General features: G+C 35.2%; 2 protein-coding genes and 1 pseudogene across 7 annotated transcripts; 1 reads left to right on the top strand and 2 right to left on the bottom strand.

The window, feature by feature from the left end:
• Positions 1-2,060: 2,060 nt before the first annotated feature.
• On the bottom strand, positions 2,061-25,114 carry LOC114750643 (splicing factor-like protein 1). 6 transcript variants are annotated; one of them, XM_028939242.1, is made up of 11 exons: positions 24,942-25,014; positions 23,770-24,093; positions 7,739-7,843; positions 7,170-7,541; positions 6,608-6,733; positions 6,457-6,505; positions 6,226-6,308; positions 4,588-4,665; positions 4,383-4,430; positions 4,113-4,241; positions 2,061-3,961 (listed from the first exon to the last, which is right to left on the bottom strand). In XM_028939242.1, exons 4-11 carry the CDS (start codon positions 7,422-7,424, stop codon positions 2,615-2,617), a joined length of 2,115 nt encoding a protein of 704 aa, XP_028795075.1. In that variant the 5' UTR covers positions 7,425-7,541; positions 7,739-7,843; positions 23,770-24,093; positions 24,942-25,014; the 3' UTR covers positions 2,061-2,614. The 6 variants fall into 6 exon arrangements, with proteins under 6 accessions (XP_028795075.1, XP_028795074.1, XP_028795076.1 ...); XM_028939241.1 differs by lacking the exon at positions 7,739-7,843; XM_028939243.1 differs by lacking the exon at positions 23,770-24,093 and having other exon boundaries at positions 24,942-25,008.
• A 3,695-nt stretch (positions 25,115-28,809) lies between these two features.
• On the top strand, positions 28,810-29,871 carry LOC114750641 (uncharacterized). The gene is made up of 2 exons (XM_028939236.1): positions 28,810-29,247; positions 29,320-29,871. The coding sequence occupies exons 1-2, from the start codon at positions 28,810-28,812 to the stop codon at positions 29,869-29,871; spliced, it is 990 nt and encodes a 329-aa protein (XP_028795069.1).
• A 22,542-nt stretch (positions 29,872-52,413) lies between these two features.
• Positions 52,414-55,291, bottom strand: LOC114750642 (vacuolar protein sorting-associated protein 22 homolog 1-like; annotated as a pseudogene).
• Between the last annotated feature and the right edge of the window lie 168 nt (positions 55,292-55,459).

Here is a 55,459-nt window from a genome sequence, read left to right on the forward strand (position 1 = left end):
AAAAGATTAAAGGAATAAATTGTACAGAGCCCATAAATATGTGGAGAAAAAATGAAAGAGGATTAATACGTGAACCGTTAATGTCACTATTTTAATCTCAATGTTAGGGGTAATACTTACTAAAACACTTTTAAACTTTTGAGGTAAATTTGCAACCCAAAAAAACTTTCAAGTGCCTAGTAAGTGAAATTTTTTATGACAAATTTACATTTTATAAACCCTTGAAAGAATGCAAAAATGCATAAACCATATAGTTTATGATTAGGACCGATATGAAATACAACTCCATATAATTTTTTATATTTTTTACCGACATTTTTCTAATATTCTTTCTTTCCCCATTAAGGGAGGCAATGATTAATAAGGAAATAAATTGGCAATAAGGTAAAAACAGTTGCTTTTACCTTTGTAAAGTGACAACTTGTTTCTTTTCATTCTAAAGCTGGAATTTATATCCGTCTTCCATTAGAATGGTCTGAACCAGTTGACTGCTATGCATCTGAATAATTCCTCTTTCAAATTAGAAAATACCATTAGGCCTTAGGATTTTGCTAGAAACTTACTAGGGTCAGCTGTGAGGTAGTTTTTTTTTTTTGGGTCAAAGCTGTGAGGTAGTTATAGGCCTTTGTCTGATTCTGTTTAATTATTCTTTTTCAGAATAGTTTTTATGAAATTGTTTTTTTTTTCAGAATAAGTTTTAAGAAGAAAAAATTAAAAAAATTGCTTGGATGATTGTTCTAAAAAAATATATATTCATGAGTAAAATTATAAAACTTGCTTAAAATAATTGTTCTTAAATCAATTTCAGCATCAAGCAAACTGGAGAGTGGCGAGTTCTAATTTAAAACACGAGAGCTCTAACCATCAAGCGTTAAAAGAAGATAGAACTTCCGTTTATTATCCAATTTTATAAAACAAAAAAAAGATTTTACTGAACAAAAAAATAAAAATTGTTCTTATGTTTTTGTTTTTTGAAACAGACTATCGCTTTTTTTCTTGTTTTAGAAAACATTTAACTGAAAATTAATTATTAAACAAGATTTTTTAAAAAAACAAAAGACTGTTTTTAGCTTCTGACTGTACCATCTTAAATTCCTCAAACTGACTCTTCGAATAATAGTTGTCACTCACGAGCACGTACATGTTATTACATGTAATCAAAGTTATTTGTAATAAAGTGAAACAGCATCCAATAACTTTATCTTATTTTCTAGACACATGTATCACCCTCATCTTATTTTTTTACGTTTCCAACACCCTGATCATTTATAATATATTCAACACTTTAGACCATAAATAAGATTAGTGTGTTAAATATAACTGAAAAAATAACATCGACGTGCTGGATGCTTAGAAAAATAAGATCAAAATACCACGTGCTACTTTATCCTTCATAATAGCGAAGTGTTATTTCGCTGGAGCTTCCCCCACCTGAAATTCTTGGTGGTAGCTGTCATTCACAAGCATGTACTTATTACATATAAGCAAAGTTGTTACATATAATAGTGAAGATTCAGCGAAGTCCCCATACTGATTTTTGGATAGTAATATTCATTCTCAAGCATCTACTTGTTATTACAGGAAAGCAAAATTGTTATTCCTGATAGTGAAATTGTTATTTAGCTGTAGAATGCTACCACGTTAAAATCACTAACCTGAATTTTTTGAATCTTAGTTGTTAAGTACGTATTTTTTATTACGTGTAAACAAAGTTGTTATTTGTAATGTAGAATTTTGTTATTGAATTCAAAATTGCTACTGAATGATATTTGCCATACACAAGCATGTACTTGTGATTTCCTCTTACAGAAGCTGTAATCCTTCTTCTGTAATTATTAGTGGCCCTATAGTCAAAATACTTTTCAGGAGCGGAAAAGCTGCGGAATCATATTCCACCCACTCACCCAGAACAAACCCTTCCTTAATAATTCTCTAGTCCCCGGAGAGCTCCAGCCGTAGGCGAAATCCGACGGCCAAAATTCAGGTGTTAGTGTCGGAATTTCAGCCGTGGCAGCTCCATTTAAATAAAATAAAGGGCATTTATATAAATGTGGTGAATATTTTAATTCCATTTAACTCCTAAAGATTTTATTGGTCTTAGGCCATTTGGAAGGACTATTTTGTCTATTTGCCTATTTCAGCCGTCCTTATGTGTCATTCTCTCTACGAAATGAACATCGACAAGGAATACAAGCAGTAATGAAACGATATCCCATTATCATATCAACTAAGCACTTCGACTACTAGTTACTAGACTACAAAAAGCATGTCCTGTTGCCCATATTTTATAGTATTGAAACTGAGATCAGTATCCTGACATCTAAACCCTAATAAAAACTTAAGGTCCGCACTGTTCATTTTTCTCACTTAGCAGGATCACTTTTTTGCTGTGGAGCTGCGACAGAAGTGGGTGAAAAAGGATCATAAATCTGGTCAGAAGGATGCAGTGGTCTACCAGAAGTCGCCAAATGATTGTTGCCGAACCTCTGATTTGGAGGCAAGGGGATTTCTGGCCACCTCTGAGCAGGATGATTCTGTCGAATCTGCATGTTTCCGGCCCTTGGAGGTCCAGGACTGGGAAAATTTGCCATTTGAGGGGAAGGAAAAAAATTCCTCATGGCCATTTGTGGGGCTGCAGACCTAGGATCAGGTTGACTGGCAAATGGTAATGCAGTGGGTCTGGATGGGATTGGGAGGGAACCGGGTCCACCTCCAAAGGGACCCACATATGGAACATTTTTAGTTTGATCCACCTGGTTGTGCATTTGTGTTCTTGGAAAGATTTGATTGACGGGTTGATTAGGAACAGCAAACCCAAAGATGGTGGCCGAGGACCAGAGGATAGCTCTCTTCCACCACCCTGGGTAGCAGTGTTTGGTCTGGAAACCACTTGAAAGTCTGCATTCGGCCGCTGTGGTTGGAAAGTAAAATTTCCAGAATTTGGACCCGACAAAGGTGGCGGATTTCCGGGGTTATGATAAGTGACTCCAGAAGCAGGGCTAGGGATTCCAGACTGCTGAGATAACGGAAGTGAAGTAGGTACTCTAGGCGAAGGGAATAAACTGGATCCCGATAAATGATGTATTGATGAATAAGTTGGCCCTAGTGGCTGCATTGGTCCCAGAGAAGAGGGCAATCCAACGGGAGTCCCTGCATGATGGCGTGGAAAAGTGATAGAATGTGATGTGCTTGATACTGGTGGCTTAAATGCAACATCAGGTTGTACATGTAGAGAAACCGGTCTATGAGGAGGAACCACTTGCCCCATATTGCCAGGACGAGGAGACACTCCAGCTAGTCCAGAAGGGGCACCAACAGATGTCAGTGACCTGTCAGGTACCGGTGCAGGCAAAATACCAGGCATAGGTGGAAGCATCAAAGGCACTGATTTCTGATGTCCTACTGGTGCTGGTTGGCTTCGATTTAAGGGAAACGAAGCTGAAACATTTGTTGGAACCGAGGAAGTCTGCCTAGATACCACAGAAGGATTTCTTGGCGGACCAGTGAGTCCCACAGGACTTGTCTGGGTCATATGTGAATGCTGGAGATGTTCTCTTGCTGGTTGTGATTGCACAAGAGGTCGATTTGGAATAACTGAGTTGAATCCAGTGACAGTTGCATGTTGAGCAGCAAAATTTGAGGTGACGTTTGAAGAATTCATTGATTGCGATGGGAAATGGAGGGGCCTTGGAAGGCCTGAAGGATTTGGAGAAGCTACGTTACCAGAAGGAGCAAACGCTGGGTTTTGAGATGAAATGGCTGAAGACCATGGACCGGAGTGTTGAAAATGAGCTCCAAGCGTTTGTGCAACTCCAGCTACTGGTTGTGCCACCGCCATGGCCGGGTTTTCCATTGATACAGAAACGAGATGAGAAGGGGCATGGTTCACGTTTTCACCAGGAACATTGGTGTTGTCCACAGAAACTGACATTGCGGTTGAAGAAGCAGTAGCTAAATTCCCCTGCACAATGGACTGCAACTGTTATTCCGAGCCATAACAATCAAAATAACAGAACAATGTTGAAAAGGATAAAAAAACCATGTTAAACCATAACTAAGACAACCATAAATAGTAAATCATAAAGCTTATCATGTAAAATTGTGAAACTTACAGTAACAGAGGTGATTAGCAGTTCAATGATGGACACTGCTGCATCCACTTTTTCAAAACTATCAGCTGATACAATAACATGCATCTCTTCATAAGTGTCGTGCACATCATTTCCTGGTTTAATTTCAGCCTAAAATTGAAACAGTTAAAGCATAGGCGAAGTTCTAGTTACTTCTTATCAAGTTAAATTATACAACATCAAAATAAAATTGAAAGGATAAGTGACAAGATAATTTTTTTTTTTTTTAAATATTGTTTGGAACAAACAAACCTTCTCTCCTGCTTTGATCCCATGAACTTCAATCTTGGCCCCAGTTTCCTGCGTACAACAAAGAAGAGTAATCTTTAAATTAAAACATATATCAATTTAGTAATCTCAATCAGTAGAATATACAGCCTGCAGACTGCAGATCATTAATATTACATTTAATGCAAGGTAGCATGAATTATAAGAAAAAGGAACTTAAGGGTGTTACCTTTTCTACCCGCTTATGATTATCACCTTCAGGCCCATATATTAGGCTGATAAAATTGAATCCAGGATATTCTTTTACCTGTATAAATAATATTGCGCATAGAATCGTGAATAACTAGAGCATTAGAACTTCACACTCAGATAACTGAGACATTATCCATTTGACAAATTGCTACAGATTGTTTTCACATCAAACTAGATAAAAACATCCCATTTACATTGGATGTAAGTTTCAGAGTACAAAAAAACAAAAGGAAAGTGTAGCATGTCGCTTCAGAGAAATTTAATAAAATATCGAACAGTTCATAAATAGTAGTAGGATTCAAGTCTAAGCATGTCAAAAGTGAAAGAGATGTCATAAATAGTATCAACTCTTCAGAGCAATAATTATATCCTACCAATAATATTGCAATCATGGAGAAGGATGAAGAAGTTATAGCACCAGCATGCAAACAGCAAGCAAGATCAAGTCAATGAGCAGTCCTTGGTCTTTCAAGATATTATTATCATGCACATAATGACTAATTCTACAGTTACTGTTCCGTTTAAGAGTCCAGCTCAATCACACATACAGCCAAGTTTTCAATATCGCCTCAACTCTCGAGAATATAATAAGCAAAAACATGAACCTTCAAGAAAGCAATCATGGAATATTTATTGTAGATATGGGAAAAATGAATGCAAATAAACTTGCCTACACATCCATGGATTAAAGAATACTAGAAAATTAAGAAATACTCCTCTGGTCCTTAAGATAAGACTTAATTATCAAGTTAATTTTGATCCTAAATATAAGACCTATTTATCATATTTATCAATTTTTCCTAAATTACTCCCAGAAATACTCCCTCAATCATAATCAAGTGAGTGAGAGAGGGAGGATATTAAGAAAGATGATTATGATTTTTAGGAAAAACATTTAATATTTCTTATAATTAACTAACTTATCTAACTTCCTTAATATAATTAAATTAGTTAAATAGGTCTTATACTAAGAACCGAAAGAGTACCAAGTATTTCAAGAATAATAAAAATACTGTTTCTCATTGACCTTCATATTTCTGTCAATAAAATTGGGCAGTTTATTCAGAAGCAAATTCTTTTCTCCTTTCTTTAAATCTGAGAAGGGTGATGTTATCAATGACTTAACACTCTTCACAATACTTATAGCAGCCACAGACGACATGCATGGTTTGAAAAAGATTATAGGAACAAATTTATTATGCCATGCTTGTTACATTTAAGTTGGAGTGACAGTGCCCAAATGAAATACACCAATCCACCGATGTTTAAGCTAGACCAAAACAGTCTCATAGACATGGAAAACTATCTCTAACTAGTCGTTTTCATGAAAATCATCACATCAACTGAGACCACATGAAGTAGTAAAATAAGGCCCAAAGAACCTCTCCCTTGCCCTTAATGATCATAGATTACATAAATTCAAAAATAGAGAAATACTCAGTATCTTGGCAGATCAGTTCAAGGAAAGAGAGAATTATGCAGGCCATGCTAGGCACATAGAAGATTAAAAAAAAAAAAAATGGGAATGTATCTTTATTTTCCATCAAAAGGGCAGGGAAACAATGGCATTTAAATAGAAAGAAGATCCAACAAAATTGTTAGAATAGATACTTACAGGCAGCGGGACACTGGCTTCTTTCAGTAATGGTTTAAAATCGAGTGGAGGCTTGTAACTTGGATCTAATCTTAGTATTTCACCTGGATATTATTTAGATCAAGATTATCCTAAATGAACAGCATAGGATTCTAAGGAATATATATTTATTTAAAAACAAAAAAAAGAAACTCTTTACAAGTGCGTCTGTGTGTGCGTGTAAAGAAAAGACACATTTCAAGGAACACAAACCTATTGCTTCCCGCTTTTCATGCTCAAGCATTTCTGACTTCTTATATAGCTTATTCATATAAGAAAAAAAATACACATCAGTAACTTAAATAAGAAGTAAACAGATAGCAATAAAAATTACAAGCAGAAGAGAACATGGTCGACGTTTAACCTTGTCATCAATTTCAGTATTGGGGTAGCTATGAACTAGATCTTTAGCTCCTAATGATGAGTCTTCAGTATCTTCAACCTCTGACTTCTGTGATTTTAACTGATGTGAAATTTGATCCACACGAATCTAGAAAAAGGAGAAGCAGTGTCCTTATTGATGGTGTAAAAAGAAAAAAGGCTCAGCTGATTACTTATGCTCTCTTATTGGCTCCAACTTGTAAGGAAATTTTAAGAACTAGCAGAGGAGCATTATACATTCTACACTGAAGCATAACAATGAACACATCTGTACCAATCTTAATCAAACCTTTTCTCTTTTTAGCAAACGAAATATTTGAACTTGTGAAGATAACAAAAAGTAACTGATGTAAAGCAAATGAAGTGGTGCAGACAAAGATGTGACTTTCACTCCAATAAAATCAACAAAATGAAATCTCAACCTTTCAAAAATATTATATTAAAGAAACTAATAATGGAATATAAATAAGAAAAATGAGAAAGACCTAATGTCAAACTAAAACAGAAATAAAATAGAAGTTAATAGAAAGAATTCCTAAAAGGACCTTTAAAGCTAAAGTTCTCCCTCTTCTAACAGCAGCATCCTGTGTCAGATCAGGTCCCCATTTTGTTTTCCTATGAATTTGTTTAGAACTTTCTTCTTTGGTAGTTCCAGTGGCCCCGTGATTCTTGGCCCCCTTGAAGATTGGAACTAATGAACCAGATAATTTGTTTTTTGGAATGACAAATCCAGATTTGGCAGCAAGCATGGAAAGCCTTTGGCCACCATTAGGTGCCGCAGATGAATTGAACCCAGACATCTTTATAACATGAGGTTCAGCAGATGTTGAATCAACCTTTACATATATTGCTTTATGCAGCCACTTTGCACGTATGAGTCCAACAAGCAAACCATCGGCAACAAGGGTAAAGTCAACCTGCCATGGCAGCACATTAATTGTCACTTAGGCAAATGCAAAACAGCACCAATCTGAAAAGATGCGCCGATGAGGATTATATCCAGTAGTTCTTCCACCAAATGACTTGCAATGCAGTTTGGTAGATTGTAAAAACAAGAAAAATCTTAAAAATACTGAAGTTGGAGATTTGATATTCAAGTGAGGTTTTGGTATACCACAATTCAGCGCCATAACTTATATATGTTTGGCAACAAGCTCATCTCAGAAAAATCAACAGTTCCCCATGATCAACTTCATCCAAATTCATTTCCTAGCAATTTCTGTAAGAAAACTAGTCATTATTTTGGGGGGGGGGTTTAATGTTTGAAAACGAATGCTCATGTAAAAACGTCACATTAAACCAAAAAAAAAAAAAATTTAAATCTAAATTAAAGACCGACGATGCACAAATCAACATCATGGCTTATGCATGCATATCGTATGGATGCTAGAAAAAAATACTGACAGCAGAAAGCAGACAAACAAACAGTCACATTATCAAATCATGTCACAGCAGGCCAAAGAATTGGCACAATTATCATAAGGAATAAGAGTTTTAAAGTTCCTCTTTTCTTGTTTCATTTTAGGTGTGGCACTAAGAAGCTTACAACTAGCGTCTTTCTTAAGCAGCAAAAAGTGTAATAGTCATCGTACAAGGAAATATAAAAAATTTCATGCCTGAATAGATTTAGAAAATAATTAGCAGCAGTGACCATAAAATACAAGTTGTGATTATCCCTATTGGCTCTGGGCTTTAGCACAAATAGAGGGTACAATGGCGATGTTATTAAGTAAATAATGGAGTATTTCAATTTCTTTTAGTATCCTCATGCAGGAAATAGCCTTTCTCGCAAGAGTTTCAGAAGTTCCCTGGAAAGACGAGAGGATCTTCAAGGACCACACTGCAAAATAAGAATTTTCTGGAACTACGAGACAGGCAAGTTAAAGACTCTGATGAAGTCTTAAAGGCTTGAGTATGGCAATTGGAGATGATTAAGGGGCAAAGGTTGTGCTAGGAATCTTAGTGAGATGATTCCTCAGGCTAAACCCGAATAGGGACCTAAATGTAAATTTAAAAAGTTTTACGTTGAAAATTAAGTAGTGATGAAAGCGGGCCTAAATATTTCAAAAAAAAATTTAGAAAAATAGGAAATAAGGTTCTAAGACACATATGGGATTAAAAATAATGAAAATGCCCATTGAGCAAATTGATGAAATTCTTAGGGTTTTTTGACTAATTATGAATATTAACCGAAATTAAATTATTTAAAACACGAGAAGGCCTCAGATAATTAGAAAAAAATGGGAAATAATATTTGAGGATTTATTACAAGTTTCAAAAATGATTTTATCCCTAGAAAGCAAAGAGGTTGGCTTTAACAGAATTTAAAATCTATTTATACGCTATCCACGAAAAGTCAGAATAAACCGTCAAGAAGTTACTCTCTATCATTCCTTACTTCTCCTCTTTGGCAATTTCCCTAAAGAACTCACCTCAAACTCTTAACCTTAGTTGGACCAATCCTAGTAACCCATTACTTTCTTAGGTAGAGTTTTTTCTCATACCAAGCTTTGTTTGAACCAGTACTCCGTTTAAGCTGAGAGAGAGTAATAGACGAGGAGAAGAACTAGATACCAGGAGGGGAGATAGAATGCAAGGTCTGCGGGAAGAACCATGGGGATTGGTCATGCGTGCTAGGATAGTATGTGTTATAGATGCAGCAGCCTAAACACTTCGCTAGGGAGTACACCCGAGGTCGAAACATTTTAGACCCCAGCCTCAGGGATGAGTGTTTGCTCTCGTGCAGGAGGCTCATAAGATGCCCAAGAGAACACAAGGTATGATTTGTATTAGTAATTACCTTATGTGTTTGGTGTATGATTTGGGTGCAAGCCACATGTTTATGTGATGTGAATATATAGGGCAATTGGGTCTCACTGTGGTCCCTTGTGGTGTGAATTATTTTGTCCACTCCCTTTGAGGTTAAAGCATGTTTGAATTGCATTGTCCAATATGATCATTGTTACATTCCCCTAGCTTTGATATGCATGTCATCCCATGATATGGATGTTATTATTGAGTTTAATTGGCTGTCTTACCTGATAAACTCTTTGATTGTGAAAGGTGAGACTCCGATCCTTCCTCACAATGGAACAATCCTATGAATAGAACTAACGTTGGATGTTGTGATTAAGGATTGATAGATGTTTGGTGAAGGGTTGCCAAAGAAAATTAGAGCGCTGCCAATAATAGGCTACAAGAAGCCGTGTGAGATGGAACACCTGGGAGACAAGAAATAAGGATTTGCCCTAATCCTCAGTGGGTTATGGGACGAAAGGAAAGAGTAGTGAGGAGGTAACCTGAAAAATAGGTAGCCACGCTTGAAGTAGATGACTTTCCCGCGAGAGAAAGGAACGATTGGGTAAGTGAGCATGGTAAGACATGAGTCAAGTTAAGAGACTCCCCTAAAGTGTAACGGTTGAGTAAAGTCATATAGACAGGGGTATGAGTTTGGACTCGAGTTAGGAAGCAGTACGACAGCCTAAGCCTCACGCAATGATGAGTTAGACGCCTGACCAAGATACCACATAGTAGAGAAAATTAAATGAATTGTGCCCGTTGTGTGATGTGACTTGAGTATGATGACCAGCGAACAGTAACCCTAAACAAATTGTAAATTTTCAATCCATGAGCTTGTTTAGTGATCTACTTGAACCGTAACGCTTCTAAATACGTACTACAGGGAGTTTAAGGAACGATATTTCAATCCTTCTCCAAAACACATGCTCTTCCTTCACAATAATAAGATTTCTTTTTTATTAGAAAACTGCACGTTGAAGGTTACGGAATTTCACCTCGCACAATCATTTTAAAAATATGTGTGCGTGTATTACTTTCAACCTCATGTCAATCACCACCACCATAACCAACACTATCACCATTACTGCCTCTATCTCCACCACAACCTCCCCCGTCGCACGTTGGTGTAGTGCCCTCCTTGCAAAACCACCATTATAACATTAATGTTCTTACTACTACCCCAACCTTAATAATTACAACTGTCACAACCATCGCAAACATTCCAACCAATTCACCAAACATGGTATTATTTTTATATGATAAACAAAATAATTATGTTATCTTTCATTGCCAAGTACAGCCTATACTTCACACAAGTGTCATAAGATTGACTAAATTCAGTTGACCTTGCTTCTTTTTCCTTGACTTGAAGTTCACCTTGCTTTAAGTCACGTCACATACAAAACCCTTGTTTTGAAAGATGATTGTTCTATTTTCTGCAAAAGAATGCCACAGCATCTTGCACATCTTCAATAAATTTGTGGATGAGAAAAGTTCCTCCAATTTCAATGATCATGAAGCTCACTAAGCATAATGCCTATGACTCTGCTCTCCATGTTTTGTATTTTGTACAAACTCTCTTGTAATGTTTTCCTTTTTTCCTTTTCCAATTATGAACATCGAGGCTCCTAGGGACCACTAAAACTATTTCCATTGAATCTATAACTATTAATCCTCAATGGAATATTTATAACGGTCATAAAGCCAAAAATTGACCTGTTGTGAGCAACAAGATGATGTTTGGTTGGGACATATTGGAGAACCCTGATTCGAAGTCTTGGGCATTTATTTGTAGAACTCTCATAAGGCTGAAGGTAATCATTAGAATGGAGTAGGCCTTAAGGGCTCTGACATCCTAAAGAAGCTAGATTTTCTATGCCTTGATGTTCTACATTATTCCTTTGAAACCACTGTATATAGATAAGCCAAAATCCAGGCAATCAAATTCCAATAATCAAATTCTCATAGGGATGGATATAAATTAGATAAAGCTATCAAAATTCTAAGGAAAAAAGATTTGAGAATAGCTGAAACACAATCCGAATTATGCATCATATTACACACATGCACATGACGTTAAACAAAAAGATTCAACCTTTAGATTTCCAAATGAGTTTTAGAAGGAAAAAAAAGTTAAATTTAGGAGAATACATGAAAAGGGAAAGGATGCTTTCAGAATTTTGACTTCCTATTTTGGATAAAGAGATAGAAAATTAGGGTGACTGTAGGGTGACTATGGTCAAAGGCCCTAAAAGGGTTAATTTGGGGAGTGCAAAAGTCATTTTTTAGTTTTGCAAATTAGTCCCTTTGGCTCAGCAGGACGAGTGGAGAATTTTGAATTGAACTTGGCCCTTGGGGAAGGAGAGCCAACCTCTTGAAAGATTGGCAACCTTGTTCTGTTTTAGAGTGTGTAGTGCCATTGTATTGTGGTCAGTGTTCTGTTTTTTTTTTTTGGTTTGTAGCTGTTAGTTAATTGTTGTTTGTGTATTTGAGTGTAAGAGAGTGATGTGTGTGTCTTAAATCACCCTACCCCTTGTAATCTGATATAGTTATGCAGTAATATTATAATCAGTTTGATGGTATTTGAACGCCGAAATTACTTGCTTTCATTCAACTAGAGTAGTCGATACATATAGGAGAAGAAGATACGACAATCCCGCAATATAATCTTATCTAAATCAATCCTAAAATCTATCCATAACAAATCTGGAAGAAATCATTTAAATTCCTAAAACAGAAAACTAATGCTAAGTAAAAGAATCGGAATTAATTCTAATGAAGTAGGATCATCTCCGGTTTGGGCCTAATGAGAATGAGCCCACTTTCAACACTCCCCCTCAAGCTGGCGAATAGATGTTGATCATTCCCAGCTTGTCTGTAAGCTCTTCGAACTTGGCCTTGACCAATGGTTTGGTCATCATGTCTGCAACTTGTCTTCCTGTGGAGATGTAAGCCAGATCAACCACTTTGGCCTCTATTTTTTCTTTGATAAAGTGACGATCAATTTCTACATGCTTCATACGATCATGTTGAACAGGATTGTTGGCAATTTTTAGGGCTGCCAAGCTGTCGCACCACATCTGAACTGGTGTATTCACTTCAATGCCTAGTTCTCGTAGTAGGCTAACAATCCATATCCCCTCACAAATTCCTAGAGCCAAAGCTCTAAATTCTGATTCTGCTGAGCTCCTTGATACAACTGGCTGTTTCTTGCTTCTCCAAGTAACAAGGTTTCCCCAGACGAATGTACAGTAACCAGTAGTGGAACGTCTGTCATTAACTGCTCCTGCCCAGTCGGCATCAGTGTACACTTCTATGTTTCTACTATCTTCTATGTCAGGTGCCCTCTTGTTTGCATCAGTATATATCTCAACTCCCTTCTGATCTCCCTTTGAGAAGAAGAGACCCTTACCTGGAGTTCTCTTGAGATATCTGAGAATTCGCTCAACCGCCTCCATATGTTCCTTTTGGGGATTACTTGCAAATTGACTCACAAACCCAACTGCAAATGATATGTCTGGTCTTGTGTGGGATAGATATATTAATTTTCCAACCAACCTCTGGTACCTTTCTTTGTTCACTGTTTTTCCGTCTGGCTTTATTTCTAGTTTGCAATTCTGTTCCATGGGAGTTTCTGCTGGTTTTGCTCCTAACATCCCGGTTTCCTTGAGAAGATCTAGCGTGTATTTCCTTTGAGACAGGTTGATGCCTTTCTGTGATCTGGCAACCTCCAATCCTAGGAAGTACCTTAGGCAGCCCAGATCTTTTACTTCAAATTCTGAGGCTAATTTCTTCTTCAATGCTGCGATTTCATTATCATCATTCCCTGTTAACACAATATCATCCACGTAGACAATTAACACAGTTATTTTATGATCAATGCATTTGACAAATAGTGTGTGGTCTGTTTGGCACTGTTTGTAGCCAAATCCAGTGACTGCCCGCATGAACCTTCCAAACCACGCTCTTGGTGATTGTTTAAGTCCGTATAGAGACTTGCATAGCCTACATACTTTCCCTTCATTTATTGATTCTCTAAGCCCAAGAGGTATTTCCATGTATACTTCCTCTTCCAGGTCGCCATTCAAAAAGGCATTTTTTATATCCAATTGATATAATGGCCAATCCAAGTTTGTGGCTAGTGAGAGCAAAACGTTGATAGTGTTGAATTTGGCCACTGGTGCAAAGGTTTCTTGGTAATCTATACCATATGTTTGGGTGAAGCCTTTTGCTACCAATCTGGCTTTGTATTTGTTGGTACTTCCATCGGGATTATACTTCTTAGTAAATACCCATTTACTTCCTACCACGGTTTTCCCTCGAGGCAAATCAACAATATCCCAAGTTCTATTTTTAATCAGGGCCCTTAGTTCTTCCTCAATCGCCAGTTTCCAATTATGGTCAGCTATCGCCTCATTAAATGTTCCTGGGATCTCTTCTCTGTCTATATTGACAACAAAGGTTTTGAATTGAGAGGTGAGTTTGTCATAAGAAACATACCTACTTATCGGGTATCGTGTACAGCTCCTTTTTCCCTTTCTGAGAGCTATGGGCCATTGGAGATCTGCAGGATTAACCTCAGTTATGGATTCATGACTTGGCCTTGGAACATTAATGGGGTCTTCACCGGTAGCTGCCTGTTCTTCCTGATTTCCCTGTATCTCAGTTATTACTGGCTCAAAGGAAGACTCAGTATGATTAGGAAGAGGAGAAGTAGGTCTGGTTGTGGTCTCAGGTTGGGATTCTGGTGTGTTGGAGGTAGTTTCTGGTGTGTTGGGTGTGATTTCTGTGGCTAGAGAGGGAGTAACTTCAGGATCAAGAAAGGTGACATCTAGTGATGTTTGGTCATCTAGAGACGTTTGGGTGTTATTGGTCGGATTGCTACTTAGCTGTTCAGATTGTTGATTTATCCAGATTGGCCATTCACTACCTCTCTCCCCCTGAATGGGTAATTTGGGATAGAAAGGTAGGTTTTCAAAAAATTTAACATTCATAGTGATATACACTCGCTTTGTGCTAGGAGAATAACACTTGTAACCCTTTTGAGTAGGCGAGTACCCTAGAAATATACATTTAATTGATCTAGACTCAAGTTTTCCTTTGTCACCATCAAACACGAATGTTGTACACCCAAAAACACGTGGAGGAAGAGAATGAATGAGATAAGAGTGCGGATAAGTTTTCAAGAATTTTTGAATCGGAGTCTGAAATTCTAAAGTTTTTGATGGCATACGATTGATCAAATATGCAGCAGTAAGCACAGCATCTCCCCAATAAAAATTTGGGACATTTTGACCCAGTAATAGAGATCTAGTTACTTCTAAAAGATGTCGATTTTTGCGTTCAGCTACTCCATTTTGTTGGGGTGTATTGGCACAGGACGTTTGATGGAGAATGCCTTTTTCAGTAAAAAAGGTTGTGAGGTGAGAGTTAACAAATTCCTTTCCATTATCACTCCGAAAAATCTTAATTGAAGCCCGGAATTGATTTTGGATAAAGGTATAAAAATTTTTAAAAATAGAGAATACCTCAGATTTTTCTTTCATCAAAAATAGCCATGTTAAGCGAGTATGATCATCTATAAATGTTACAAACCATCTGGCCTTAGAAGTAGTAGCAACCCGAGAAGGACCCCAAACATCACTATGAATAAGGGCAAAAGGTTGTGTAGGTGTGTAGGCATGAGATGGGTAAGAAGTACGAGTTTGTTTGGCTAGTTGACAAGTTTCGCAATAAAACTGAAAATTCCTTTTATTTACAGAATTTGGAAACAGTATTTTCATGTAATCAATACTTGGGTGTCCAAGTCTAACATGCCATAACATAAAGTCTTCTTTAGAGGAAAAACTAGAGTTTTGGGAAGTAGATGCAGCCACATATCTCTTAGTTGTAGCTCCTTCAAGGTAGTACAGCCCATTGTGTTCCTTAGCTTTGCCAATCATCCTCTCCAAGATTAAGCCCTGAAAATCACAGTGAAGTTTATCAAAGATAATGAGACAATTTAGTTCATGGGTTGCACAATTTACAGATAGCAAGTTGCAAGGGATTTCTGGAACATAAAGGACATTTTTTAGTACTATAGTGTCTGAAATAGTAACGGTTCCTGACCCTTTAACCTTAGCATATGTATTGTTAGCAACTTGAACTCGAGTATGTTCAGAATATGGCGTAAATTCAGAAAAAAATTCCCTGAACCCGGTAATATGATCAGTGGCACCTGAATCAATAATCCATATATTTTTGGATCCGGTTACAGTGCTTAGTGCAGCGAGTAAAATCGTACCTGAATGTGCTAAGGTAACAGAGGGGGTAGATTTCTCATTATTTTTCTCACCAGAATATTTGTCCAGAATCTGTCTAAGCAACGTGAGTTCATCAACACTTAGATTCCCATTGTCAGAATTCACTGTAAGCAGACTTTTACCATCTCCTCTGTTTCGTTGCTTTAAGTGTGCTGGCTTTCCATGAATTTTCCAGCAAGTGTCCCGAGTATGCCCATTTTTATTACAGTGATCACATCTCAAGAAAGGCTTCCTCCCCTTCTGGTCACCTCCCTGGTTACTTCGTGTGACCATAGCTGATCCCTCTGTCGCTGGTGCAAGGGAAAGAGATTGAAAAGGAGAGGTGATACCAGAGGTGATGTGAATGAGTTCTTTTCGGCTCTCCTCATATCTAACCATACTGAAGATTTCTTCAAGGGATGGGAGTGGTTGCATTCCCATTATGCGTCCTCTAACATCCTCAAATGTGTCGTTGAGACCGAGAAGAAAGTCAAACCATCGTTCTCGTTCTATTATCTTTTTGAAGTTTATTCTATCAGATTGGCACGCCCAATGACATACCTCATATAAATCGAGTTGCTGCCATAACTTCATTAGTGCACTGAAATATTGGGTCACCGTCTTTTCCCCCTGTGTGAGAGACCGCAGCATTCGTTTAACTTGGAGGAGTGCCGCGGTGTTGTCTTTAGCAGAGAAGGTGCTCTTAGCCGATTCCCATATTTCTCGAGCAGAGTTGGCCAGGAGATAATTTTCGCTGATCTTGGTATTCATGGAATGAATTAACCATGTCATCACCAGGTTATTTTCGGCGCACTAGGCTGCATACTTCGGGTCGTCCGGTTCTGGTGGTTTCGGGTCCCATGTCAGATAATGTTCCTTGTTTCGTCCTCTTATGAACATCAAAACATTCCTGGACCATTGTAGATAATTTTTGCCATTTAATCGGTGGGTAATCATCGTCTGCGAGAAGGAGTCGGCAGCTGGAATTATTCCCGTCGTGTTCGACGCTCCAGTTTGAGTGCTTCCTCCGGAGTCGGCCATCGCGTGGGGTTCTCCTGCAGCTCTCGACGAATTCTGGGTAGAGTCGCTGCCGGTGGTGAAGGTTCGTGGCGGTCCGATCACTGCGTCTCTGAAGGATCGGGCCATCGCTCTGATACCATGATGGTATTTGAACGCCGAAATTACTTGCTTTCATTCAACTAGAGTAGTCGATACATATAGGAGAAGAAGATACGATAATCCCGCAATATAATCTTATCTAAATCAATCCTAAAATCTATCCATAACAAATCTGGAAGAAATCATTTAAATTCCTAAAACAGAAAACTAATGCTAAGTAAAAGAATCGGAATTAATTCTAATGAAGTAGGATCATCTCCGGTTTGGGCCTAATGAGAATGAGCCCACTTTCAACACAGTTTCATTTATTCCAGTCTTTATTATCTATTTCTAGCTTTTAAGTCCTATTACAATAGAAGATCCTATCATACTCCTATGATATTGAGCGACAAATTTGGTGTCACTTAAGATAGTCCAATCGTTGATAAGGAAAGATATCAATGTCTGGTTGGCAAATGTACCTAGCACTCACACAAGACTTGATATAGCCTATGCAGTAAGTGTGGTGAGTCAATTCTCCAACCAAATTGTGGCAAAGTGGGCCTGCTGCCTAAAGGCCCAAAAACCAAATGCTTAACCTAATTTCCTATGTTTTTATTATAGAGAATATTTTGTAATAAATAGCAACGGTCATATTAGAGAAAAATCTGGTCATTATTAGTGTTCCATGATTTTAGGAGGAATAGAATCAAATCTGTATTAATTAGGAGGTATAGGATCAGATTTGTATTAATTGGGTTGATTCCTATTTCCTTTATATATCATATAATCAGATCCTAAGTGAATATACAGAGAATTACTATTCAGAAACTTTCATGGTATCAGAGCCATGAGAAAGAAAAGCCCTCTCACTGTCTTTCAAGGCTGCACTGCAGGAGCCACGTAGTTTTATTGCCGATGGCAGTAATCTACCTCCTTCAAGGCAAGGTTCGGCTTCACAAGGTGGCGGAACAGCTAGGAGTACACCGCCATTAGGTTTGCAGTTGGATGCCTTCTCTCAAATGCCTATTACCCATCATCAAAATGGGAACAATTACCTTCAATGGTCTTGCTATGTTCTCATGTTTGTTCGTGGTCACAACAAGGAGAAATATCTCACAAGATCTCCACCACCACCAGTTGCTATTGATCCACAATTTCCTTCATGGTGTGTAGAAAATATCTAGTAATGGCATGGCTTGTCAACTCCATGACAGTCGAGATTGGAAAAAACTATCTCCTTGCTACAACAGCCAAAGAAATTTGGGATTCTGCAAAGGCCACTTATTTTGTTACAAAAAATACAGCTGCTCTATTTCAAGTCAAACGCTTACTTCATGATCTGGTTAAAGGTGAACAATTTGTAACTCAATATTACACAGCATTAATGAAACTTTGGCAACAAATAGACCTCTATGAGGTCCATGAATGGTCTAATCTCACAGATGCCATGTATTACAAAAGGTTAGCGGATCAGGAACAGTGCTACAAGTTTCTACTCGAACTAGATGGTTCCTTTGAAGATGTGAGGGGACGAATTATGAGTCTTTAAACCCTTCCCTCACTTATAGAAGCTTTCAATACTGTCAAGTTTGAAGAAAGTAGGAAGGTATTGACTAATTCCTCTTCTCTTTCTTCCACACATTCTAATGATTCATCTGCTCTTGCTGTCCAGGGCCCCCAAGGGGACACTAAAAACAAAAAGTCCAGCAAATGGTGTGACTATTGTCAAAAGAATGGACACACGGAAGAAGTATGTTGGAAGCTTCATGGAAAACCTCCAAACAGCAAGTAGAAAGGCAAAATAGAAAGCAAGGGCTTAATGGTGGGTTCCTCTTCTGCTGATAGCGGTCTCTTAAGCCATGATGAGCTGCTACTTCTTTGAAAGTTGCTGGACAAGCACTCTACTGCCTCTACAAGTGAGAACCCTACACTCTCTGTTACTCTAGCCCGTGTAGGTACTATCCTAACTCATGCTCTTAGTAGTGTGACTCCATCTAAGAATTTATGGATAATTGACTCCGGTGCCACTGATCATATCACTCGATTTAAAGAGGTCTTTTCTGATTTCAGTCCTTTTTCTGAACATAATACTGTAGAGGTTGCTAATGGGCAGTTTTCCAAGGTTCTAGGTTCTGGAACTGTTATTATCTCTGAACATATTACACTGAAAAATGTCCTATACATCCTTGAAATTAAGTGCAGCCTGTTGTCAGTAAAACAAGTTGCTGATCAATTGCATTACCTTGTTACTTTTGATAATATTAGTTGTGTTTTTCAGGACTTGGCATTGGGGAAGATGATTGGTGCTGCTAAAGTCTGGAATGGACTTTATTATATCCAAGGATCTTCACTAAAAGTTTCTATTTCTTGCTCTATTTCATCTACTATGCCAACTAATGAAATAATGTTATGGCATTCTAGGTTAGGCCACCCCAGTCCTAGTTATATGCAAGTTTTATTTCCTTCTATCAATAATAAATCTGTTGTTGATTTTCGTTGTGAAATATGCCATTTTGCAAAACAAATTAGACACTCTTATCCTCCACAACCCTATACCCCCTCTCACCCTTTTTCCCTTATTCATAGTGATGTTTTGGGGCCATCTAAATTTGAAACCAATTCTAAAGCCTGCTGGTTTGTAACTTTTATAGATGATCATACAAGATTGACTTGGGTTTTTCTAATTACAAACAAGTCAGAAGTGTTTTCTGTTTTTCAAAATTTTTATGCTTTTATCAAAAATCAATTCCAGACTTCAATTAAAATTCTTCGCACTGATAATGGGAAAGAATATTTAAATTCATCTTTTAAAAAATTTTTAACCACCAATGGCATTCATCACCAGACCTCCTATGTCTGTTCTCCCCAATAGAATAGAGTTTCTAAAAGAAAAAACAAACATCTGTTAGAAGTTGCTAGAGCCCTTACGATAGGGGGCAATATTCCTAACCAATTTTGGCGGGATGCTATACTTACCACTGCTCACTTGATAAATCGAATGCCTTCACAAGTACTACACTTCCAGACCCCTTTACAAAAATTTCTTGACACTTTTCCAAACTCTTCCCTTGTAACTTCTCTTCCCAAGAGGGTTTTTGGGTGTACTGCTTTTGTTTATAATGAACACACAGCATCAAAACTACCCCAACACACAACATCGAAACTACCCCAAACAGATCTGTCTATCAAGATACAAACCCTTTTGAGCCTCTAAACTCTCTCTGTGACCAGCCTATGGTTGAAACTATGGAAAACCAACTTATTAATACCACAGAACAGCAACGTGACTCTACATCCATGCAGTAATATGACTTTGCACTTGAAATGGGTTCTGAAGAACTTCATTGGCCTATTGCCCTAAGGGAAGGAAAAAGGAGCTGCACTCAACATCCTATCAGTAAGCATGTCTCATACAGTAAGCTCTCACCCCACCTAAAAACTTTTGTAGCAAATGTAGAAAGTGTGAAAATCCCTAAAAGTTTTAATGAGGCTGTTACAGATCTACATTGGAAACAAGCTATTGAAGAAGAATTGAGAGCTTTACAAAAGAATGGAACTTGGAAAATTACAAATCTTCCTAAAGATAAATCAATGGTGAGTAGTAAATGGGTATTCACAGTAAAATATAACCCCAATGGAAGTATAAACAAATATAAGGCACATTTGGTTGCTAGAGGGCTTACTCAAACTTATGGCATAGATTACCAAGAGACTTTCACCCCTGTAGCTAAACTTAATACTATAAATGTTCTCTTATCTCTTGCTGCAAATTTAGATTGGTCTTTACACCAACTTGATGTTAAAAATGCTTTCCTTAATGGGGATTTAGAAGAAGTTTACATGGAGATTCCTTTGGGAATGAGAAACTCAAACAATTTTGGGAAGGTGTGTAGGCTACACAAATCTTTGTACGGGCTGAAATAGTCTCCAAGGGCTTGGTTTGAGAGGTTCTCTCGAGCCATCAAAGGGTTAGGCTATAAACAATGTCAAGCCGATGATACCCTATTTGTTAAACACCATCATGAAAAAATAACTATACTTATTGTTTATGTTGATGATATAGTTTTGACAGGGAATGATGAACAAGAAATCACAAAGCTAAAAAGAGACTTGGCAACAGAATTTGAAATCAAAGATCTTGGCCCACTAAGGTATTTTCTAGGCATAGAGGTGGCGCGAACTCATGAAGGGATAAGTGTATCACAACGTAAGTATACACTTGACCTCCTAAAAGAAACAGGGATGTTGGGAACTTCACCTGCTCACACTCCAATGGAGCTTAACCAAAAGCTAACAATTAAGTCAGATGGAAAGGTAGTAAACAAGGAGCGATATCAAAGGCTAGTGGAGAAACTTATTTACCTATCCCACACAAGACCTGACATATGCTTTCCAGTTAGTGTGGTGAGCCAATTCTCAAATAGTCCTCAAAAGGAACACATGACAGCAGTCTACAGAATACTGAGGTACCTGAAGAAGACCCTAGGACAAGGGTTGTTCTTTGCAAAGGGAACATCTAAAGAAATTGAACTATTCACTGATGCCGACTGGGCAGGATCAAAAAGAGATAGACGGTCTACTACTGGTTATTGCTCTTATGTGTGGGGAAATTTAGTTACTTGGAGGAGTAAGAAACAACCAGTGGTATCAAGGAGCTCAGCCGAATCAGGATATAAGGCCTTGGCCTTAGGTATTTGTGAGGGGATATGGCTTGTGAGACTCTTAAAAGAGCTTGAAATTGAGGTTAACACTCCAATGAAAGTTTGGTGTGATTATGTGTCAGCAATCAAGATTGCTAATAATCCAGTGCCTCATGATCGCACAAAACATGTGGAAATCGATCGTCACTTCAATAAAGAAAAGATAGATGGTAAGGTGATTGATCTGGCTTACATTCTCTCAAGAAATTAGATTGCAGACGTGATGACAAAGTCACTAACTCAAGAAAAATTTGAAGGTTTCAGAAGCAAGCTAGGAATGATTAACATCTACTCGCCAACTTGAGGGGGACTGTGGGAAAGTGGGCCTGCTGCCTAAAGGCCCAAAAACCAAATGCTTAACCTAATTTCCTATGTTTTTATTGCAGAGAATATTTTGTAATAAATAGCAACGGTCAGATTAGAGAAAAATCTGGTCATTATTAGTGTTCCATGATTTTAGGAGGAATAGAATCAAATCTATATTAATTAGGAGGTATAGGATCAGATCTGTATTAATTGGGTTGATTCCTATTTCCCTTATATATCATGTAATCAGATCCTAAGTGAATATACAGAGAATTACTATTCAAAAACTTTCACAAACAAATAAAGAACACATCACAGCAATTTTCAAGATTTTGCAATACTTGAAATTTACACCTAGCAAGGGACTCTACTTCTGAAAGGAAGCCCACACCATTTGGGCAAGTTCTACCATGGACAGATGATCCACCACAGGTTATTGCACATTTGTATGAGGAGATTTGATTACTTGGAAGAGTAAGAAGCAACCAGTAGCCTCTTGCAGTAGTGCAGAAGCATAATTTAGAGCTTTAGCTCTAGGCTTGTATGAAGGCTTGTGGTTTAAAAGACTCTTGAAGGAGTTAAATATGAGTTATGACTGAAAAATGAAGGCTTTATGTGGTAATATGGCAACAATCAGAATTTTAAAGAATCTTATTCACCATAATAGGATGAAGCATGTTGAAATCAATTGCCATTTGATAAATGAGAAGATGGAAAAAAATTGTGGAAGTGAAGTATATGCCTACAAGACAACAATTAGCACATATACTCAACAAATCAATGGTCAACCCAGTTTGAAGACTTAACCGGTAAGCTGGGAATGATGAATATCAATTCTTAGCTTGAGGGGGAGTGTTAGAGAGGCACCGGCCTAATGAGCCCAGCCCATATAAATAAGTTAGTCAAGTGCACTTTATTCAATTCATCTCCGATTGTATTGTATTATACTTTTGTTTAGGGGAATAGAATCTGATCCTATTTATTTTTAGGATTCGATTAGGATATGATTTGAGTAGATTCGGCTGCTTAACTGTAGCACTAGGCTCTCCTGCATATACAGCATTCTTTTGTCAATAAAGGAAGCAAGCCACGTCACTATTTCACACAGCAAATAACACAATCCAAGAACACGAATTGAAAAAATAATTACAATCCCCAGAGAAAAGCATTGACAAGAAATAAGGAAAAAATGAATTTACTTTTGTTATATTTTTTATTAGCAAGTTTCTTCCTTGATCAAGGAAACCTTCTGCATAATTGGGAGTAAGTTTGTGTAAAAATGTCAACTTGTGCAAGCAGTTTTACTTCTACAAGTAGGCTTACTTCTTGGTTAAGAAAACCTAAGGTAGTCACTTGTAGACACATGTTGTGGATGATAATGAAATAGATTTCACAATGGCTTAGCTATTCTTTATCTTCCTTGAGTTCTTCATATTCACCCTCCTTCTAGTCTTATCCCCCCTTCATTTCTCTGCTTAAGCCCCCTCTTAAGCTCTGTCTCTCCTCCCCCATCATCACTGTTCCGTCTTCCCCTATCTCCTCCTCTCTGTTTCTGTAACTCTCCCCCAAATTCACATCTGTTTGCATTAGAGTAAGTGTGTGAGAGTGTGTGTTGCATCAAGTATCCAACCAAGCCAAGTTACTTTAACTTATGATAGAAAGCCACCCTAAATCTTCAACATCATAATGAAAGCCATATCAAAGGTCTGCATGCAAAAACTAAATATTTCTTTTCCAAAAGGTAAAATTGTATAGTTGTCAAATGTCAAAATAACACCGAAAAATGCAAAAAGGAGTAAAATCCTACTCCACTTTCTTCAATTCCCCCACACCACATCTAAAAGGGCAGCATAAACCAACAACCAAAAATCTACCTATTACGCATGCTGTTAAACAAGAAGAAAGTTGATTGCACCAAAAAATAAAGGAGTATTAAAAAAACAATAACAGCAATCTACCTTTTACAAAAATTGAGGACCCCAAAAATGGCAAGGGTGTCAATTGTCTCCCATGAATACAACTTCAAATAGAAGCTCATAATAGTGAAATTCATATTCATACTGAATCTCCAGCAGATAATATTCCACTCCACCCCCATCACTATAATCATGAAATAAAAGATAGAAGAAGGCGTCCTTAACATCAACCATCCCATCCGCAATGGACAAAACGAACAGGTTGTTCCAATGACAAGCTCTCCTTCATCATTCAAAATACCAATATTTGGCTGTTTGAGTTTAACAATCAGATAAAGAGAAGACACGGCCTCCAATAAAACATGTCTGCCAAGATAGTCAGAGATTGAAGTTTGATTTGGTTTAGTTCCCCATCGACAAAAATCAAATCATTAAACCAAAAGATCCTTGATTACAAGCAACACAGCCTTTAATATCAATGCCTAAGAAATCAAAATAAAAAAAGTGTGCTCTATAAGCCGTATGAAGTATGATACTACTCAGATACACATTTATTCAAGCCAATAATGATTAATTTGAATAAATTTCAGAAACATCTAGTTCAAAGTCATTTATAGGCAAACACAACACTTAATATTCAATAAAAATAGCAGATAGGAAGAGAGAAAACTTGAGCATGAATGCTAGCAATTGTAGCAAGCGAAAATAAATTAAGAACACAAGGATGGGAATCCAAGAACACGAAGTCTAAAAGTAGGCAGACCTATATTACACTCAGCAGCGCCAACTGCCGACACTGAAATCTTTAAATATATATGGTTGATATAATGCCCTTTTACTTTTTGTTCCAGATACTTTGACACAACTGGGGCCAAGTCATTTACAATACCACAACATAATGCCAATACACAACAAACCCAACATTGCACAACAACACAATCCAAAGCAAACAAATCACTAGAAATGAAAGTGCAGATGGCAGAAGTATAAGACCCAATTAGACGCCATTCAATCAAGCATTAGTAGCGGGAAAAAAAAACTAAACTCAATCTGTAGATATTCCCAAATTCAAAAGTGTCAATATTAAAACCATGACACAACCAGATTCAAAGCCAAATTAATATGAAATAAAAAACAACCAAGCAGGCAACAAATGGCGCGAGGAACAAATTGAAATCTAGATTCAGAGCCAGATTTGAACAGATCAATCTCACCGGATTTTGGGAGTAGACAAAGCCGGGGCTACGAACCTTCTTCCTCACTTGCTCGAGAACAACCATACAAGGCTGACAACGGAGGACAGCGTCCAGCTGCGTGTGGAATGCTGGTTCGCGGACGAAGAAAAATGTATCCGCTTCGCCTCCTCTTTGCGATGTATTGTCGGGTTAAAGTGCATTTGGTTGAGAGAAGGGCAGGGGAGGGGAGGGGACCTTTGTTCAATAATGTGACAAACTTGCCCGTGCTTAAAACTTTCTCTTCTTTGTCCGATTCATTTCCATATGTTTGTCCACGACCCTCACCCGACATTTATCACAGTATAATACTCCTCTCGTCCTTATTATAAGACCCATTTAACTTTTTATTTGGTCCTAATTATAAGACCCCAATCTATTTTGTCTCTTATATTTATGCATTTTTTTCTAAGATAATTCTTCTAATAATGATAGTTTTAGCCAATATACTTAAGTAGCAAGAATATTTTAGGAATGACAACACTTATTTATTATAAATAACCAACTTAACTTACTTTCTTAATCTCCTCAAATAAGTCAATTGGGTCTTATAATTAGGACCGGAAGAGTAGTTCAGATTTAAAATTTCTAATATGTAATTTTTTTAATAATAATTTCATTTTTTAAAAACATGTTAATTATAATATTACTATTATGAATTATATATTTATTAAAAAAATTAATTAAAATCCATAAAAAATATAAATTTAATCTGAATCATCCAAAATTAATCAATTTGAATAGTCCAAAATGTAATGAGTACTCATCAGTGCAATAAGCATAGAATGTGCTCCCGCATGTCACTTGTTTTGTTAGTCATGCACTTAAATACCTGATGCTTTGTAATGGAATTTGCTGGTCAATAAACATCAAAAATTATTTTTAACTCTATTTTCTAATTTTACAATCTCGAAGATAAAATATTTTAAAAAGCATATTAAAATTAATGAGATGGCAGATTAAAATTAATAAAATCATCTTTTAAAATACAATGAAAATTACTTTGTTATGTATAAGTGAGATAATAGGTTTTTGAAATTTAGAAATTTAAAAAATAATAATTTTGATATAAATATGAAAAATGCAAACAAAAATATTTGGGCTAATACAAACTTTGCCCTCTCAAATTTGTTTTCATTTTGGTTTTGGTCCCTCATGTTTTAAATCATAGGTTTTGATTCCTTAAGTTTCTTTATATTTAAAACATTGGTCCCTATAACTCACTAAAAACTTGGACCATTTTACCCCTAGAGGGACCAAAATCTATGGTTTGAAATTTGATAGATTAAAACCAAAATGAAAGCAAATGTGAGGGACCAAATATTATATTAACCCCAAAATATTTTATCATATAAAAATAAAATAAGGGTAAAGTTGTCTAGATAAAAATTTCTCTCCTCTCCTCGCAAACTAAACAAGGTAACATTAAAATCCCTCCTTTTCTTTCCCCTCCATCAAAATCTCTCCCTTCAGTTGAACCAAACACACAATCAGTTTAATAGGTAATAACTTATCTCGTATTAATTAAAATATTTCTTAACTAAATAATATTTGTACATTTATATATTAGAATAAACTTAAACAAGTGAGGCTTGTAGGCTTATAGGCCAGGTCTTAACAAAATAGGCCAAAACTGTTTAAACATGTAGGCCTTTCAAAAAGCTTGAGCCTAGCTTCTTTGTTAATAACCAGGTTAGGCCATAAGATGCCTAATAAGGGTGTGGCTTATTTCCACCCTTATGCTTTGCGCTTCTTTATGATTGTGTATTGTCGGGGCTATAATTAATTACTTTTTTGCAACCAAAAGTTCTAATAACACAATTAATTAGGAAAAATATCATAAAATAACCTCAAAATTTATAGGAAAAATTACAAATAAAGACCCCCAATATATAAAATAGTAATTAGGGACCTTGAATTTGGAAAATAGCTGCAGAGGACCCGGTCCCAAATTGCAAATATGAAATGTGGGTTAAATGTCTGAAATGCCCTCAACCATCCTGACTCTTAATGAAGGTAGAGACAAGGAATTTTATGTGGCGAGAGAGCTACTAGAGAAGGAAGACCCAACATGTGTGTGATATTGGGATGGAAGATCTTCCAACATTGGCAATGAAGCGAGTAACTTACTAACTAAACTCTTCTTCTATTCTTCCCTATAAGAGTTGCGCATTGTGATATTCTTCATCTTTATCTTTGTTGTGTGGGTGGGTAGGCCAGAGGAAGGGAGGGAATGGGAGGTGTAGTTAAAGATGAAAAATATCACAATATAGAAGGTTGTGGTTAGTTGGAGGTGGGATATTTTTGTTTTTTTAGTGTGATTGGCCATCTCTCATTTGCAGTGCATGGTGTTAGTGGCAATAGGGAAGGGCTAGGAGTATAGCGGTTTAGCAGAGTGTGGGCGGGATAATAGCCATTAGTTTGAGTGTAAAGGTTCAGGTGTTGCCGCGGAAGCAGGAAATAAGGATGTCGTGATTTTGGGTGTTGAAATTGTGAAGCCTTAGAGTGAAGTTGTGAAGCCCTAAAGTGAAGTTGGGAAGACAAGAGGTCGCAGGTTTTTATTTTGGTATGTAAATGATTGAGTTGATGGCATAAATGTGTAAATATTTATTAGTGAAGCTGATTTATTGACTAAACATAAATTTTTGCTACAGATTAGTATAAAAAATGAATTTCAATAACGGAAGAAGTTGTGAGAAGGAATTGTTCTGTTAGGTGCACGTTGGTGGACATTTTGAAGCAAATTGTGAAGGGATAGTTAAATATATTGGAGGGAGTGTAAGGGTAACCAGTATAAAAGAATGGATAATAGTAGACGAGTTGTGTGGAATAATATCACAATGGATAGGCAATAATGGTAGTAAATATGAGATTAAGTATAAAGTCAAATTTGATGAGAATACATTGATTAATCTTTGTGATGATGGTGATATCTGCAACTTGTTTAGATATAATGACAGCAGTGCTCATGTGTATATAGGAAGGAAAGGGAATGACAAGGAACCTAGAGTGAGGAATGATCCAAACATGTAAGTGGTTTTGTTTTAGAATTGAATCTTGTTATTTACTAATATATTGTTGCTAATGCATACAGAAATGTTGTAACCAAGCGAATGGTGTTGCAGTCCTAAGTTGTAATTTGTAAATGCAAACTTGTTATTCAACATAGTTGACATGTCATTTCCACTTATAAACTTGTCTTTTAGAAATACAAACTTGTTATTAGACATAAGTAGTGGTTTCCATATGTAGACTTGTTATTTCATATACTAAAGTTGTAATTATCATATATGGACTTATTATTTGGATCTATAGACGTTGTTTTACTAACCAATAGTTTCTGTATAGAAACTTGATATGTGGGTAACTTAAGTTGTAATTACCACATGTGGACTTGTTATTTTAGCAACCATTAGTTTGTATATGTAAACTTGTTATTTTAGTTACTAAAGTGGTAATAACCATATGTGGACTTGTTATTTAGATATACAAACATGTTATTTTATAAAGGAGGAGTTTCCATATCTAGAGCTGTCATTTCACTTACTAATATTGTAATTGCTATATGTGAACGAGTTATATTCGTAACTGAAGTTGTCATTTTCATTAATGTAGTTGTTGCTATGATAATCAAACCTGTCATTTAAATATAGGCGTCCTAACTTGGTATTATGGTGGTAGGAGTGAGAATTTATTGGGACTTTCACAATATATGAATGCATTTGAAATGACTATTGGTGATGAACATGAGCCAGTGAATGTTGAGAATGGAGTTGAATGCCTGACTTTTGAAGGGGGTAGATCAAGTCAAAAAGGCAAATGTAGTGGTTTAAAGAGTTAGGAAACACTGATGGGCGAGATGAATTGTATGAAATGGGCAGGAGTGTTTATAGGAGTGGGCCAATATGTTTCACATGTTGTTGCCTTTAGGGAAGCTGTGTACATGTTCAGTATTGTAGAGAAGTTTGTAGTAAGATATGTCAGGAATAGTAAGGAGAAGATGAATGTGAGGTGTAAAGTAGAAGGGTGTTCTTGGAAGATATGTGCAAATGCTGTTGGAAAGAACAATCATTTATTACGTGTGACTACATTTTGTAATGAGCACATTCATTCAGCACAAGACAATATGATTGTGACTTATGATGGAAATACTGTGTTGAAATCATCAGTAATAGTTGAAGAGATAAGGGACTATGCTGAAAAACAGCCCACTGAAATAAGAAAGATGTTGGAGAGGGAGTATGGTGTGAGGTTTACATATTGTCAGGCCTATAGAGCAAAGGAAAAGGCAATAGAAGAAATACATGGGAAACCAGAATAGTCCTATATGTTAATACCATAGTTATGTGAAATATTGAAGGAAACTGATGACAAAAAGGTTGCTGAATGGGCCTACAATGGTAATAGATTTGAGCGTGTGTTCATTGTATATGGTGCATGTGTTGAGGGTTTTTTGAACGGTGCAAGGCCTACATTATATGTTGATGGTATCCATTTAAGTGGTCCATATAAGGGGATGTTACTGTTAGCTTCGGCATATGATACGTATAATGAGATGTTGCCATTTGCAATAGCAATGGTGAAGGGAGAGAATCTTGAGGACTGGACGTGGTTTTTTCACAAGATTAAACAAATAGTTGGTTCAATGCAATTGACTATTGTGTTAGACAGACATAATTCCATAATTAGAGCTTTGCAAGCAATATTTGAGGGTGAAAAACATGCATACTGTTATAGGCATGTCAAGGAGAACTTTAGCTCTGAATATATGAAATTAAATAAAGGTCGGAGAAGGACAAGTGAAAATTCAAAGGAAGATGCATTAGATAAAGTGGCTTATGCAAGACTTGCAGATGAGTCTGATCACGCCCTGTATGAGCTCATAACCATGTCTCGTGAGTTATATGATTGAGTTATCAATCAAGATGATGTGGATAAGTGTGCATTAAACAAGTTCCCATATAGAAGGTGGAACAACATAACAACTAGTTTAATTGAATCTTTTAATGCTTGGATGGTAAGGGAGAGGAAGCATAACGTGGCCGAAATGATCCATGAGCACTGGGAGAAAGTAGCAAGGAAAATGCATGAATCATATGCAGCAATGACTAGGTGGAGTAATTGTGTTGCGCCAGAAATAGAGGCAAAAGTGTTGGAGCATGTGTATTTCAACAGGTAAATGTACTGTGAGAATTATGGAGGGGGAAGAATATGCGTGTACATATCACGTGGAGACCAAAGAGTGGACCTTGGCCTATACCAATACAGCTGTGGAGCTTGGCAAATGTTAGGGATTCCATACTCATATGCTTGTGTAGCCATTAAGACCATAAGGGGCAATATTTATGATTATGTTGAAGAGTGTTACAAACGTTCATCCTAAGAGAAAATCTATGCCCGGGGTATGATTCTAGTGATGACAATTGATATGCTTGACCTGAATGACTATGGGTTTGAGAATCTTACTGCCCAAACCTTACTTTTAACCCCAATCACTACTAGGCCTCCTAGAAGACTAAGAAGAAACAGAAAGGAATCACAATTTCAGAACAAAAAAATATATCATTGTACTAGATGTCTTCGTCCTGGACATACAAAGAGGACATGTAAAACTCCTAACCTAGGTTAACTTCAACTTGCAAATGGGACAACTAATTTTTTTTTAGCACATATAGGGTCTACCCTTCTTAATATTTTGGGAGCAGGGTATTGGTAGATGTGCACATATATTTTTTGTTAGTTCTATGTTTGGTGACAAAGGGACATTAAGTGGAAGATGCAAGTTAATGTGCACTTATCATTGAATGTTGTAAAAAACTTGTTACTGTCAAAGAAATCTGAACTTGTCATTTACTGTTTATCAGAAGTGGTTGCTATCAAAATTGTATGAAAATGTTATGGGATCTTGTTATTTTGCATACTTAAGTTGTCATTCGCTATTGTGAACTTGTAATTTCATGTTTATTAGGAGTGATTGCTATTAGAAATGTGCAAAGTGTAACTCTAGCAGAAAAGTATGAAATTGTATGTAATCCTTATCGGAACTTTCATTTGGCATAATAAACTTGTCATTTTTTGTTGTCAAGTTGTAATTTCATGTTTATCAGAAGTGGTTGCCATCAGGAATGTGCAAAGTGTAATTCCAGTAGAGAAAATAAGAAAATGTATGAAAACCTTATGGGAACTTGTCATTTACCATTGTGAACTTGGCATTTACCATTATGAAGTTGTAATTTCTTGTTTGTCAGAAGTGGAAATCCAGTCATTTCAACAGAAATTTATGAAAATGTATGAAAATCTTATGGGAACTTGTTATTTGCATAGTGAACTTGTCATTTGCCTTTATGAAGTTGTAATTTCGTATTTGTCAGAAGTGGAAATCCAGTCATTCTAATAGAAATTTACCGTTTCATGAAAACCTTATGGGAACTTGTCATTTTCCTTAGTGGAGTTGTAATTTAATGTTTATAAGAAGTGGAAATCCAGTAAATTTACCGTTTCATGAAAACCTTATGAGAACTTGTCATTTTTCTTTGTGAACTTGGTATTTTCCTTAGTGGAGTTGTAATTTCGTGTTTATCAGAAGTGGAAATGCCGTCATTTCAACAAAAATTTACCATTGCATGAAAACGTTTTGAACACTAGTCATTTGCTATTGTGAACTTGTCATTTTCCTTTATCAACTGTCATTCAGTGAATCAATGTACAAATTGAGCCATTTTTAATAGAGAATCTCAAATCTGTATGAAAGCCTTATCATAAGTTGTCATAGCCCGTAGTGAACTTGTCGTTGGACCTAGTAAACTTGAGATTGGCCTAACTAAAGGAAAATTTGTCATTCCAAATGTAAGTACTATTATAGCAGCAATCCAACCATATCATAACCATTATAATAATTAGCATACAATTTCAACAAATGAATCTATTAGTAAAGTTAGTAAAAGTCACACAGCCTAATTTAAATGCTTTCTACAAAGGCGTTCTCCTTTTCTTGGTCATTTGGCCCTTCTCTGGTTGTGAGATAAGATCGTATGCATTCTGATAGCATTCATTGTCATCATGGTTCACTAGCCACTACATCAACTCGCGCCAAAAAGAGGACACATCAGCCTGCACAGCAAGTTTACCGCCCAATAAGTCACAGATGGTCACTGTTGATTGCACAATAAATAAGGTCATGTCATTACCTCATTGTATTGAAGGGGAATATTAGGCTCCCATTTCTTAAGCCATATAAGCACATGCACATCGCAGTCCCTCTTGCCCACAACACCACCCTAACAATTTCAGCTCCTTAAACCAACACAGCCAAACAACATATCACATGAGTAGGGTTTATATACTCACAAATTATTTTGCTATGGTATATTAGGCCCAATAATTTCTAACTTATCAATCAAATCTGGTTTGACCATCCAAAGTATGTTTTCAAACCGATTCCTTTGCACATATGCATATTCATCAAAAGGATAATAATATAAAAGCCGTTTCCCTATCTAACATGCACAGGTGAGGAACGTCTTACACCCTGTGATGGCCAATTCTTGAGGGTCATATGTGGCTGTCTTCTTCTGCTTAGAGGTGGTCTTTCTTACGCTCTAAACTTGCTTGTATATCGAGGACATTGAACTTATGGGTCTTTGGTTCGAAAGCAAAACAAAACCAATGCTCCCCAACTAGAGTAGGACCCAGAATCAAGTTGCAGTCACCTATATTGTACCCAACGTAATGTAGAAGTATTTGTCATGCATGCTAGTTAGGATCCCAACGAGCTAGATCACGGATCATTATGGCCTGTCAAATGCACAAAACCAAGTTGTTATTCACTATAACACACTTTATTCTGTCATTTCCATTTGCAAACTTGTAAATAAACAAAGTACATTAGTAATACAGAAACCTCACCATGAAGTTTGCATCAAATATATGCCTCCTAACTTGCCTTTCAATTGCCTGCTGCTCTTGCACCAAAGCCTTACGGACTAATGGCTTCACCTAGTTACTCAACTTTTATTTCTACCATGTGAATGCAACAATTATCAGGGGATGTCTTCATCAAACATTATGATCAAAGGACTGAAACATATTCAAGTGAGTTACTAGATGTGTTATGTTAACATGTAGTCAACAAATAACATCACATAAGCTAAGATTTTCACTTACATCTCACCCTCATCACCTTTGACAACTCGACTGACTAAGTTAAAAAAAAAACCTTAGGCTCTATAGGCCCTTTCCCTCTCAATTGTGCCTTCAACTCCAACCAAGGAGACTTGATCCTGCTGAATCGAACCCTAGTAGATCTCCTTAGTTGTTGTGGCTGCACAGATACAGGTTGTGGATCAGCTCAACATATTCAACAATGGTCCAGGGGGTTACCTCCATCGGTATGTCACCCTTTGCATCACACCTTCAATGTGGGTGTGACACTTCCTTGGGGAAACTGGCTGCAGGTATGTCACCCTCTGCATCATCACCTACAACGCTGCCTAGCACTTCTATAGGGGAACTGGCTATGAGTATGTCACCTTCCCTATCGTAACCTTCAAAATTGGGTGGCACTTCTATGGGGAAACTAGTTGTGGGTATTGTACTCTATATTACAAATGTTACTTGTCATCACCCTCCCTATCACCCTTATGTTCCCTATCCCCTTTACTCATGTCATCACCATCCCCTTGACCCTCTTCATCCCTCTCTTCATTCTCATTGTGATCCTCCATGTCACCCTTCCCATGACTATCTCCATCTGTACTGCCTCTTTCATCCTTCTCCTTTTCCTTAGTTGTGTCATCATTGTTGTGCTGTTCTCCTCATTATCTTTAGACTCACTGATATTTGTAGGCACTGTCTCAACTTGAGTCTTTCCTCTTGATTTACCCTTCCCACCTTCCTCGTTCCCTATTTTCATCAGCATCTTTTGCCCTTCCTCTATCCTCTTTATTAGGTGCTCATGTAACTTCTTCAGCTTCTGCATGCAAAAGACATTTGTCAATTAAGTATATAGAATAACAAGTTCACTATGAGAAATGACACATTCACTATGACAGATAACAAGTTCATTATATTGAATGACAACTTTAGTAAACGAATCACAACTCATGTATAGCAAATGACAAGTTTACTATAGAGAATGACAACTTTAGTTAACCAAATAACAAGTGAGGTATGGCAAATGATAGGTTCACTATGTCAAATGACAAATTCATTATACCAAATGACAAGTTCAGTAAACCAAATCACAACTCAGGTCAGGCAACTGGCAGGTTCACAATGGCAAATGACAGGTTCATAATCTCAGTATACCAAATGACAAATTCAATATGGCGAATCACAACATAAGTATAGTGAATAACAACTTGAGTTTGCCAAATTACAACTGAACAATGACAAAGCTCTATTTCACTATAGCAAATCACAACTTCAGTATAGGAAATGACAACATAACTATGGCAGATAAGAAGTTTAGGTTACCAAATAAAAACTTTAGTTTACTAATTATACCACATACCGAGTCCAAAAACTTTACAATTATCCTCTCTTCTTTCCTCATCACAGCTTCACTGCCTTTTCCCATACATAATTCCCCTAACACTCTTTCTCTCCTTGCTGGCCAATTCTTTTATCTTCTCATCAGTCCAGTATTCAATTGCAATAGTGGACTATCAGCCAATAGGTATGTTGAGGTTAAAATGCTCACCAAAAAAAGCTGCAAGCCAAGCACATATATATAACATTAATGTTATACACATCAGTAATCAAATGCAAACCCAATAACAAACAAAATAGTAATACCAGAAGCAAGTATATGCAGCCATCAACAATACTGCTCCCCTACCCTTCATTGCCTTGCCTGCACGCTTTGACATAGTCTTCCATTTTTTCCAGAGGTCTTTTATAATATATGTAGCTCAATCACACTTTCCAAAGTCATCCATTGTGCAACGCATGACTCTGACCAACTTCTCACTCACTTATGAGCTTGATTTCGGACATAGAAAAGTATCTGTGTATAGCACAAATAAAAACTCAAATATGTGATCCTCCTCCCCTGAAACAATGTCTTTTAGTATTTTGCTAAATGACACTTTCTGATATTCATTTCTCAACTCCTTATACATAGCATCACCCTCATCAACTTTAGTTTTCATCTCCTCCTCACCGTGATGGATTCCTAAGAGCTCCTCAACATCTTCTGCTCTTATTTCCTCTGATTTGCCCTTGATTGTAAATTGATGCATTGGCGGGTCATATGATCTTGGCATGGTCAGAATGAGATCATGAGGTAGTCTCTTTAATCCAACCTTCAACAGCCTCCCAAAGCTTATCCTCTCAACCCTCTCCCTTAAGTCTTCATTATTATTCACAAAGTGTAGTAATTTTCTTGGCACTCGGGTTAGAAATGATGGAACATGTTTTTTCCCCTCTTCTCCCTTTTGTGGCCTTGTTTTCTTTGCCTCCTTGGTGTACCTTATGTTCTCTTTAGTGCACAGAGCTTTCTATGCATTTGACGCAACATCTCTCTTTTGCTTGGCTGTCATGTTAGGGTCAGCTATTGTGCCCATAAGCTCACTTCTGATTAATAACCAACCATTGTGTGCCTTTTTCAATCCAAAGGCTCATTCTGATGCTATCTTCCTCTTCCTGCAAAACATTCAACATACAATCCTTCACAACCACATTTACTAACTAACTATCACCTCTGTTAACCAACAACCTTCTTACATCACCACCATTGACTTCTTATTTCGAAATGTGAACTTGTAATTTCATATAAGCAAGTTGTCAATGTCTCACACTAAAATTTTTATTCTCAACTGCTTCTCATGCTTGTTATTTCTCATCATTAACTTGTCATTTACAATTATCAACTAGTTATTTCAGATTATAAAGTTCTCCAATTGTCATACTCGCATTTGTTATTCCCAACTTGTTATTGTCATTTTTAAACTTGTCATTTCTTATTATTAACTTGTTAGGACCCCATAGCAACCTTATTCCCAACTACTCAATAACTTGTAATTTCCTATTACCAACTTGTCAATTACACAATCGTTATTTTACATAATCAACTTGTCAATCTCCCTACTTCCATGTTGTCATTTTAAACCACACTAACAATTTAACATCTTTTCAAATCAATTTATAGTTGACCAATTCAATTTACACTTTACCCATTCCCCTGTCATCATTTCCCAAACTAATCTTATCATCCTTCTAACTGATGCTCTCATTCCCTTCCCACCCAAACCCATTCGCACATCTTCTTCCATATATAAGCATTTTTCGCCAATCAATCACAACTTATTCAAGGAAAAAGACATATACATATCCCTACCCTAAACGAATCCCCTCTCCTTAATGTATCACACATGCAGCAACCACCATAAACAAACCAAAGCTTCAAACTTACCACTAGATTTTGTTGCTGAATGCTATTGTTAATTCTAATAGCCATACACAACTGTGATGATGCCTCTACCTCCTCCCTAGCTTTAACAATGCTGACAGATCACTACTTTAGCGCCACTTCGTTCTCCTCTCCCACAGTAAATACACTCTTTTCTCACACAATACTCCTCTCGCTGAAAATATTACTACAAAATAGAAGCAACCTCCTACCCGAAAATGGACAGAGTGCAGAAAATGGAGACACTGGACAGAGCAGAGGGAAGTTATCACGTGTTAAGGGGAGCGCGGACATGTTTTTTGTTTTTTTTGTTTCCAAATAAGTGAGGGGAATTTCAGACATTTAACCCACATTTATATTTGCAATTTGGGACCGGGTCCTCTGTAGCTATTTTCCAAATTCAGGGTCCCTAATTGCTATTCTATATATTAAGGGGTCTTTATTTGCAATTTTTTCAAATTTATTAATGACAAATCACTTGTCCAATTTTAGTCCATTATCTTAGACTGAAATTTAAAAATGCATATGATTTTATAATTTTGTCCTTACTTAAAAAGAAAAAAAAAAGCCACCTTAGCCAGCCACATATCGGCTACTGACAACTTGACCATCTTCTTTGAAATAGTTAGTTAATATGGGACTTGGATATCAAAATATTCAATTATTGTTCAACCACTAATACATCTTGACAAAATGGTGAAAAGATACAAGAAAACTATTAAAGTTTGACCACAAATGATTTACAATATTGTTTAATAATTCATTATACTTCATGAATTATTTAACTTAATATTGCAATTTACTGCACTTCATTTTCTATTTACCATATCAGCATTTTAATTATTATTTTTTTATTTTAATTTTAAACTTGTTAAAATAATTACATAGATAGATACTTCATTTCTTTTCTTAACTAAACTATGCAAAACATACATATTTAATATACAGTTAGTCAAAGTATGAGAGATATGTATTATGCAAATGCTTTAATCTAAAAATTTGATTGATATCGTCAAAACTAATTATATAAGTTATCAAACTTAATATAGACTGGATTACACATAGAAAAGATGGACTGCGCATAGGGAAGATGAATTTTACATAAAGAAAAGTAAGTTGCACATTTTTTGGATATAAAAAAGTTTAGGTAAGTTGGGTCTCTAAGCTCATCATAACTAAAGCATGCCTGGAGGCCTACAGAGTGCTTATAGAAGTACTTACAGATCACCCACCAATAAAGTTCTCACACAAGCATCAAGATTCAAACTTAAGATTTTATGAGTTATAAGCTGACTTATTACCAACTAGACTAACTTTTGCTAGCTATAAACATAACTTTCATATAACGGACTAAGTTACATCTAACAATTGAAACTATGGCACAAGGTATAAACCACTTGTTTTCCATCTTCTCCAATCACTTTGCAAGAACCAATAAATTTTGAAGTAAGTAATTTATAGGAAACGGTTGTAGATGAAGACAAAACTAAGGTAGCACTTGAAGATAGTGATGGAATAGAACTCGATGCATCATTGGGTACTGAATCAATTGAAGATTTTGCACTTGTCATATCCTTTAACTTTGCAAACTCTGAAATAGTTTAATCTTGGTCCCTTTATCCTTACTTAATCTTTAACTAATGGTTTGTAGACTACACTAGTCTATTATGGTAACTTTACTTGGTTGTATTGGGTTTCTTTATGTTTGGTAGAAGGGGAATAGAAGGAAGAAGAGTGGAGGTAGTAACCTCAATTTTTCATTCAATAACTTTTTTTTTGGCAAACTCGCCAACTCGAGCTCTACTAGGGTTCTTAAGTAGCCTGTTTAATTCATTGTTCATCTTGAATGGTTTTTGAAAATCTTCTATCCAATTGCCCATCAAACGTTGTTACTTGAAGATAAATTACTAATTGGAACAAGAGCTATCTAATTTAGGTCCTATTTTTGCCTTCGTGATTTGGTGATTTTAAGGTAAAGCTTGGTGCTTGTGATGCTAAGGGCCAACCATTAGCGATTTGTCAACTCTTGTGCTCACAGTTCTAATTGCTCATCACAGGTTGGCCTTTCGTTATATTCATATGAGGATTTCATCTCTACTCAGTTTTTCTTCAACTTTTGGAGGGATTGAAATTTATGTCTCTGTTTGTACTCTCTACTCTCTTCTTTGGTGGAATCTACTTGTTTTCTTATGGGTTGATCCTTTGTTAGGCGCTATTGAGTTAGCCAACTTTGTCAAATTTGCATGGCTACTTCTTAAAATTTGCTCCTTGCATTACATGTCTCTCTTCTCTAGTCTATTGCCAATTGCTTGGTGTTCTTTGATGAATCATTGCTTTGGATTGGACTTAATGTTACTTTAAGGCAATCAAAGGTTTCTTGACAATTGTATTTGGGGTATTCTCTTAGATAATAAACTTAAGTCAACTAGAAGCTTATAAGTGACTATAAAGGCAGTTTGGCACTTACATGGTAAAGTCAAGGTTGTTGGCCGAGGAAAGAACCTTTATCTTATTCATTTTGGAAAGAAGGAAGATCAAAATTTCATTGTGCAAAATGGGCCTTAGGTGCTTGATAACTTATTTTTTCATACTTTTGAATAGAAGCCTAACCAAGTTCTTGATGAACTATGTCTTCAAAAGGTCCCAATTTGGATTCAACTATGGGGTTTACCTTTAGAATATTTCCATTTGGAGGTTGTAGAAATTTTGGGGAATTTGTATGGAAAGTTTTTGGAGTTTGATGCTCATACAGAAGGAGTCAAGAATTCATACTACTTCAGAATAAAAGTTAAGCTAGATATTTCTCTCCCTCTTCCTTCAGCTTTATTTGTTCATCTTGATAATGGAAATTGCATTTGGGTGGAAAATAGATATGAAAGAATTTTTTGAATTTGTTGCAATTGTGGAAAGGTTGGACATGTTCCAAGTAATTGCAACTTGAATTCTCATCAAATGATGGAGGAAATGAAAAAGATTAGACAATTGTTTAAAGAGTATAGATGCAGATTTGCCCACAAAACTCACCCTTTCTTGTCCACAAGCTTGAGGTTTGATTCAAGTTCAAAGACAAATTTAAGGAAATCTCTCAAAATAAGGAGTTATGATGGTATCTTCTCTGTGAAACACTTCAATCCTTTGAATCTTCTTCACAACATCTCTCCCCTCACATGTTTGAATAGTCATTTTGGTTATGTCAATCATTCTTATTGTGATGAACATCAATAGTCGAACCTGGTAAATTATTTTGTTAAGGTTGCTCTTTTTGGAAGATGTGCGAATCAACAAAGTGCTGGTAATAAATTCCCTTCTAATGTTGCTGAATTTGAGGATCATGATAAAGGTATTAAATGGAACAATTCGATTACATATTTTATGTGGAAGAGGAAAAGACCAGATGTTGAAGGCAACAAAGATATTCTTATAAAGAAAAAAAAATTATAGTTAGTTGTTTTCACCATTTGAACCACATGATTGATGTGGATCTCACTATTGGTATGGTGAGAAAGAAAGCGTCGAGTGAGGTAGAAAGTTTTGATCATCAAGTCAAATCTTCAAACAAAAAAGATATAGGTCTTCTTCTATCAATATTGACTCCCATAAGGTCATTTCTTCTGGGGCTTCTTTAGGAAAGCATCTCTTTAAGGCAAAAAAGCTCAAGAAAATTGATTTTGAATTGAGGAAGAGAAAGAAAATCCCATCATATGAAAACTATGATAATTTTTCTTGAATCTAAGAAGGTATGTTTATGATTTTTCAACTCGATTCAGGTTGGGAAATTTTGGTGGAAATTATCAAACTCTTTACTTTTCAAAGTCTTTGTTCTCTTTTGACTCAAAATTTTGTCAAAATGGCTAGAAAAGTGACTCAAATAATGCTTCTCTAGTAGCCATGAGGGTCTTAAGCTGGAATTGTTGTGCTTCATAGGTGCAAGTCACTTTTTTTGAAGCACAAATATGATTTTATCTATCTTTTAGAGATTAAAATTAGTGTGGATACTGCTTGTTCTTCTTCTTCTTCTTCTTTTTAATGTAGGTTTTACTAATTTCATTGGTACTAATGCTGTCTCCAAGGGTAGTGGAACTTTTATGGCTTGGTCTAATGATTATGTTATTAATGTTACAGACTAGTTCCCTTACTTTTGCCATTAGCTTATCAACAGAAATGATATCTCTCTTGCTTGCTACATTATTTTTGTCTATGGCCCTCCTCAATCAAATCTTAAACATGTTCTTTGGGATTGAATTCAAGATACTAGTTCTACTACTAACACCCCTTGGCTCATTTTGGGTGATTTCAACCAAATTTTCTCTGAAGAAGATAAAAATGGCAAGTGGGATCCTCTTCGAATATGTAAATTTTATTGACTGTTTAAATTACGCTAATCTGGTTCCTATTACACAGCATGGCCCCTCTTTTACTTGGACTAATAATGAGGTTAGTTTAGATATCATTTTAAAGTGTTTGGATATGGCAATTTGCAATATTGGCTGGCTGTAATTATTTCCATCCTCTTTTGTGCTAACATTACCAATAGCAGCTTCTGATCGCAGTTCGATAGTATTTGCAACTGAAAATTATATGCAGAGGAAGAAGATTCTTAGATGTGAGGATATCTGGTTTTAGTTTCTTGAAAGCAAGGATATTATTTGAAATTGTTAGCACACTTTTGTCTAAGGATCCCCTTCATTTGTGGTTCCGATTAAATTAAGCGTAACTCTTCAAACTCTCAAATTAGAGCAGATCTATAGGGAATCTCTCAAAAAAGGTTAATGATATAGAACAAGTCCTTTATGATATTTCTCTGAAATTTGATTTTTCTGGCCAATATTCTAGTGAGCTATCTAATGCTTTTTTTAAATACTAACCATAATTTGGAATTCGTCCTAGACTATGAAGCTAGCTACTTGTCTCAGAGAGCAAAACTCAAATGGTATAAAGAAGGAGAACATAACACTAAATATTTTCAAGCTATTGTTAATAGAAGATCAACCAACAACAAAATCAGAGCTCTTAAAAATGCTAATGGTAGTTTGACTTCAGACCTCAATGAAATATCCTTTATGGCACATCAACATTTTACCTCTACTTTTAGAAAGGACAATTAAGCTTCACTGGGAGAAATTCAATAGGGGCTTTCTCATATACCTATTCCTTCTTTATCAGATTTGGAAGTTCAACAATTAATGGCTCCTATCTTGAAGAAAGATGTTAAGCAAGCTATTTTTTGTCTTTTGAAGGACAGTGCCCTAGGCCTAGATGGTTTTCATGCCAATTTCTACTAAAAAAAGCATTGCCATTTAATAAGTGATGATATCTTTCGAATGGTCTTACATTTCTAGAACTCAAAATTCATGCTCAAAAGTATCAACAAGGCCTTCATCACTCTAATCCCCAAAATTGTGAAGCCACAAAACCTTAGAGATTTCAAACCTATAAGTTTATGTAATGTGGCTTATAAGATCATCTCAAAGGTACTTAGTAATTGCCACAAACAAGTATTGGGTAGGATCATTGCTCCAAACTAATGTGCTTTTTCTCAAGGATAGATTAATCTCAAACAATATTTTGTTGGCAACAGATTTAATTTCTTAGAAAGAAAATAACAACTTTAAAGATAGATTTTCTAAAGTTTTTGATAGGCTTTCATGGGACTCTATCTCAAGAATTTTGATTAGAATGAATTTTCCAAGTAAGTGGGTGAAGCTAATAAGACAATGTCTATCAATAGTTCATTACCAAATCTTAGTTAATGGTTCCTTAACTGCAGCGGTCTAACCTATAAATGGAATTAGACAAGTTGATCCTCTCTCATATTTATATCTTGTCTGCTAACGTTTTGTCTCATATGATCTCTCTTTTGGAGTCACTCAAGTTATGGAAGGGAATTAAAATCTACCAAAGAGCACAACTAATATCCCACTTCTTTTATGCAGATGATTCCATTTTCTTTTTAAATGTACTAATAAAGTTTTTTCTTCAATTGAAATGGCCTTGAACATGTTTTGTTATTGGTCTAGGCAAGAATGTAAGAGGATGAAATCATTTCTCATCTCTAGTCCTAATTTGCCTTACAATGCTAAGCAAGCCTGGTCAAAATTTCTTGGCTTTAGATTTGATTCTAAACTTGGCAAATACCTCGGAACCTAGATTGATCTAGGAGGAAGTAAATATCATATTTACTCTCGAGTAATGAATGCAGTTAAGCATAAAATAGCTTCTTGGCAAACCAAACTATTATCTCAAGCTTCTTGATTAGCCCTCATCAAATCGGTCCTTGTAGTTGTCAACATTCATGTTCTCTCCTATGTCAAACTTTCAAAGCACATTTGTGATCAAATAGATGCTTACCGTGCTAATTTTTTTTTTAGGACAATTTGAATCATAGTTGAAGGCCTCATCTTCCTAGGAGGGAGGAATTTTTTAAACTAGTTGATCATGGTGGTTTGGGACTAAGACTTCCCATAGTTATGAATAAAGCTCTTGATCTAGATAATTGTTATAGAAGAAGAACCTTCTCTGCTGGCTTCCTCTTTAAGGATTAAAAACATTGATTTGAGTTCTTCTGATCTAATTAAGAAACCTTATAATGCCTCTTGGATTTGGAAAGGTACTATTGAAAATGCTTGGTTAATAATATCTAAGCTCAAGTGGAGAGTGGGAGACAAATTATTCATTCCTTTAAATCACCATTTATGATTGCCAATGCAGCAAGAACCAGCACAAATGCCAGATATTTGACATGTTGCTAATCTTTTATTGCATAATGTCTCTTCTTGGTGTTCAGTTAAGTGCAATACTTCTCTAATTCATCAGTTTTATCGCCTTTCAATTGCTAAATCTATTCTATTAACTCCCCTCTCTTTCACAAGTAGCAAGGATAAATTACTCTACCAAGGTAATTCTCTAGGAATTTATAAAGTAAAAGATGGAGCTTATTGTTTGATGAATGTTGATAATCAAATTTTGGATGAGTTTTGGCAATTCTTATGGAAGTTTCCTCTACCATATAAATTACTTTTGTTAGTATAGAAGCTAATCAGGTATGCAATCCCCTCTTGTGATGTGCTTAAGCTTAACCATATGCTTGTCTCTGGTTTAAGTGCTCCTGGTTGTGATATTGAAGAATCCTTGGAGCACCTATTTGTTAATTGTCCTTTCACTAGAGTTTTATGGTTTGGAAGTTTAATTGCTAGAATGGAACAAAACAATTTTCAAAGCTTTGTGGAATGGTTAAAGCAAACTCTTTAGGCTTTTGTTCGAGATAGTCACAAACATATGGCTAAGAGAATCACTTGTTTACTGAATGATTTATGGAGAAAAAGAAATTCCATCATTCATCAAGGAGGGAGAATTTCACTGCAGGATATGCTTAAAGAAACCAATGGTTGTATCACCTTATACGAACTAGCTTTTTCTCTCTTCAAAATCTTATAATTTCCATTTCTCAGTTAGCTGATGGAGATTGTCCTTTTCCTAATTTGTTGGGTTATGATATCATTCTTCATATATACAAGAAACATAGGATATCACATTGTTAGAGTATTTATTTGCTTTTAGGAATCTTCGTTGCAAGCTTTCCTTTCGAGAAGTAAAGATTATAAGAGTCAAATACTTCTCTAGATTTGTTTTTGGGCAACACTTTTATGGCTAATGAGTTCTGAAATTTTGGAGGAAAATGAGCACCACTCTTTGACAATTAGTTGTTTCAATAGAAGCTTCATCAATCAAATTTGGAAGGATATTTACTTCTTTTTATTTTGTTTTAAGGAATGTAATTCTAGGGTAGTTTCTAATTCTTTGTTTTTAAATTTCACTTAGGATAATTGTTGTTCTATTTGTTTTGAAACTTTGTGACACTTTTTCATTTTAATGATATGTTGACTTTTTACCCAAAAAAAAAGAGTTTTTTGTTTTGTAGTGTATATAAATATAATTTTGATGTACATGTTGATGGCCCAAAATTTATAATCCACTATCTTTTGTTATGTTAGTCTTTTGGAGATAATTTACTTAATCTTTCATTCGGCCCTTTTCCTGTCTTTTTTCTTCCCTATTTGTACATGTTAGTTAGAGAACTTTTTAAGAGCTGTTTTGTTCTAAATTATGAGTAACATATGACTTTTATTTAGGGCATTAGTTACATCATTTCAATTATGTCTTTCATTAAATTTGGAAGTAATAATTAAGAAAGGTTGAAGTTTAATATTTATACTGGTATTTGTAAAAACAAATCTCAATTTGTGACCCATTAAGGAAGAATAACCATTTTCTTATATCGAAGACCTCCAAATTAGAGATATCCCATATCAATTGTGAGCTTTTCAGTAGTTAGATTAGAGATATTATAAGATAGTGTACAACCATTGAATTACTCAAAAGTAAGATAATGTGAAGTTAATTTGTAATCATTTATAAATACTATACACAAGTTAATACTATGTGGTCTTTTTTCAGTCCTGCTAATTAAAAAAAAAAAACTTCTACACTTGAGCATTTTTTAAAACTTTCTTTTTATATGCTCGTTAAAAAAGAGTATTTGAGCAATTATTAAAAGCGACAAACCAATTATTAATTGATAATATTTTTGCAAGTAAATTTAAATTTTTAACATTTATTTTTTTGGGGCAAAGTTTTAACATATTTATTAATCCAACTAATTTTAACTCTATATTTTCTAAGTGATCGCCTTGTCATGTAAGCTCTTAAATTAATTAACTAAATTAACTCTATATAGTATAGAGGTCAACCTAAGTTGTCTCTCTCTATAAGGAGCTTTGTTAAAATTTTAAAAACTTTTTTAATTAAGAAAAAAACATGATGTAGAAAAGAAAGTAGTAGAAAAGAAAATTGGTTGATTTTTGTAGGAAAATAAATTAAGAGAAATAAAAGAGAAATAACAATAATTAAAAGAAAGCAAAAGGAACAAAGACTTTACCAGAATGATGCACTTCCCAAAGACATTGATGAGTGGCTATCACGGTTCAAAAAAATGAGTAGCTTGTATAAAAGCAATTACTAATTCAAAAGAAAAAACCCTAGATAACATCTAAGTCGTGATTAATTAATTAATAATTATAACTAGAGAGCTAGCGTATAATTACCTTTCAATTAATCATTTAAAAACCACTTAGCTTGTGAATTCAATTAAACAATTATATCTTATTCTTTGAAGAGAGTTATCTATCGAAAACCTTAGAGTATGAACTACTTGTGCAAATCAAAATAGAAATCTATAAAGATAAACACTTATAGAAATATGAGGAAACTGAAAATATATTTATTGAAAACTTCAAAACATAATTGTTCAATTAAAACACAAATCAAATATCGGTCCACAAAGAAATCAAAATCCTAACCTAGGAAATTCACAAAAGCAACATACTAGTGGATTGAAATATGAAAACTAACAAACTCCCTAATATAAACAGAAACCCAAGCCACGCCATCTTGTCTTTAGGAACAAAGAGGACTAGCCACACATATGGCTAGATGACACCATAATAATAAAAAGAAGACAGTGAAACAACTAGATATAAGAGGAAGCCAAGTGTATGTTTGTGCTTATGTAGTGTAGATGGCTTCATTTTTCTCTAAAGCTCCCTTGATCTCCTTTCATAGCACTTGAACTTATCCTAGTTGGATGAGGAAACCCTTGAGACTTCTAGTTTGATCTTCTATCTTCTTTTATCTTGTAATCTTGATAGAACTTTGGATTTGATGTGATCTTTATGGTAGCCAAAGGAAAAGAGCTTTTAAATTTAAATGATATTAGATAAAAAGATAATATTTCAAATTTGAATAAAGATATGGCAGTAGGATGAATTGGGGTTAGGGTTTAAAAAGAGGATAAAAATAATAATGTGGCTATTTGGAGAATTAAATGGATAATGGAATATGAATGAAATGTTTATTCAAATTCAAAATACGACAAAAGAATTATTCAGAAAAGAAATTAATTATTCAAACTCTTTAATTTATGGTGGAAGATAAAAGATATTTTGGCTGGATATTTTGAATAATTTCTAATTAGATAATTGGAAAATTCTCTTTTAATGCCTTGTGGCTGCCACAAATATAGTTTCCATGGGGTCCATATTCTGCTTGATAGGATATTCCCTGGAATCAAAACAAAGATACCTTTCAAAAGAGAAATTATAGAAATATAATAAAAAATACACTTTTAAGTAATTAATTTATCTAATTTTCTTAATTCAAAATATGAGTATCTTCTGCATTTTAAACCCTTTAAACATTTTAAAATCCCTTAATTATATATAAAAATATATTACAAAATAGGGATATATCAAAGTCCCCCACAATGAAGCCTTTGCACTCCTAAGCAAAGCAATAAAATATGAAATTATTTAAATCAACTAAGCAGGTAGAAAGTCAGACAATATTCGAGCACAAAAGCAATAATCTGATCGATTATATCCATTAGATTAGTAAGAGTCATAGGATAAATTAATGCAAATTGATTAAATTGATATTTAGTTAAATTAATGGGAACAAAGCATGAGAGAACACTTAGAATATGTCTGCATCACTCATCTCTCCCATATGGGGTATTTGTTTCACTCGGTTCACTTGTTTAGCCACCCTACCATAAGCTTGTAGTTGTCCTAATTTACCGCCACCAGTTACATGTGCATTCAGAAATCAAGAGGTCTTTATGGCTTGTAATGTTGGAAATAGGTCATATGGAATGGAATACGATGAACAGTAAGTAATATGCATGTAGAAGAAAATAGATGACATCTTTATGTTATATGTATAGTGTATAGAAAATGAATATGTTGTTAATTATAAGAAATAAAGAGGTATTTCCTTCCTCTCTTTTTTTGCTAATTTTTTTTGGAGCATTATATTTTTTTTCTTTTTATCCATTTTTCTTTTTCTTTTTTGCTCTTTCTCGCTCTCTCTTTTGTTTTTTCCTTTTTTTTTGTTTGTACCTCATAATATATAAGAGCAATAGCAACAATAAAAAAAAATAATGCACTTTAGTGAATTGCATAAAAAGATGTCACGAGAATGAGTTATATACAAACATATAGACTTACTATAAGATAGAATTTAAGAAAAGCATTGGGCTCAAAGGGGGTAACTATGGATAACATATAAATTTGGCTTGCATTTGAGATAAAAGTGTTTAGAATATGAAAGCCTCAATCATTTTAAAGAATTACACATGAATTAGGCAGCTATAAAAAGAATTAAGACAAGTCCTGAAGAATAAACTAAAACAAATGAAAACACACAAGAAAGAAAAAATTAGGCTCAAAATACCTTCCAATAAGGGTTTATTACTCATGAAGTAATTCACAGTAATAAACTGAATAGCATATTAATCACAAGACATTAATTCCCCTATTTCAATTATTGACCTTAAGAATAATAATTAATCAAATTATTACAGCTAACAATGAATATGTAGGATTTCTTACTTGCATAAAGTATAATAAATACTACTATTTTTTTTCCTACTAAAATTGTCTCTCCCTCCACACTTATCCTAAGCAATAAGGCTCAAAATATATTAAAAATAGATAAGAAAAAGAAAGAGACAACCTAGTGCATTTATGCCACTTGAGTGTCTCGAAGTTGAAATTCTCATCTATGATGAGAAACATGCTTTTACTCAAGTAGATCCTCTTTTTATAGCCCTCTCTAGTAGTTTGGGGTGGTGGCTCAGAGTCAATTTGTGGAGATGCTAAAATGTAGTAAATAGAGTAAGCACCATAGAAGTCTCCCAAGTGAAGTCCCTGCAAAGAATTCAACAAATCCAAAGCAATGCCTTTTCCAACACCAAGTAAAGGGCTAGAACAAAATATTTAAACCCATGAAAAGAATTTAAGCATTCTATGTTATTTATCAAAGTTAAAGATGTGAGATGTTTATAATAAGATAAGCAAAGATAATTCTCTCATCCAATAAAATCAATAAGACTCCCTTCAGTAAGAGCCTTGGGTTCCAAAGATGTAATTATATCAATAATAGGCATGCTTACATCTGGTGGCAAATCACAAGAAAGAATTTGCTGGAAAGATTCATTAGCATGTGTAAATTGCTTAGGAGAAATTGTAGGATCTTCCCTTTTATGTCACTATGGTCAAGTAATTTCATAGAATGAGTAGGATTATGACCCTCAAGACTATGGGTATTCTCATCTTTATTATCAATATTAGCATTCAAATGAGGCTCAACCTTTTCAAATAATATGCTTATGACTAACAACATTACTAGTGCAAGAAACTACATCATGATCAGGAGTAGAAGCATTTTCTTTATCAAATTCACATGTGAAAATAGTTTCTTTGACTTCAGTACTATTATTATCATCTCTAGCACTAGGAAGAGAAGCATAGTTGACATTTGGATAGTCATACAAGGATGTGGAGGTAGCATGTTCACTACTAGAAGCAATAGGTATAGCGTTTTTGAACATATGAGGTGACTCAACAACTATTTCCTCATCAACCTCATCTTCACTTGCTTCAGTAATTAAAGTAATAATCCAAAAAGGATCAACTTCTTCAAGGATAGGAGATACATTACCGAAAGAAGAAGGAGATTCTTTTGGAATTTGAAGATATACTTGATTTTCCTCCTCTTTTTGCATGCGTATGTCAAAGGTAGGTGTTGGAGATGGATTTTCTTGTATAGTGTTCATGAGAAGCTCAGCCATTTTGTCTATTTCAAGTGCAAATTTATTCATTTGGTCATTTAATTTTTAGATGTCTCTCATCACCACATCCAAAGGAGATTCTTGACATGGCATACTTTCATAAGGTGGTTCATATGGGATAAAAGGAGGCTCATAATGGATCTATGTGGTAGAAAGAGTGGTTAATGATATGGTTTTTGGGCTGGTTGACTCATCCGAATGGTGTATTGGTAGTTGTCTATAGCGGCTATCCCAAAAATCTCCCAAGCTTTGCCAATAGTTAGATTTAACAAGTCTCCTCCTACTCCATCATCTATTATTTTTCGGTCTTGCTCTTTCAATCCCTTATAAAAGTATATTACAAGTTGTTCCTCAGGGATTTGGTGATATGGATACTTATCCAAAAGACCTTGGAATTAGTTCCAATATTCAAAAAATGGTTCATGATTATTTTGTGAAATAGAAGAAATCAGCAACCATGCTTGAGCCCTTAAAGTGCTATAATCTGTGAAAGAATAAGAGGGCACAGTTAGATGATAATTAAAGTGGTAATTGTTATTATATCAGGCCATGAAAGTATAATTAATTATGTTGAATATACCTAATCCTTAGTAGCTAATGTTCAGGATAAAAAGAGGGGGGAAATGAAAAACAATTAAGACAAACCAAAAATGTTATGAAAACATTTGAATTTGGCAAGTTTCAATCAGACCTAATAGCTAAAGCTATTAAAAATGCTTAGAGCATAAAAAACATGCAATATAAATATTTCTGAATTTTTCTGAGCACGTTCGAAGATAGTTCCAGTAAACAGTAAGCATAACTTGAAAATTATCAAACCGAAAACACTAAGACTCTACTACACATTAAGAAGAGGAAAGAAAACAAGACACACATGCAGATGTAGATAAGAAATATCAAGTTTCACAATTAAAAAAGAGTCAAAAGAAACTTGGCTCCCCGGCAGTAGTGCCAAAATTTGATTGTCCTGTCGTGTAAGCTCTCAAATTAATTAACTAAATTAACCCTATATAGTATAGAGATCAACCTAAGTCATCTCTCTCTATGAGGAGCTTTGTTAAAATTTTGAAAACCTTTTTAATTGAGAAAAAATGTGATGTAGAGAAGAAAGTAGTAGGAAAGAAAATTGATTGATTTTTGTAGGAAAATAAATTAAGAAAAATAAAAGGAAATAACAATAATTAAAAGAAAGCAAAAGGAACAAAGACTTTATCAAAATGGTGCACTTCCGAAGGACATTGATGAGTGGCTATCACGATTAAAAAAGATGAGAAGTTTATATAAAAGCAATTACTAAGTCAAAAGAAAAAACCCTAAATAACATCTAACTTGTGATTAATTAATTAATAATTATACTTAGAAAGCTAGCATATAATCACCTTTCAATTATTTATTTAAAAACCACTTAACTTGTGAATTCAATTAAACAATTATATCTTCTTCCTTGAAGAGAGTTGTCTATAAAAAACCCTAGAGCATGAATTACTTGAGTAAATCAAAATAGAAATCTATAAAGATAAACACTTATAGAAATATAAGGAAACTGAAAATATATTTATTGAAAACTTCAAAACATAATTGTTCCACTAAAACATAGATCAACTATCAGTCCACAAAGAAATCAAAATCCTAACCTAGGAAATTCATAAAAGCAACGTACTAGTGGATTGAAATATGAAAACTAACAATTTCCTAATATAAACATAAATTCAAGTCACGCTATCTTGTCCTTGGGAAAAAAGAGAACTAGCCACACATATGGCTAGATAACACCATAATGATAAAAAGAAAATAATAAAAAGAAGACAGTAAAACAACCAAACACAAGAGGCAGCCAAATATATGCTTGTGCTTGTGTAGTGTAGATGGCTTCATTTTTCTCTAAGGCTTCCTTAATCTCCTTTTATAGCGCTTGAACTTATCCTAGTTGGATGAGGAAATCCTTAAGACTTCTAGTTTGATCTTTTATCTTCTTTTATCTTATAATCTTGATAGAACTTTGGATTTGAATTCTCTGAGTTGATATGATCTTTATGGCAGCCAAAGGAAAAAAGCTTTTGAATTTAAATAATATTAGATAAAAGGATAATATTTCAAATTTGAATAAAGATATGGTGGTAAGATGAATTAGGGTTAGGGTTTAGAAAGAGGATAAAAATGATAATGTGACTATTTGGAGAATTAAATGAATAATGGAATATGAATAAAATATTTATTCAAATTCACAATATGATAAAAGAATTATTCATAAAAGAAATTAATTATTCAAACTCTTTAATTTGTGGTGAAAAATAAGAGATATTTTAGCTGAACATTTTAAATAATTTCCAATTAGATAATTAGAAACTTCTCTTTTAACGCCACGTGACTATCACAAATATAGTTTTCATAGGGTCCATGTTTTGCTTAACAGAATATTTTCCGGAATCAAAACAAAGATACCTTTCAAAAGAGAAATTATAAAAATATAATAAAAATACACTTTTAAGCAATTAATTTACATAATTTTCTTAATTCAAAATATAAGTATCTTCTGCATTTTAAACCTTTAAACATTATAAAATCCTTTAGTTATATATAAAAATATATTATAAAATAGGGATATATTACTAAGCTTGAAAATTAGTTATTCGCCTTTATAAAAAAAACCAAAAGAAGTATACATGAGTCATGGTATCTTTTAAGCTACAAATTCTGTCACTTGACTCTTTCTTTTTTAAACACGCAAATAATATCGATGTTGATGATAGCTTGCTTATTCTCCCAAATGGATTATGTCAGTCAAAATAAATTTTTTTTTTTTTTGTCTTCCGTCATTTTTATTAAGTTTAACCTACTTTTTGCCGCTATATTGAGTTTTGATTTTTATCCAGTCTTTGCTGATAGGTCATGTTAGTCAGCTGTCCATGTCAACCTATTTTACGATGTTATCACTAAATAAACGAAGATAATACCATTAAGCTCTTATACAGGTCCCTATGAACCATAGGGACCAACATTACAAATACATAAAGTACAGTACAGAAAACAATGAAAACTCATCAAAAGTATAACAACATGTTGTGGGTTTAACCCTAACTAATTAATTTTCTTTATCGATATAAATTACTAGTTAAATAGCTCTTATGCTTAGCACAAGCTGACTTGCCTAAGAGGCAAACAATACGTCGACCTATACTAGTTAATTATATATATTGAATATTGATATTGTAGTATCGTATTCCTATCATATCATGTCCTGTAGTTATGTCAGTGCTCGTTAGTTCCAAGCAATTGGGAAAGGAGTACAAGGGGCCTTGAGATGAGATCAACAAGCATCCAAGTATTAAAATCGGAGGTTCAAACCTCGTGTGCGATTCTTTAAATTAAAGAAACATATACTTTTTGAGACCCCAGTATACTATTTACATATATCAGCAGATTTGCAGAAAACAAATCACACATTTCAGGACAAAGAAAAAGGAGAAAACAGGAGTAACAAACTAAGTGCACAATGCGATTCCAGGTCCTTAATAATCTTCAACAGATGCTCTTCTGATGAGCCTAATGTTAGGAATCAGCGGTCATTAGAGAAGAAATGGGTGATACACAGGGAAACCAGTACCTGCGTTTACCGTCTCTATGACCATCATCAATCATTGCAAGTCCTTCCTGCATCAATAAAAAGTATTTCTTTACCATTCCATGAACTTGGGTTGGTTGATGCATGTTTTAATAAGTTACGAAGAAGGAAAGAAGCTGACAAAATAAAATTGGTTAGAAAACTTACTTTAAGTAAGGTCTCAAGGGCATCGATAGTGCGACCTGGAGTCCAAGATAGCCGTCTCCCCACTTCCTCAACAGTCACAAAACCTTGAGCCTGAAGTGCAGAAGAATCCATGGAAATGTTAGAAGACAACAAATCTTTCTGAATTAGCAAACCGATTGCACAAGGAGGCTTTTGCTACACTTGGTAAGTGATCATTCTAAGTTTGTTCATGCTTTCCACATTCAGATATGAATTTTACATAATTTTAATCGAGCCAGTTCAGTGACATCATTTGGTAATCATGCTCCAGAGCACCACTAAGAATATTTCTCAAGAGATCGCTGGCAATATATTGGAATTGAACTTTACATCATAAAAATTTAGCACCAATATGACTTGTATCAAAGTTGTCATGATAGGTCAGACATAACCATTGAAGAGTTAGGAATTTTCCTTCATTTCTTACATCAAAACTTCAGACTTCATTAAGATTATTTACAAGAAGGTTGGTCATGGATAAATTCCTGATACTGTCCTTTTTTTGGCTGCTAAGAGAATCCTCAACAAGTTAGGTCTGAACCTTTATTTGGTGATGCTTTTCCAAGTTAATTTAAGAAATCAGATTTAACCTCTTTAAGATATTTATCCTATGGACACATTGGGTTTTACCAAGCATGTTCAAGAAAATTCATGACAACAGCAGGTCAAAAAGTCCATAACTCAGAAGAAAACAGTTCTAACCTGAGCAAGTTCTAGAATTTCATTGTGGTCTTTGTTTAGCTCAGTGGGAACTGAACGAACAAGTTTTTTCTTCCCAACAGAAATAACTTCAAAACCACTACCCAGCACCTGAAGTTCATGTAACAAAAGTCAAACATCTGCCTACAAGGATCGATGCAATGAAAAATAAACCACATAGGATAAGTAAAGAAGGCACAGAGTTAGGGTCCTAATGTGACAACTAATCGATTCTTGGTTGGATGTACAAATCAATGAATTACTAAGAGAACATCAAGTTTTTAGTCTCATGCAACTCTTCTGTTTTCCTTTATTTCTTTTCCTTTAGGATAAAAGAAGCCCATAAAGAGATGAGAAAGCACTAGAAGGCTAAGACAAGCTTCTATCAAAGAAAAAGAAAAAAACAGCAGCTAAAATTTAGAAAAAAAAACAAATCTTTTGAATCATGCTAGATTTATTCTTCTTTTCAATAGTCACTATCATAGAAGTTGAATTTTGGAGTTTGATCAACATAAAAGGGCTCTGGTAGCCTGACAGAACCATATATATCAGTTCCCATTCTAAGTGTAGGTAACGAGGACATTAGAGGAAATTTATATTATAATAATTTTTTAGATGTGAATAAAGAGATTAAGTAGTGGTTAGTGACTTGATATCAACCACAGAACAGGTTAGGAGGATTAGAACAGAAAAGGCTCAAAGGAAGCTTACAGCCCTACGCTATGACTGGATACAAGTTCAACACAAGAAAAATCATGTAACCAAAGTCTTAATTACTGTATCAACTTTAGATTCATAACTCCAATAATTATACTCAAATTTATGGGCAAGCTGAAATATAAGACCTTCAGCTTACTGATAGCACGCAGACAATCATCCTCAGAAACAGATCCACGATCACTTTTTCGTCGCTGACAAAGTAAACGACAGAGTTCTTGCAGGTTGATCAGTCCTCCATTGTGGGCTCTAGTGGCCAGGCAGATATCCACTATTTGAACTCCTGATAAGCCAAGCAGTTTATCTTAGTAAAGATGTTATTAAATGACAGAATCTAAGTTTGATAGATTAATAACAAAATGACAAATATTTATACAAAATGAAAACAATAAACAGCTTTATAATTATAGGAAATTAGATTATATCATAATGTGAAAAGATTTACTGATGATATAGACAAAACATAATTGAGATTACTTAATTTAGTGGATAGTTGGTATGTGCAGTGTAACATTGAAAGCTCATAGTCGGGGATTTATCCAATGGTCTCCTGCCACTATATGCTAGCACACGGTTCTTAAACACTGAAAATATTCTTTACATCTCACTCTTTCCCCGCAAGCAGCTCTGGAAATATGAAGATTCATTGCTATGTTTGCTACCCAAGGTGTCTGAATTGGCCCAGTTATGTTTCTTTACCAAATAAGTTTAGCTAGTAATCGAATTTATATTTTGTTCTATGATATTCAACATACCCTCCTATAAGTTGCAAATTATCAGAAATAGCCTGTGAAGATTACTACAGAAAAGAATGAGTATATACACAGGAGAAGTATTTGGTGGAAAGGAACCAAGACTAAGAATTTTTTACCAAGTTCATAATAGAAGTCGCCAATTCCCAGTAGCTCTGCCAGAAACCTTTATTTGAAGCTAAGGGATCTACTCCAACTTTAGCACACATCTCATGAAATTGTGATCTGAACGCAGGGTTCTTGCGGATGTCACTCTGAACAAGTAATTTAATATTATTGTGACTTATTCAATAATACATTATAGAGGATTTCACAGCGAGGCTGCATTACAAGGCCATGGCATGAGGTATAAACAGCACAAGTCATTAGTTAATCATTCCCTTGAAGCTCCAAGATGTCTAAACCAGTTAAGCTTTCAGGAAAGTAGAAAACTTTAAAGCTGAAGATTCA

The sequence above is a fragment of the Neltuma alba genome, unplaced genomic scaffold, assembly GCF_004799145.2.
Source record: "Neltuma alba isolate B1F8T4 unplaced genomic scaffold, ASM479914v2 tig00006594_pilon, whole genome shotgun sequence".
NCBI classification, from domain to species: domain Eukaryota; kingdom Viridiplantae; phylum Streptophyta; class Magnoliopsida; order Fabales; family Fabaceae; genus Neltuma; species Neltuma alba.

Excerpts from the sequence above, each read along its gene's own strand:
- LOC114750643 (XM_028939237.1), bottom strand. The coding sequence starts at position 25,007 with ATGGTTGTTCTCGAGCAAGTGAGGAAGAAGGTTCGTAGCCCCGGCTTT. Across the intron at positions 7,542-24,941 it reads TTGTCTACTCCCAAAATCCG|GTTGACTTTACCCTTGTTGC; the intron begins GTGAGATTGATC and ends CTGCCATGGCAG. Across the intron at positions 6,506-6,607 it reads ATACTGAAATTGATGACAAG|CTATATAAGAAGTCAGAAAT; the intron begins GTTAAACGTCGA and ends TATATGAATAAG.
- LOC114750641 (XM_028939236.1), top strand. The coding sequence starts at position 28,810 with ATGGGCGAGATGAATTGTATGAAATGGGCAGGAGTGTTTATAGGAGTG. Across the intron at positions 29,248-29,319 it reads CCTATAGAGCAAAGGAAAAG|GAAACTGATGACAAAAAGGT; the intron begins GCAATAGAAGAA and ends GAAATATTGAAG.